The 67672-nt window shown below is 41.0% G+C and overlaps 5 protein-coding genes across 16 annotated transcripts in view; 2 read left to right on the top strand and 3 right to left on the bottom strand.

Moving 5' to 3' along the window:
* Nucleotides 1-6963: 6963 nt before the first annotated feature.
* Nucleotides 6964-21007, bottom strand: hhat (hedgehog acyltransferase). The gene is made up of 12 exons (XM_084021242.1): nucleotides 20881-21007; nucleotides 20202-20334; nucleotides 20042-20106; nucleotides 19629-19742; nucleotides 19347-19541; nucleotides 18279-18491; nucleotides 17820-17997; nucleotides 17012-17162; nucleotides 14018-14053; nucleotides 11324-11525; nucleotides 10640-10784; nucleotides 6964-7880 (listed from the first exon to the last, which is right to left on the bottom strand). The coding sequence occupies exons 2-12, from the start codon at nucleotides 20296-20298 to the stop codon at nucleotides 7807-7809; spliced, it is 1470 nt and encodes a 489-aa protein (XP_083877368.1). The 5' UTR covers nucleotides 20299-20334; nucleotides 20881-21007; the 3' UTR covers nucleotides 6964-7806.
* A 201-nt stretch (nucleotides 21008-21208) lies between these two features.
* Nucleotides 21209-26619, bottom strand: myoz1a (myozenin 1a). The gene is made up of 6 exons (XM_084021269.1): nucleotides 26373-26619; nucleotides 24705-24791; nucleotides 24126-24313; nucleotides 22981-23248; nucleotides 22079-22244; nucleotides 21209-21998 (listed from the first exon to the last, which is right to left on the bottom strand). The coding sequence occupies exons 2-6, from the start codon at nucleotides 24787-24789 to the stop codon at nucleotides 21767-21769; spliced, it is 939 nt and encodes a 312-aa protein (XP_083877395.1). The 5' UTR covers nucleotides 24790-24791; nucleotides 26373-26619; the 3' UTR covers nucleotides 21209-21766.
* A 3610-nt stretch (nucleotides 26620-30229) lies between these two features.
* Nucleotides 30230-39802, bottom strand: synpo2la (synaptopodin 2-like a). Its single transcript, XM_084021558.1, has 6 exons — nucleotides 39432-39802; nucleotides 36204-36355; nucleotides 35361-36079; nucleotides 30780-33517; nucleotides 30612-30743; nucleotides 30230-30545 (listed from the first exon to the last, which is right to left on the bottom strand). Exons 1-4 carry the CDS (start codon nucleotides 39531-39533, stop codon nucleotides 30885-30887), a joined length of 3606 nt encoding a protein of 1201 aa, XP_083877684.1. The 5' UTR covers nucleotides 39534-39802; the 3' UTR covers nucleotides 30230-30545; nucleotides 30612-30743; nucleotides 30780-30884.
* Nucleotides 39803-48995: 9193 nt separating this feature from the next.
* Nucleotides 48996-51422, top strand: LOC311020998 (arylsulfatase I). Its single transcript, XM_084021285.1, has 3 exons — nucleotides 48996-49202; nucleotides 49835-50167; nucleotides 50258-51422. The coding sequence occupies exons 1-3, from the start codon at nucleotides 49048-49050 to the stop codon at nucleotides 51342-51344; spliced, it is 1575 nt and encodes a 524-aa protein (XP_083877411.1). The 5' UTR covers nucleotides 48996-49047; the 3' UTR covers nucleotides 51345-51422.
* An 8764-nt stretch (nucleotides 51423-60186) lies between these two features.
* The window catches only part of camk2g2 (calcium/calmodulin-dependent protein kinase (CaM kinase) II gamma 2), a 46535-nt gene continuing 39049 nt past the window's right edge, over nucleotides 60187-67672 (top strand). For 10 of the 12 annotated variants that reach the window (XM_084020751.1, XM_084020750.1, XM_084020749.1 and 7 more), the window contains exons 1-2: nucleotides 60192-60355; nucleotides 61548-61642. In XM_084020751.1, the coding sequence (XP_083876877.1) occupies nucleotides 60291-60355; nucleotides 61548-61642 (160 nt within the window). In that variant the 5' untranslated portion in view covers nucleotides 60192-60290. Of the gene's footprint in view, nucleotides 60356-61547; nucleotides 61643-67672 lie in introns of all 12 variants that reach the window. The other 2 variants (XM_084020742.1, XM_084020741.1) reach the window with 1 other exon arrangement.

Genomic DNA, 67672 nt, shown 5'->3' with positions numbered 1-67672 from the left:
ATAGACACAGCATGACCCACTGGTTTGTTATTGAATCATTTGTATTAGATTCTTTGCATGTCACATAAAATAGATGTGCGCTCTCAAATTGCAGATGGTGCATATTTGATTGACTGAGGCAACGCGGCGAGTCATTTGCATTATTTCACTCTGACAGTGGGAAAGGGCAGCCTTTCCAGATGTTGAAGTAGTCTCAGAGTAATTTCCTCAAGCGATTGATGAACTCTTCTTATTATATCAACTGCCAGGATCATTATGAATTATACAACAGTTAACTCTGGCCAAGCTATCAGATTTACAAAGACATCTTTCAGCAGAGTTTATTAGTCCCATAAACCATGGATAGACAGGCTTGATGAAAAGGCAGCAGTGAGCGAGTTATCCATCTTTGATTTCCAGTATTTGTTATCTCATCATATCTCTCATATATGAATACTAAAAACACACACAGTACATATATATCTATTGTTTGAGATATATAGATTTGGCATTGCATAATTAGATAATGCAGACGGTACTGATAAAGGCTGCACCCCTTATTTTAAAACTGTCAAGAACATAATGATGAATTCCCTTTGCATATTTCTAAATATTTCTAAAATTAAATGTATTTATAATTAAAATAAAACTACAAGGTCCAGGGGTTTCATGTAAACAGACCAAGACTGAGGTTCATTTTTATAATATACCAGTTAACATGCATGATTTAATGTGTGTGTCTGTATTTACAATGACTGGAGGAAAAAACCCCAACAAACATCACCCCATGACAACGCAAGATACACGTTGACTATTAATAAGGGTAAAAATTAAAAATGTTGTGGGAAGGTTTTAGCTGAAATGCATGTGTTTGGGAAGTAGTGCGTGTACGACTGGATTAATGAGACTTTGTGTAAACTAATAATTTGTAAATGGTTGTTTTGGGGGTGAAGAATTCCTTTATGGCCCATATTTGAGGCAATATCTACCTTACTTCCACTGACTTAACGTTCCCTTGACAACCGTTAACACCTGACTGTTACTGTTTACAAAGTAGATCTGACTCTAAAAATAAGATATAATTAATGTGTATCCTTCCTGTTACTTTGTGTACAAAATAATCCAGTCAAATCAAACTAAATACAGTTCAGGATCATGTAGACTAGGGATGCCAGGGTGAAATTGGACAGGGGGCCAGATTTTTTTCAAGTGAGACCTCAGGGGGCCGGATTACACTTTCGGACTGAAAAGGCCAAACATTGACTCAACACATGGATAGGTAGGCTATTTGAAATTATTCATGAAGGCCTACACATCAAAAAGAAATTGCATTGGCACCAAAATAGCCTCACAATGAGGCCTAAATTACATACATTACAAAGGAGGATGATTGACAGGCGCTCTCCTTCATACAATCACGTGCACACTTCATGGCTGCACCTGATTGGACGATCGCTTTCACAGCGGTCCTGTCTGCTCCCGGATTTCAAACCGACCAACATGGCGGCTCGTTTGGAAACTTTCTCTTATTTTACGACAATAGTTCAACGAATTGTGTTTCTGAAAACATTTTAAGCGAGAAATAAGCTATGCAGTTGCTGAATCTGTCTTTATTTTAGATCGACAACATTCAGTTTAAAAGATTTTCGAGAGCTTGCGGAAGGCAGCGGCGCAACGTCTCTCCACACTCGCCGTGAGTCGAATGCATTGCAGGGCATACCGTAAATCCTTTAATATAGCCTCAGCCAAAATCTTTGCGATGCGAACCTGACAATAAATGGGAAGGGTGGAAATAACGCTGCCTGTCGACACTTGCCCCAGCCAATGTGACTGGCCGATAATAGAATACAGGCCAGTATTAGAGGATTTACGGTATATATTTAAAAAAAAAAAAAATAGATAAAATAATAATAATAATTAAAAAAAATATTCTCCCCTTATCACCCGCGGGCCGGATGTGACGTACAGTTGGGCCGGGTCCGGCCCGCGGGCCATAACCCTGGCATCTCTGATGTAGACGATGTGGCAAATATTATGACTTGTGACTTAAATTGGAACACAATTTTGATTTCACCACAAAGAATGTTGAATGACAGCATCGGGCGAGTTCGGGATCACCGGTGGCCACCCAAATCATTATGCAGTATGTTGCAGCAGAATACATGATTAGCTTGAACAGGCACAGACGCTCACTCACTCACTCGCTCACTCACTCACTCACTTGCTCTCTCTCACTCACTCACAATTGGATGGATGGACGGACAGACGGATGCTTGCACTCACGCACATAACTGATCGCATGATCTTCCTGACGGAGATGATAACACTAAAAATGATAACAATGAGTCCACAGAAAAAGATGCATGAAACATCAAATGAAGCAGAGCCATGAGCTCTGGTATCAAGCAATAAATATCCATATTTAACTGTTAGAGGAGAATTTTCTGTCGAAACATAATTTGAGGCTCTTCAAAAACTATGAATAATGGAAAAATATGACAGATTTTTGAAACCATCAAATATTTTTGCAGTTTTATGAAACACAGAATAAATTAATTGCAAGTTGCATGGTCAGGATCTTTACCGGTTTGCTTGAATCTATCTTAAGTATACAGTCTTTCACGTGGCAAAAATAACCATCATCCTGTAATATTTATTATTCATATGGATAATTTATGTTCCCTGTATGCCGGTTCTCTTATCCAGACAAAAGACGGGCTGAGACGGACACAGCTGAGAGGAAAAAGACGCTGGAGGTTTTTCTCTAGCACATTCTCTGGCTCCATTTCTATCAAAAATTCAGTTTACTTAAAAATAAATGGGCATGTCATCACTGCATTGAGAACTCGTTGGTTTAGAGCCAGTGTTTATGGCTCCTTAAATATCTTTGCTTTTAGAAAAGGAAAAGTACTCAAAATCATCTTGCTATGACTGTTCTACCACAGAGAATTCATAAAGCTGCTGCTCACACATGAGGAAAGAGTTCGTAAATTCTAAGGGGGCAGAAATGAGGGCTGACAGTGAGAGGATCATTAAATAATGGCAAGCTTTGGCATCTTTAAATCTACAAACAAATTTGTGAAACCTTAACAATTCAAAATTACTTCTCCAGTTGATGATACGGACATCTAGGGCACTGACTTCAGACACAAATTGACTTATAACAAATTTCAATTTGTTGGCCAACAACTAAACAGACTTTCCTAATCAAATTATCAACGGATTACGAAATCATGGCTCTGTGGTGAAAGCCTTGTAATAATCTGCTGTGACTGTAAGTGATTACATTTAATGTTATTCAAACGAGTTAGTGGAGATTGCCTTAAGACAAATTCAATAATGTTATTGAGGTGAAATCATCTCTACAGCATCATAGTATTACAGTATGTACTGTATTAATGCTGGACAACTGGGTGAGTTTGAAGCTCTGATTTGGATACTTGGAATCAGTCAAACCTGGCAACACTGACATACACCATGCCCAACCAGAGTTTAATGTAAAAGTTAGAGTTATGCAGGGCATCATTAATGTTCAAAGTTAGGATGGACGTTTTTTCGAACAACTTGGAAAGCTCATTTGCTTTGTTGCAAAGGGTGAGATGAGAAGACCGATTCAAAGAGTTCAAAGCTACTACAAGGAACAAATGCTATAGTGTTTCCATGTCCCTTAAAAAAACCCTAGTCTGCCCCGCACAGTCCTGATTCTGGCTTTTCTGTGCCTCCCTTCCCACCAGTGGGCCCAGCATTACAGCCTTGGCCTCCAGCAGCTTGGTGTCGGGCCCCGCTGGAGTCTCTGGTGAATCTGCGTGTTTTCGTCAGATTTTACGCGGAATCCGACCCGAAGGAGTCATGAGTGGACTAGCTTAGCTTAGCATAAAGACCGGAAGCAGAGGGAAATATATGAAGCTTATTTATTAACACACTTTCATATGTTGACTTGAAATGTAAAAATGAGGGGTTTGAAGTTTGGAAGGAGCCAGGCTAGCTGTTTACCCCTGCTTCCAGCCTTTATGCTAAGCTAGGCTAATTGTATTCCAGGTCTAGCTCCATATAACGCAGACACGAGAGTGGCATTGGTCTTCTCATCTAACTCTTGAGTTATAGGTGGGAATCTCTTACACCACAGTTTACTCAAAACTGTTCAGAATAAAATAAAACAATTTTTTACACTTGTTTTTAGCTTGCTTTGACTTTTAATAACACAATGCAGTGCTGTTATTTTTGTTATCATTTATGTGCCGATTTATGTAATGAACCCTCATGTAAATTATGTATTTATTTAGGTGACAAAATAATTGTTTACTTTGAAGTTAACTTATGGTGAAATATTTTCATTTTATCCCAAATAAACTGCTGTTTCACTTCACCAATGACACAGATGAATGACCGACTTGTTAATATTTATCAAGCCTATTTTAAACTTTCATTTCAAATGACACACTATGAATCTTAAGCTTAAATTGTTTTTGTTTATTGTTGGTGCTGTACTGTATTAACTCATGATGTTACCCTGTTTTAGGGTTGTCTTTTAGTTTCTCCAGTATCTAACAAGAACAGAATGATTATTTATTATAAAATTATTATTAGTTAAACGATCAAATCTGTTTCAGCTAAAAAACAGACTTTGTGCCACAATTTGAACCCAGCCAAACAACAAAGATGCAGAATGCTATGTAGAGGGTATTTCCTCCTACACCTGTTTTTTTTTTACCAACACCATAAATATGTTACTAAAATGGGATGCGCTGTAGGTGCACTCTAAAACTCAGAGACAAGATCCTTGAAAGCAATATGAAGTTATGTGCTGTATCATTTATAAACAAAGGTCCAAATGGTGACACAAATATGAGAAACCTTTTACGGTATACTGCACTAGCCCTTCATGACATTTACCCTGATATTATTAAAGTCATTACCTTTGATTGCTACTGAGAAGCATGCAACACTGTGCCTTCATAATATTGCCCACACTCCTTTTCCTGGCCTGCAGTGAGGAAAATCCCAAATTGCTCATTTGAAACCACACAGAATTATTTTTGTGGTCAGCTCTAGAAAGCTGCCTAGTAAAAAAAACCCTACTATATACATCTATAAATATATATGCACAAATGAATTGCAATGTTTAGATTCTTAATAAAACGTTTGAATTCAGTGTATGGTTTAGCCTATGTAATATGCACATGCCTCTATGTTCACACACCATGAGAAATGTAACTATTTCAAGCACAATGGGAACTCTTTGTTATCAACTGTGACATACTGTAATATTCATAATAAATATTTTATACATACTGTACCCTGTCTGTTCTCTTTGAGGAACACAACGCATCCGTTTGTCCGTCAGTCTTTGTGTTTCAGCTCCCCTGCCAGTGATAAGGCCACTTTACTGAGAAAGTGTGACTCAGCAGGTGGATTCTCCTGCTGATCTTCTCATGTCAGATAAACCTCACAGTTTTGTGCTCATTTAAGAGGATTCCTCGCTGACCCCCGCTCACATTGATCCTATTTTAGGCACCACAGACGTGATAATCCCGAGGACAGAAATCAACTAATGGAGACACTCGAGCCTCCAGATTACACAGTTATTTCATTCACTACTGGTCGAGATTAAAAACATGACAGAGCCGTGTAGGTGAGACAGTTCACCTATACCTATGAACAGTTCATTGTTTGTGGCATGACAATAAACAGCCAAGAGGACCAGAGGCGACTTGAGAGTTTAATGTAAATGATAAATGAATCTGCGATTACACCTCTGACTGAAAATGCACTCTCCTTGGAAGCCATGCCCTGTAGCGGTTTGCGCTCCTTACTGTGCCCTATGAATAGAGGATTAGATTGTTTTTGCCACATCACACTTTCTTTTCTTAGCTCAAAAGACAAAGCAGCCTGCTATTACTTCCTGGAACATGGGGTTTGTCTTTAGAAACTGGTGACAAACGAGTCACCCCCTATTGGATTACAGAGTAAATAATTAATTGTGATCGGATATGTAAATGCTAAGGCTTTAAAGATGTGTAACTTATCACCAAGGGCTGTTTATAGTGGACTTTTGGTGTGAAACTAAACTTTGTCTCCCATTACATCAAGATGCCAGAGCAGCAAATAACAATTATTGTAACTATCAATTCATATATTTTCTCTGTAAACTATTTTTAAAATAGAGATTAATTTGCTGTCAAATAACGTAATGGTTAATTGACTTCCCGCTGCGGCTGTAACCCTCTTGTCATGTAAAAAGCCTCACATCATTGAGCATAGAATAAAGTCATTACATTTTCCAAAAGTCCAATAGAACATCTTTAACATCTTTTAAAAGGAAAAGTCTGGTGATATTATTGTTATCGTCAATGAATCCCATAGAAAAAGCAGTAACAAATTAAATTGGATTGATCTCACTCTGCGTCTCAGGCTGTCCAAAACGTATTTTTATCAATGAGTCACTGTGAAAAGGGTTAACATGCTAATAGAAATGGGCACTATAGCTTATTATGATCTCACACAACACTATCCTGACACTGTAGATACTCACTGGTACGCCAAATGTGTATTAATCTGCAGCTCGAGTAACATTTGCCAAGAACTACAGTACCTAGCCATTTTAGGAAGTCTCTTAAAATGAACTACATATTTATTTTACTCCTTTTTTAAAGATTTATTCTCAAGAGTAATGAGAGTGAATGGACTTGGAGCAGAGTGGAACACGCTGTAGGAGTCAGAAGGTATTTTTTTGGTCTTTTCACAGGATTTTGAATTACATCAGTCTTTAAAAAAAAAGAAGCTGTTTTTATACTTTCTGAAACGTCGACAAGTTGTGGAAGTGTATTATGGGTTGACATTGATGGAGTTCCTCAGGAAGCAGGTCAAGCCCTTCATCAAAACACTCCTGACTTTTATATATCAGGTCAAACACAGTGTTATGAGTGAACAACTCATAACACCAGGTATAGTAGGCTATGCTTTTCCTTAATAACGTGGACACACAATCATGAAAATGGAAAAGTTACATTTTTAATCCAAAAGGTAGACTGATGTATTGTACAGTTGACATTGTGGAGACACATTATATAACAACACAGTAGCACAAAACCAACAGCTTGTGCGTTTTCTTTTTTTAAATCCATACTCAAAAAATACCTTTCGCTTGCATTCAAGTGGAGAAAGGTCATCCATCATCGTTACTGTGGTGAATCAAAATTTATTGTGTTGTCCCTATGAAGCATTTTAGCAATACATCTACAAATATCAGAGTGATTCTACTTCACCCAAATGCATCTGTAAGGGAAAATAATGACTTTAATCAGGTTCCTGCAGCTCTCACTATTATGTGCCTTTTATCTACCACTGAATACACAAATGCTTTTGTGGCGACGGTAAATACGAAATCAGCATTTCTCAGGCTTACCGCACTACTGAGCAATACCTTATCAGAGCCCTATAACCAAGACAGATACAGCCCCATATTTTCTTTTACTGCTTCTTAGAATACCAGTGATTCATAGCTTAATGGGTGGAAAACATGCCTCGACACTGCCAAGGCACTTATCAGAGACTGCCCTGATTTTCATTCTATTACAGTTTGAAACTCTACCGAGAGAGAATCAGCACTGATCCTCTAAGTCTTAGCTCACGGACAGATTTTGCCTTGTCTTGCAGGTTGTGAAAAGTGGCCGCTCAGCTGCACTTCTGCCAGGTTTTGGACGGGTTCTGTGGCTGTGAGCCAGGTGTGCCACAGAGACCCTGGCTGGTGAGGACAAGGCACTAGACTCAGCAGGTTGTTCTGGTTGTCTGGTAGCAGAGATTCTCGCTCTGATTCAAAAGTCAAGGTCAAGTCCACTCGAGTCCAATCTGAGCAAAGCAGTAGAGGAAAGCCAGCATAGGCGGCGCCATGGTCGACCAGCCTAAAATGAAAAGAAAAGCAATTAGCTCAGTTATAACAGGAAATATTTTGACTGCTACATAGAGTCTTTTTGAGGTAACTACTATATTGAGGTAACTACATTCTTTTGCAAGAGCTAGAGAAACTGAGCAGTAGACACTTTGGTTGTTCTCTATGCTGTACTGTTTGTGTTACAGTTATTCTCTTGTTCTATTTATAGCTGCGTCTTAGAGGGTCGAGCAGGCAGGTAAGGACAGCTGTCTGTACCCCCCCCCCCAAATTGGCTCGCCTCCAGATTATCTCAGTAACCTGCACCTGCACCCACAATGCTTTTCAATGGTCTATTCTTTTCCATTCATGTCAAAATCTAATTCACATACACACAGGCTGCTTTATGCACAGCTGTACTGTCCATTTCCTGTCTGCATAAGAGAAACGCTAAGGCTGGAAAAGCCTGATTTTTGCTGATAAATATTTCCATGCAATGCTGAAATGAATTGTTTGTTCGTATACAGAACATTTGCATAATTTCCAGCAAATGCCAGATCATTCTTAATGTTGGTTTAAATCACATTAGACGTGCTCACACGCAATTTGAAAATGCATTACTATCTCAATCAATCACACAAAGCCTTTTTGCTGAGGGACCTGCACGCACCATGAGTGTAGAACGTGTACAGCGAGTAACTTCTAAATGTGTTGAATCTACCTTCCATTTTGCAACGTGACCGTTGTTCCTTCTACTTATTACGAGCTCCTGTCAGAGAGTGAACAAAATCAAATCTCTTCCAGTTGCATGTGACTATGACTCTAATCAACCAGGGCTATAATTGCACAATGGTTTCGTTCGCCACCTGATTAACAGAGTACTTCATGTTGAAATTAGGTGAAAGTGATTACAAGGACTGTGGACTTCTCAGTAAAGTAAAAACTGACAACTTGGTTGGTTGACCTCTTGCTTTTCCATCTCTCTGGATATGTTGCCATTAGACTGATAGAAACATCAACTCGTGTGGGTAAACAAATTAGAAAATGCATGACATTTTGTTTTCATCGAGCATCGGTCGCCAGGTCCAACATTTTAATTTGCTCAGCTGTACTTAATGTCATGTAGTGCTAATTAGCAAATGCTTTAAAATGCTAAATCTGCTTAACGTCTTCATATTAGCCTCATCACTATGATTAGTCCACTGGAGTACATATTCTAATTGAATGTAATGATTGATCATTTTGAATGAATACGACACACTGTGTCTACTGAAGGATCACAATTTTAACAACTCTCTATGTCACTCGCATTATGACTTGTGAGTATTCTTACATCGGGTGTATCGGGAAGCATGCAAAGATAACAAAGACACATCCTTAGTCAACATATATACGACTACAGACACATTGTGATTCAGAATTTGTTTGCGCAGAGAGGTCAAAGAGTGCAATTATGCTGGTGCATGCACCAGTAAAAAAATCCCAGACAGGCTGATTTAAAAGCATTGATCTCACGTTAATGAAGCAAACCACAACTCTCCCTCTGTGTTTTATTATGCAGAAACATGCCGGCACAAGGAATAGCTTCAGGCATTTCTGGTGAATCCCTTACATTTCATTGTCAAGTACAAAAACACAGGTACACAAGCAACAACATGATAATGTGGTTTGATCAATGGTCTACTTAAACATTTGAAGTAAGTTAAAAAATACTTTATTTTTTTTTGTATTTTAATGGCCCGAATGAACTTCCATAAAGGCAAACTGAGATTCTCTATTTAGTTTCTAGGTCTTACTCTGAAAAACAACCTGCTATTATTTTTAGGTTTCTTTTAACTTATTTACACCAAGTCAGAAGAAGCTTAATGTTACACACAATTTGCTGTGAGACTGCCCAGCTTCCAACTTTATTTTTTACCGTCACAATAAAGCTTAACTGGTGACTGGAATATTTGTCAGTCTGCTCAGCTTGACTTGAAGATACTGTGTGACATTTACAGAAGAGAAATGTTATTCTGGATCTGCTGGATGTGTAAATAGGCAACTGTTTGCTAGGTAGCACATAACACTTTAAAAGATGACACTGTTGTGTTTACAGCTTGTTTCAATGATCCCAAGTGTCAACAAAATAATAACATATAATAACAATGCTTTAAAAATGAGTTAATTGCGCTTTTTCATTGAGCATTAATTAACTGTTCTTGTCCATGCTTTATTATATTTCATGATGAATTATGAGCGCTGAGCTAAACTCTTGACATTGACTTTGTGCCCAACCCAGTGGCGAGTGCAGCTCAGGCTGCTTATCATGAGTAGACAGGCTTTCAGGAGGCCTGCCATCTCCTTTTAGGTAGCAACTGTGCCAAACAAAGACATGGGGGGCAAAACAGGGACTGGCAAAACCACAAACAGATGTTCTCTATTGGGAAGAGTTTGCCCATGAAATGCCTCGGTATAACCTCTTGTTAGAACACATTTTTATAGTCCTGGACCCTTACTTCCATCAACATTGCTTTTACTATTAAAATTTTAATATTTATGTTTACCATGTCATAGTTTTACATGTGATATTCTATTCTGTTAGTAGTACTACTTCAAATAGTAGTTGTAGTAGAATGCTGCTGGAAATGTTGCACAATGCAACTAAACAGTCAAATTAAAAGACCATGTGACTGTAGACTGTAGACTGTAGAGTGACTGACTACAATAGAACAAATAAATGCCAACTGAACCAATCCTGCAAGACAGAAGGCCCGCAGACATTCCTTCTAAGTGTTGTGGAAGACAATTTACCTTGAATGAAGACACGCTTCCAGAAGATTCTGCCGACATGTATCCCCCCAAGGAACACCAGATTAGACAGGATGAGCATGGCAGTGGAGAAGGCAGAGAGAAGGGCAATGCAACGCCTCTCCATCGCAGCAGAGAAATTCTGCTCCTGGGAAATCAGTAAATAAATATGTGAATTGCAGGAGAACCACAAGAGATTTTCATTGTGAATCTGAGAAACAAAGAGGAGCAAAGCACCTGGTACTAATGAACTGCGTGGCCATAAACTAGGGGATTACACAGTCTGCCATCAGACTATTTTGAGAACATTAACCTTTTCCCAAGGCTAGAGGCCACAGAAGCAAGATTAATGTTTCTATTGTGTATGTATTGGAAATACATGGCTCACAATAATGTTGGTGGTTAACTGTACATGCCAATTAGATATGACAGGATCCAACCAGTTTGTCTCCAACTCTGTACTAACTGTAGCAGCTCCAGGCATTATCTCCTTTTTCAAATCAGATTACATGAAGCCTTCATTTCTAGCTACAGGAAAGATTTCATCACGGTAACACATCTTAACTGGAAATCCAATTGATGAAATAACCAGGGAATTACATCTATGTACATTTTTACACTCTTTTAACATGCTTTTTTTTTTTTTTGCACTGTCGGAGGTAAATTGGATTTGGATAACAAACTTACAACAATGGAATGAATAAAGGAAGAGGCAAACAGAGACTTCAGTCCGTTTTCCACCAGAACTCCAGCCCAATTCATCAGGGCCCAGTACTGCAAGTAGTCATGGCCACCATGCCAGAGGCAGACGAACCCGAAAGCGAGGCCAGTTGACATCATTTTAGAAAGATGACCATGCTTTGAACCTCCCAACGGTACATAGATGTATCTGGAACATCAGTTTAAAACTTGAAAAGAATTCCATTAAAACACAATCAGAATGACAAATTGTCCAACACAAAGAAAATGCTATAAATGGTGATAATAATGGTCATTATGGTGATAACAGACAGATCTTTTGTAAGAACAGGACGTGGACATATCGCAGCCAGTGAATAGTGAGGATGTAAGTTTAAAAGAGCCTTTGGAAATGGCACAAAAATGCTCAGAGTGCAAATAACACAAATTATCACCTCCTTTCATTGATGTTGAATCAAATCACCAAGCTGTGACGTCCAGTGCAAAAATAGAGGTACTTTGGGGAAAATCAATGCTAACAAGTTTTTAAATAATCTGTAATTGGGTTAATGATTCCAAAGTGTTTTTTTTTTATTCGCACCAAAACCTTGACACACATTTAAACCACTTTCTAAGTCAAATTCAGCTTTTTCCATCACTTTAGGTAGCTCTTGTTTGGGTTGGCTGAGGTCTGATTTCAACATTTTGGTTAAAACAAACAGTCAATATATGTAGCAAATAATGCATACATTTAATTTGACTGTTTTTCTGTTTAAATTTGATTACAGTTCATGTGATATAAAATTAGCTGTATATTCATGTTACAGTTCACATGGTATAGTGATATCCCACCCAATAAAGTAAAGATGCATGCCGTGAAGACAAATGGCCTTGGATATTGTGAGATCGTCCGTCCCTGAGGTACCGAGAGTCTTAACATGCTACATCACTCCAACACACTTAGACACAAACAAACACGTTCTGTGTTGCTGAGCTGGGAACTAATTATCTCAGCCACCCTGTGGATAATCAATGTTCCTGAAAGATGAGCCAGCATTTTCTGAGCCTCAAATAGAGTGGCCAGCCTGGCCATATTGGAGGATGAAAGTAGGCATGAAAGCAGATGGAGAGCAACCAGAGTGGTGGAGCGAGAGCCAACTGAATACCTAAACATATTGAGTAGCTATCGGTCTATTTACATTAATTTGATGTAGATGAATTCCAAACAGATGTTAATCACAATATGATGATTCTAAGACATGCATCGCTGCAGCACCTGAGTGATCTACTGTATGCGTTATGAAACACCTGACTGCAAGCAGAAGATGCAGATGACAGACATGCAGACTGCCTGGCTGACTGTTTTTGTTGGTGTCTGCTCTCACAGAGACACGCGTACTTAATCACACCCACATCAATCCATGCCCCCACTTATTTATTTATAACTATCCCCCCCCCCCGAAAATCTGTGATCAAATGCTCCTTCTCGTGTGCAGCAATATCTCCATCAAACAACCAGAAGGAGCTTTTTTGTCGGTTGGTAACTACGAGACACAGTGGAACACAGACAGGGAAAGCGTAATGGAATGGTGAAGAATGAGCCACTTAGCTGCCCAGGGAGACGGGGTGTCATGTAGAGCACATCATTTAACACCTACGCACTCATTTGGTGCTCTTCAGACAAATTCAACAGAATTTCAGAACTGCATTAAAACCTCTTTAAAAGCACTTTCACAAGAAGGAACGTTGGGGCATTGTGTCATGGGTATCATTTTGCATCTGCAACAGGATAATTTCAAGTGAGGCCACTAAGCAGGAGATAACCATTTTCAAATGGACACGGCATGAAAATGGAAACTTACATTTGCAATTTAAATGCTGGGATATTTAGCAAATTAATTAGCACTACGATGGGCAAAATTTCCTTCTTAACTCGTCTTTTGCATCTGAAAAGGCAGGTGTACATGCGCGCCATATGTGGCAAACCGAAACTAATTAGCAAACAAAAAGCAGACAAGGGAACATTTTTCACAGAACATCAGTGGGTTTTCTGACAACCGTGCCACTGTAGCGTTGCCTTAATATGGCAACCCGCGCCTACCAAGTGGACCGTCACCTCCCAATAGGCTGCATTCAGCCAAGTGTATTATCATTAAAAAGCAGACAAACTAATAACGGTGTTGTCCAAAGAACAAGTGAGCAGACACATAATGCAGCCATTACGTATGCACATATTAAACAAGGAGGCATTTCTCCAGGGTGCGGGAGCACTAACACAACAGAAGAACTGTTCACCAACAACATCTCATAATCATGAGAAAGCCTACATGCAAATGCAGCATCCTTATCCATTATGATGAAACATGTGGGCAGGCAGCTGGAAAATGCCACCTTTTTTAAGGTTATTCAACTGTCAAGTTCAATGCCTTGCAGGAAACGAGCTCCTTACACTAAGTGTGCAAAAAATAACAGATACAGTGTGATTAAACACAAGGCAAGCTATTCCTAATATAATTCAACACAAACTTTGGATAGAAATAACTATAAATACCTAGTAGTCAGAAAGATGGACAGACAACATAGATTAGATGGGGGGATAAAATAGATATTCTAGAGCAATTATTTGATTTAGATGACATTTCACATTTTTGTAATCATTAACATCTGAATTAGTCTGCCCGACGCTCATGAAGTGCCTCTTACCTGATGAGCCATCGATACAGACCCTTGTCAAAGTGCCTGAGAATGAAAAAAAAAATGGAAGAAATGAATAGTGAGTCAGAAATTTACATAATAATATAGCACTGAGTGAGAAACACCTGAGCACTGCGCTACATATGCACTAAGCATGATGGGTATGCGTTTGTGTGCACACTCTTTGACATTAAGCAGATTGGTGTTTTTGTGTGTGTGCTGCCTATAAACTGAAGCTGTTGTGTGAATGATGTCAGTGGACAGCTTTATACATTCCATCAATGTTGTCAACATTGGCCAGCTCAGCACACAGGCCGGATTGGAGTGCATTCGGTGTCAGCACATTGGTCAATCTAGTCTATAGCCTTTTTTTTTTTTTACAGCAAAAAAAAAACACAGACTTCAACATCAATTGTATGTGCTCTGAATTAAGAGAGCATTTCCGCATTGATAATTATATTTAAGAACAGAGTGATTTTGCTATGAAGGGGTATAAATCTCTACCCTGGTCATTTTGAATCTAGATTTTACTCACAGTCAAACACTGATTCATTTGAATGACAACATGTTTTTGTTAATGTATATCAAGAGATTTGCATTCATGTTTGGGCAGTCTAAATCTTGGTCGGACACTCAAATGTCAGTATATTTTGTACATCTAGCTGAAACTAATGCAGTCTTAAGGATCAGTCCTGTAAAACACTAAATTCTACTTTCAAGAGAGTTACAATTTAGAAAGGTGTTAGTTCAACTTTATTATCTTTGTTCTTATTATTTTATCTTAAAATGTCTTTAATTATTTTATATCCTTAGCTAAAGAACTATATTATTTTGACGAATGTAGTTTGTGATGATGTTGAGTTGTAATGCATTATACAGACAGATGTTTCTGTTATTTAGCCTACTTTTGTTAATTCAAAATCATAAAAACACAAGCAAACTGCAGCTTCCAAAATCATAATTTGAGCTAGGTGTACCTAATAAACTGGTAACTAGGTTCATATTTTGCAGTGTATCAGCCATTAGTCTTCCCTATGTTCAGAATAACTGTGCATCCAAGTCATCAAGGAAGTCATCAAAGCTAAATTGTGAAGACAAAGAGCATAAACTTGCATAAACCTGAATGTCCTATGTTTTTCAAAGCAGTGGAAGGCTGTTGCCTTTAGCCTTTTATATTTGAAGTCCTGCTGATTAAGGTGCTTTATTTCTATCTTACAAGCACTGCAATGTATGTGTGTTCATTTAACTTGAGCAATTGTGACCCCTTCAGCATAAACCAGGCATAGTCTTGTCACTTGCTTGGTGGCAAAAGTGTTAAATGATTTTAATAAACATAGCAATCGTCATGAAATGTACTTTATAGATGTTGGTGGGGAGTGTGTGTGTGTGTGCTCAACATGTGTAGCAGAAAGGGTGAAATAAATTACTGAATTGCCCTTTTCAACCTCAACAAGCAAGAAAAGTGGGGAAGGCGAGAAGATAAATCAGAGGAACAAATGTCCCCTATAAGGCCTTCTGCCCTAAATCCTCACAGACTTAACTGACGTTGTCACCTGGTAAATGTGTGTGTGAGAGGCTGCGACACATCACATTACCTTGCTGACACCAAGCTGTCTTATGTACTATTGGTGATATGTTTGTTTTCGTCTGATTTTAATGTCTTCCAGGCTTGTCTTGTCTTACCAGAGAAAAGGCAATTATCAAATAATCTCTTTACGCATTTTTGTCAAAACAGCTTCAATATGCAAACTTAAAATAACTGGTTGATGAACAAACCAGGTGTGAAATAATAGCCTCTTCTTGTATTCCTCTGATTTCATGCATTTTATGTTCAATCTTAAATCCTTCATTTCCCTTTCATTTCCTGTGTTAATTTAATTCTCCAGACTAAAGATCCATGTGACAGTCTCTTCTTTAAAATGTTTGTATGCATCCTGGTAACCCCGTGTTTAGTGTGCACACAAGGCTCAAAATGTCCATAAAGAAAATAAAGACGGGCGACAGCATCCAAAGGAGATGAATGCAGTTTGTGGACATCTTTTTTCAAAAAAGAAAAATGCTGTATAAAAGTAAACGGAGCAGCAGTTGTTCTAAGAACCAGCTGGATTTCCTGGACTTGAACCGCTGGAGCAGGTTTGGATGAATCTTGTTCAACAAATTTGGATGTTGCTGTTGACTTCCTTGTCTTTGCTGGAACTGCACATTAAGTTAAGTCTGTTTTCTTTCTCTCTTCTATTCTCCTGCGTCAGGTTGATGTGCAGAACTTCTCATCTCCCCTTCTACCCTCAGCTTAATTGCATCTATTTTTGTACTGGCCCTTACCCTGCTCATTGTCTCCTTGGACAGTTTATTCAATTAAAGGACATTTGATTTTCTCAGCAGGACTTGAATTTGGTTTCTGTTGAATTAATGGACATTTTATGAGTGAGAGACTTTGTTTGAAATTGTATTTATTCAAAGATTAAATTGATGTGGAAAGATTAAATTGATGGTTTGTGTTTTCTTTTTATCTTGGGTACTTTTGTAGCAAGAGGTAACACGCTATCTGGGTTATCAGTGCAATTTTTTTCAATAATTTTAAAGTGACAGATTTAGAATTACGATTATTCTCCTGTCTGATGCCTATTTTACTTTAAATAATAGGGACAAATCTATCTAAATTTGCTCAACTTTGCTGTCGAAGCAATGCTGCTAGAAAGAAGCAGCCTGTAAATGTAGGAATAGTCCCAGTGAATAAACCATTTAAGGTCAAGTCTGGATGAATGATATAATCTTCCTGAGGCAGAGGTGACCTATTGTTCTGATTGTCAGTAATGACAGAAGACAATCCACTTTGCTCGGTCTGAATCCGCCAAAGCACAGTGAGCACTCCGGGTACTTGACACTAAATGTACCTTTTCTTTAAGAATAACAGGTCATTTAAGTGTTAAGGAATGCTGCGAGACCAATACAATACTAGATTTATGTCAGTGGCATGGAATTGGTTCTACTGTGTGATCTTACCTCCACATCCCTGTGAAACTGTACATGATGCTGACACAACGGGGAAGCTTTGGGGGAACTAGATTGTCCAAAGTAGCCAGCATGGATGGAAGGCCAAACAGCACTAGATATTTCACATAAAAGAACTGGACGAGTGCCAGGGCCAGACCTCCTATGACAGGGAGGAAGAGAAGGGTTCAAAGTCAGATTTCTTATTTGTATGATTAAGACACGTTAGATCATTTTCCTATGTAAGTTGAATATGTTTTATTTATAAAGCCGAAATACACTAATATGCCTCAAAGAGCTTTACAATCTGTACAGCATTCAACACCCTCTATTATTAGACCCTCTGTTCAAAATGGGAAACCTCCCACAAAAAACCTTTATTAAGTGAAAAAGGGAAGAGACCTCAGGAAGTGCAACAGAGAAGGGATCAATAGATGATGTTAGAACTTGGCAAAAATCATTTGCTGCTGACATTAAAGAGCTGCTGAGAACAGTTAAGCAGAATTGCAAAAAAGAGGCCAGTAACTGATAACAATTTAGTTTCTTTACCTGTTTATGGCAAGGGGCAGATAGGACAACGGTGAGTAGGTAAATTACTGAATTAATTCATTAGTAATGGAACTTCAAATTCCCCAAGGAGATTTACTTCTAAAAATAGATCAATATAGGACTGTGCATGCAGAGTATCTATAAATTTTGTTTCTGATGTTTTTAAATTCAACGTGATCCATGTTTGTCTGAAGTAACAGGGAAACATTAAAGCTTAAAATAAACCTTGTGCTGAACATAACAGCTAAAAACACATAGTTTAAAGACTTACCCAAGGCCCAGGGAGGAAGGATTTCTAAGTAGGTCTCATTAGACTGGATGGAGTGCATGTACATTACATGGATCATGTACTCTGCGGTGCACCACCACAGTATAATCCGTCCTGATTTTAGCACCAAGTTACTGAAAGCAGATTTGTCCCTGTCACACTCCTCAGAGGGCCTCCCCATCTGGAAGTGTAGAAAGTGAACTCATTAAAAAACAAGCAGGCATAAAAAGGTGAGGCAGATGACATCAGATCAAATCAATTGTAGGCATTTCTCTAAATATCTGAAAATAGTTATTATCCTGCTGTGAAATACCCACCACGCATGTCTGCTCTGTTTTTAAAAGGGTGGCCTGAGATCGCCTCTACTTAGGAACAGCAGTCAACCTCCTCCAGACAGAAACAATTGGCAATTTTATAGCATTTGCAGTTTAATTCAGGAGTAGCTTTTGCTGGCTCTCTTACCTGCTCGATGTAGTCTTGGTATGTGATAATGGGTCCATTGTAGAAAAATGGGTGATAGAAGGTGTATGAAAATAACCAGCAGAGCTGCACAACTCCTCCACGGTCTACAGGACACCAGCAATGCTCCAGGCTATAGCTGATGAAGCGTAGGCCACAGACAGCAACACTGAAGAGTAGCAGATAGTACTCTTCCTCAGTCTTATACCAGCCTCTCTGTGTAATACAGAGGAATGGCCAATTATTTTTAACACATTCCCGGGGAACCCATATGTTATCTGTGACAATCCAGCACTACATTTAGATATGCTTTTCAAAATCACTCACATAATATTACATTAAAATGAGAACGTTAGCAGATTGTAGTAAATTTCGACAACTGATTGTGGAAATCTGTCAACTCATAGGAATAAACATATGCTTGAGACATTTTTAATGAGGTCTTCTGAAGAGCATTGGGAATACCAATTCTTTAGAAATTGGGCTTGAAATCAGGACTTCACTGTGTACAGTTTTGTGTGTACAGGAGTGCTCGATTTGACTTCATACATTCAAATTTCCAAGCATTGTGACTGGAGTACAGTTGCCAGGCTCTAGCATTGCTTGGTGTAACACCTACTTTGCAGTTAAAGAGTGATTTTGAAAAAGAATATGCTTTCCAATCCACCCAACTTTCATATTGTGGTAGGGCCATAGAGTAATGCAGCTGAGTGGTCAAATGCTTGTATGTCCCCTTGGTATCATGCGCCCCCTTGTGTGCGTTGCAAATATGACATTTGCTGATAATGAATGGCAGGTGAAACAATTGATAACAAATAATCAAACAGTAAATCTCAACTTGACTTCCAGTATCATATTGAAATGGTTAATTTATACAATGCTAGTAGGCTACAGACACAGACTCACTTCAAGTAGAAATTGGGTCCCTTATTCTCTGTGACTCTTTAATTTGATTCACATAGCAAAAAGCTTTTTAAATGTGTCTTTAACTTTTACTGAAAATATATGTTTAAGTTTTCTGTTCAATGATTTTAAGGCAAGATAAGTTTAATCCAGGTGATCCCAACCCACCTGGATCTCTTGAAGTGGTTGCATGTGAAGTGTGGAGAGCAACAGCAGGTTGCAGGCCCATGACAGAGCAGACTTTCGCAGTTGGGCCACTGAAAAGGACAGGCATAGGTGGACCAGTAGTACAGTCACACCTCTGATCCCCAACACACTACTGGCTGCTAAGAGGCCATATATCGTGAGTGCTGGCACCCTGAACTATTGGAGAAAACAAATGTTCGATTGAAACATCTCCCACCTGATAGCAATATTCTACTTGGCAGTACTGTAGCAGCTGCTTCCTACCTTGGGGTAAAAGACACTGGTCAATCTTGATATCACGCCATGACCTATCAGAGTCCACAGCAAAGACTTCTTAGCCCATTGAGTCCAGAAAGTCCACTCAAAGTCTAGTGGGTCCTGAAAAAAACAACTTACTTCACTAAGGGCCTTTCAATCACACCTGAAGCCTGTTTGAAAAGATGCTTGGAAATGTCAAGATGTGTTAATGGCCATTCATTTTATATTGAACAAGGTCTTTCAAAAACTTAGCTTAAAACTTAACTTATTCATAGCTGAATAAAACATGGTTTTAAAGCCTTCAGTGACACCAAAAAAGCTTAAATTGGGACTGAACACTGTGTGGACATAAAACAGAATTTTCAGTGATATGCATCATAATGTTGCTTTTCAATCAGTAAATTCAACACTAAACTTACCCTTTTAAAACCCTCGACAAGGCCTTTTTCCAAATGGAATTCTCTCTCTAATCCGGCTTCATGCTCTAAGGTACAAAACAGGAAATAGCAGCTTCATTGTTATTGACCCCATCGTCTCAATTCATTGAACCAACACACAGAACTGTCTTATCTACTTTACCTTTGGAGAATCTGTGCAGCTGGTAGAAAGAGTACAGATGAGAGCCAAAGGACAGCACCCAATACGCAAAGATTTCTGACCATGGCAGGAGTGCCATGATTTCATCAGGCAAAATCACTGTGCTAAAGTGCACCTAAAACAGAGTGAGGCAATTTGTCTCAAGTACTAATTGGCAGTTACAGAGTTGCTTAAAATTGGATTATAAAATTATATCAATTATATCTGTGGGAATACCTCCGGACATCAAAAAAATTTATTTTCACGTTATGAACCTATAAAATTGTGCGCTGGTGTTGATATCAGTATGGAATTGCAACCTTAACGCGTTTTTGTCATCTGAAGTACATGATTCGTGACGTGATGGCAAACCATTAGCAAAGCGCAATCACTGCTGTTGCTAGGTAACAATGCGCCCAGAGGTTCCGCAGACGTTGTGACGTAGATCATAAGAGGCAAAGTAAAGTAGCGTTAGCTTCCCTCTCCAGCGACCAAACTAGCTACCGTTAAGTTTCCGGGCACCGTCTTGAGATTGGGAAAAGCCTGCCACAACCGTTTTGGTCATTCGTTTTATTCCCACATTGATAGTTCATCTGAAAACGTCCGCAAACTATCCTATTTGAATTGCAGTTAGCTTACGGTAGCTAAGCTAGCTATCACATAGAACAAGTTGCATTGTTACCTAATAATAAAGGGTCTGTGTCCATTGCGAAGCTGTAAATTGTAGACTGCACGTCATGACTCGTAGCGTTTGGACCGGAGGAACTTAGCGTTTGTCCATCCCGGCTTTCAAAATCAGAGGTATTGAATCATTCTTCTTCTTTTCCCTTGAAGTGGAAAATAACTTTTAAGAGCATGGGCGCCCCCTACTGTGCGGGAGTGGCTCGTCAACTTATCCCAGGTATTCCATTCGGAACAGGGAAAACCAAGATTGCTGAAATTTGCATTGTACATACAAAAATATTTTAACAACATAAATGTAATCACTAAATATGTTTTCATACACATAATGATTTCTCTTGACACTTTAATCACTTTACAAGAGGACTGTTACAGTTTGAATGGGTTTCTGGTGGAGAAACTGTTGGTACAGTAGGTTAACAGATCAGCAACTGACTACGCTCACCAAATGAACAGATAGAATAACAACAAACAAGCACTGGGAAATAACAAATAATACCACCTTGACATCAAGACATGATGCACAATAGTAACAAAGCATAAATCTGTCCTTCGTGCTTAAATCATTTTTTCCTCATTGACAAAATCTTGCAACTTCTCAGCAAAAACCTTTCTGACAAAGTAACGCGTGTTTAGACTCAACTTACGAACTAACCGTTTGATTTTCCATCCTACCACAGCATCTGCAGCTTGTTTCTTTGCCTTACAACCAAATACAGAGCAAAATAAGAATATTACCACATTTCACGTACGCTTTCAGTTATCCAAGGATTCAAATTCATCAATATAACAGTTAACTGTAAGCTCATCTATCGTGTGTGCATACATTTATGCATGCGTGTGTGCATGGGCACAGTGAGGTGTAATCACAATATGAATTTTTTTTTTCACAGCTCATCGGTCTCTCCATCGAAGGGCACACCATCTGTCTCCATATGAATGCTTCCGGGCTCACCGCTGCCCACCCAGCCAATAGGAGTGCGGTTGAAGGAAGGCCGACAGCCGATGTCTTGTTGGTACACCACTGCGGGTTCAGGCTCCTCTTTGGCCTCACTTTCTGGCATCTGGAATTTCAGGAATTGGTTGGCCTTTTCAAAGCCGCCGAAGGGCATGGCAGACCTAGCAAGGCAAGGTGAGAGGTTTATAAAAGCCCCTGTTTGTCACAAAGCACCTACAAAGTTGGGCTTTGAGGGAATTACCTGTTGAAGCTTTTGAACTTGCGCATATCCTTTTTTTCAATGGGACCGGGCATTCCGGTTTTCAGAGTGGCTATCAGAGTTTCGTCACCCTTCATGGCCTTCTCCCATGGTGACGTATATGTCTTCACAAGAAGCTGCTTCTGAGATGCATCATCGCTTCCACCTCCTGTGACGAGAACATCCATGGCTAGAGCATAAGTCACCTTCGACAGGATTTACTAGCACTTAAGTAGCACTTGTTTAAAGCTGTAAAAGTAGCCTATATATTGAGTATTAATATTTGTGATTATTTATGTAGATGAAAATTTAAGGAAATAGTTTTAGGCGTTCTTTAGGAAAATCAATAGAAATCAATAGAGTGGTGCAGGAATAAGTGCTAGAAACTGGAAATGAGTTAGTATTTTTGCACTTTCGGTTCCCTCATCTTGAAGTTGATGACGTTAGCCTTTTGCATCTGGATTTTGCATTCAAGTTTGAAAAATCATAAAACCGTGTTTATTTGTGAATATTATATATTCTGAACAAAACAGGGAATGTATTGTATTGTTTTTGTCACATTTGCTGCTATAATCCACATCCAAATGGGAAAAATCCCACTTGGGGAGCAATGCTAACTTCTGCGATTGCCCTTCAAAAATGTATCATCAGTGCACCACTTTATTCCACTGTCTCTTATACACTAAATATGGCACTAAAGCCAGCAGCTGGTTAGCTTAGCACAAAGACTAAAAACATAGGGAAAAAGCTAGTCTGATTTGTCTAAAAATATAAAAATAAAATCTGCCAACACCAAATTCTCACATTAAATCTAATTTGTTTAATCCACACAAAATGGTTTATAGTGCGCTTCAGATGTACTGGACCATAAAATCTTCCTAAAATTGCCAAAAGATGACACCAACCTTTTAGTGGAGACCAATCACTAGCACCTTCTTTATCTCCATCTTTCCCGTGGTCAGCCCCACCCAATCCTCCTGCACCTCCTGCTCCTCCTGCTTCTCCCGCACCTTTGCTACCAGGCTTCGGAGGAGGCACAGGGGGCCCTCCTCCAGCACGAATTCCTCCAAAATACTGGTGTCCAACCTGTTTGCTAACAAAATGCCCACCAATATTTATCATGTCACCTCCCATCTGACCTCCCAGAGAGGGAACAAACTTCTGGAGGTTGTCCTGAAAGAAATAGGATCAATATAATCAATTTAATGCCACACAGCACATCCATTTGTATTTGCTGCTTACTGGTAACCATGTTTTATCTTCTAGACAAGCCTGACAAGCATTTAGTCATTATTATGTATTGGAGGCCTTTGTCTTCTTTCAGACAATTAAAAAACACTAATCTATTGCTGTGAAGAATCGATAATAATCAATGTGTAATGTGTCCTCAGGGGGCCATCTATGGTTTGCAGAGGTACTGTTGAATGATTAGGTTAAATTAAAACAAATATATACAAAGCTATTCATTTGTATATCTAAAACCATCTGATAAAGCATTTAGATTAGTAAAAAGTCATTTTAAAATGTATAATTTCTATGTCCAATCACTGCAGTCCATCAGGTACCTGCTTTTCCATGGTTAACCAGCTAATGTTCTAGCTCAGATCCAGTGGTAGTCGAGTTTTGAAACAAAAAAGTGATGTGGGAGATTAGGATTGATATATTTATAATGGCAGGCAATGATGGGTGAGGGTAAGCAGTATATAGTCCACATTTTTATTTGTTCTTTTTTTTTTTTTATCCGTAACAATCGTAAGTGGGCCTTAAGTTACAAAAGGTTTTAAATATCATTGGTCCAGGTGATTTAAAACTTAAAAGATCAAGTCCATTTACAGCTGTTCTCGTATGTTTCTTACAAACGTTTATAATATTAATGAAACTATGTGTTGTTTAATTTCAACAAGTTACAATTAAGGTGGCGAGTATAGATACGTATCTTCAAACATTGCCATTGTGGAATTTCTGGTTGTATTATGTAGATATTATCATTAAATTCATCAATCTTCCTTTGAAATCCCAGAAAAATGATTGGATTTTGTTTTAGTCTCACCATAGAGTCACTGCTGAAGACATCAGGGTTGTTCTCATGAATGAACTTCTCCACTCTCTTCTGCCTCATCTTGAACATCTTGGATCCTTTGTTGTTCATCAGGGAAAGCTCCTCCAGCATGATGTCTCTAGGAGTCCGGATCTTTGTTCCCAGGTCGAACTCGGACGCCTCTGGCTCTGACTCATACTCTTGGGACACGAGCGAACAAATGAGCATTACAATTAGAAATATCTTAAAGTGGAAACTATAAAACTAATAAATAATCACAAATAATACATTAAAAGAATTGTCATCATTGTCATCACAACCTTTGGGATAACAGATGATTAAATGTTAAATGCTTGTTTCATTACACCAATAATATTTCCTCCACTAAGAAAAATTTATAATATCCTTAGTGGGCAAATAACATATTTACCCAGAGGGATATATATTTAGTTATGTTAATTTGTTTTTTAAAATATTATATTATGTTATAGTTATCTATCACCCATGTATGTATTCTGTGTTTATATAAAGAGCTGCACTGAGCATATAGGAATTTGGTTTCAGAATCACATAATTGTATGCCAGCCTTACCATCCTGAGCGATGTGTGACAGGTCAGTTATGATCTTGGAGAGCATTTTCCGCTTGTTTTGCGGGGCAGGTTTTCCATGAGGCATGACTGGGGTTTCAGGAAAGAACACAATGTTAGCAGGAGCAATATTATGTAAACAAATGTATAAAACTGAACATATTCATCAGTGATAGAAGTGATGGAAGTGAACCTCTTTATATCAAGAGATGAAAGCTAAGTAATGTCTAAACTAAAACTAATGCAAATATTGTTTTAAATGCAGCAACTTGAGGAAGGTTTTGCTTGATGTCATGATTTCACGTAACATTGTTCCCTTTTCAAAAGAACTAATCGACACTAATAGGACTCCAAATAGTATAGCTGCAGGTGTAGACTTAAGTGTAAATTCACTGCAGGGAGTGGTTTTGCTCTAAAATACAATTGAAAGAAAAATCAACCGTCAGCTTTGCGATTATCTCATACCATGGCACAAACTTATCAAGATCACGCTCTAGTGTCAACACCTACAGCCATCAACAAGCATTGAAAGTGAATCCACTGGACCCTGATTGAATCAGACTGACTGGATGGTCCTCATTTTTCAAGTTCAAGGGAGATGTCAGTGCCCTCAGATTCCTCACGTTCCCCAATGAAACAGATGTCTGTCCCAAAGAAAACATATAGCTTAATGCGGGTTTGGGTCTTCTATTTAGGGAAACAAGCTCTCTACAGACACTGAGACTATAAACAGCATGCTGAGGTTCAGGGGGGAATTGGGGGTCAATGCTTTCTGGTGCTTTTTAACTGCAGTAAAATCGAAGGCCTCTGAATCATAAAATAGCAAGTTTTGCAGTCTGCATGGGGCCATATCACACACAATTGATGCATATTGACATTAACAGCCATATTCCTTGCACATTGTTGGCCTTTTTTTTAGTCTTGGAAATGTATCTGATTATCTTGTGTGTTTATTTTACAGTTGTTTTTTTGTCTTCCTGTGCAAATCAGCACCTTCAGCTCTCAACAGGCCAGTAAAGTGGCAAAACATCTCATCACATCTACCAACTGTAACTCAACCCGCCGCGGCTATTTTTAAAAGCCACTTCCAGCCAAGACATTTTAGCTAAGTGTAATGACGTCATTCAACTATCGAATTGGCTTGACACCACCCTTAAGGACACAATAAACAGCTCCAGAAAACAATTCTGAGGGTATGTTTTAATCACTCTCTTCACACCGGTGAGATCTGGAGCAGTCGTGGATGTTATCAAGGAGGGTTTTGGACACTGTTTTAGTTGCTTTAAATAATTACAGGCGTCACAAACCCTTGTGCTCAGATTTACCATCCCCCTGTCAGGGTTTGGTATCCCCATATAAAATCTTTGCAACGCCCACAGAGAGGAATGATTCCCTTCCTTTGGTCATTTTAAGACCAACCAAGAAAATCTAAAAGAAGCAAAGTAACTTTTCTCTTAATCTTCGGTAGAATCAAAAGTATTCCCCTCCAAAGTAATAATCTGGTTTACTGAAGATCAGCTGCCATATCAGCTGCACAACCTGCAGAAATTATGTTTGGGAACATTTTACAGATCTTTATTGCCTCTCTCCTTTATTTGTAGTTGCCAGCATTTAAAATCCAAGCTGTTTATAGTAGAACAAAGCACGCAGATGGGATGCAGATCCACTCACCGGGTTTTTGTTGCAATCCTGGGCGGAGAGACAGATCTATAAATACCAAACAGAGAAGAGGAGACCCAGGGCGTAATGCTGGTGATCCGGATCACAAGTTTACAAATCCCTCAGTGCCTCTAACACCACCTATGGCTGGACCCAGGTCCTGGGAAGTGCAAAACCCACTGTACTCTGGGATGGCAGGTCTTCAGAAGGTTGGGGGTGTTGGTGGCAGCAATGTTGGTGTCAAGACGGGAGGAGGAGGAGGTTGGGGTGCGGAGTATGAATAGGGATGGGGGGGGGGGGGGGGTGTATCTGGGTTTTGGCTTGCTGAAAGTGCTGATGGGGATATTAAGGGAACAAAATCATTCTCACAGATGGTTCAGAAGCCTATATTTAGTAGCAAAGAACGAGGGGAACAGAACTCAGCTATAAGATCTCCCCAAAGGACTCTGTGGTGTTTTTGTGGTACATACAAGTGCAGAGGGCAAGTTTAAGGTTAAGCATATGTGTGTACACTAAGGCCAGTTTGTGTTTCTAAGTGAGGGTTAGCTCCTTCACCCCCTACATTACTCTAACCTGACACTAGATTGTCACATTTTCAGTTTCTCCAAAGCATCATGTGACTGGACTTGATTGACATTTAGAGAATGTTTCAAGAGCTACAGCATGAATGCATGTTTGATAGCCAGGATTTTTAACAAATACTGAAGAAGCTCCCAGCCACGTGAATAAAAATGTTGACAATTCACAGAATGCAGCATAGTTGGCATAGACACAATGGTGTAATTGATCTTTCAAAGCCTTCTCCACAATGCCAGGATATAAAACTTTGTTCTAAAAATATGAAATATCTATCTTTGACTCATAGTCACTGCTCTAGGTTGTTAAAATTGTAAGTGGCATTATCTCATATTTTACCATATACTGCTGAAAATTGTGGCATCAAGTTCTGATGCTTATTGCAACCGACAGTAACATTTCACTGCAGTTTTGGGAACTTTGTTGTGCATAAATTATATATATTTGTATGAACACAATTGCCAGTAAAACAATCATCCAACATAATCATGGGGCTCCTCACTGAGTTTCAGGTTTGTACGAATGCTCAGCTGAGTTAGGACTGCTGAATCTGACAGCAGTTTTTTTAAGCATGCCTTTGTCCAGTCTCGACTCACAATAACAGGTCTTGACCCCACAGCACTCTACCATCTTCAAAGTCCTTTTGAAAAGGTTTATCATCTGCTGTATGAGCACTACATACACACAGATGACACAGTCCGTAAGTGAAACATGTTCTACTTGCTTCTAACCACATGGGGCCTCACATAAAGGAAAAAGTAAAGCAATCCGTCTTTTGTTGTCCCTGTCTGTGTCCTCCTTCAAATCACGTCTTTGTACTCACTTACTGTATAGGCCTTCACGGGGGGATTTTAAAAATCTGCATTTACTGTGCTTTGATTATGCTTGCCTCTCGTTTTGCCTGGTTTTCATCACATTTTTGTTATCTTCCTGCTTCTATGCCTCCTCCACAAGATTCCATGCCTTGGGCTATAAATTAATTGGCAAATGGAATGCCGACCAAATATAAGAATAAAGAGAGAGGGAGATATTTAGGGTTCGCTTCATCAAGAGAAGTGATGAATTAGATCATCTGAAACATTATCTGGCTCATCTCACTCTACTTCTATTTCTGCTACTAGAAATAATATGATTTCATACACAGGTACTATGGAGACTAATGTATATTGTATTTTTAATACAGAGATGGAAACATTCCAGAAGCTGAGTTTTATTTTTCTGTTTGAGTAAAATGTCCTTTCTTCTATAAATAGTCTTATGTTTGGATTAACACCCCTATATATAGGCAGCCTTTGAGTGTGGAGGCTGGCATCATAATGCCCCTCAACTGTATGCTCAGAGAGGACTCCACAGCACCACCGAGTGGCAAATATTTTAAATCCAGATGTGAAAGTAAAGAGATGTGACTTTTCACACATTAAGTCAAATAATGTGAATCACAATACTTTACCCCTAGAAGTTAGCTCGACTTCTTGTCCTCTTATCTTATGAATATGCCATCATTAATTAAAGTGTGAATATTGTGATTTTCTCTGCATCTTAACAGCTGAAGAAATGTTTTAAGAGTTAACATGACATTGACAAAAACGTTGAAATATCAAAATGGACTCTTGCCAAACATTTTAGCTTTAACATAATTCATATTATTGTGTGTGTGTGTGTGTGTGTGTGTGTGTGTGTGTGTGTGTGTGTGTGCGCGTGTGTTTGTGTGTGTGTGTGTGTGTGTGTGTGTGTGTGTGTGCGTGTGTGTGTGTTTGTGTGTGTGTGTGTGTGTGTGTGTGTGTGTGTGTGTGTGTGTGTGTGTGTGTGTGTGTGTGCGCGTGTGTGTGTTTGTGTGTGTGTGTATGCGTGCGTGTGTGTGTGTGCATGTGTATAGTTCCCTTTAAGACATTTTTACCCTTTGAGTGTATAGTTGAACATGCTTTTTTTATTAAAACTTATATACAGCTACAGTTATTGCACTTCCCAATTATTTCCATTTTATTCATGCATATACTGTGCATTCGAATAAGAGAGCAGTATTACACAATTAGCAGCAGGGGGCAGTGTAAAATCAGACAACATGTCAGACAATAGGAGAGCTTTCAAATCTAATTTTATTCCTCTAAAATTGTCCTGTCTTCTGTCAGTATAAACATCTAGTCAGCATTGATACACATTTCACACTTTTTATTTAATCAAACTACATTCAGAAACAATAATTTATCATATTTTACACCTCAACATAACTATATCCAAACTCTAGATTTTTCATAGCCATTATATTATGAAAACAAGGAAAAGCTTTAAGAGAAATTATACTTTAAATGGTAAAAAATAAAGGTATCTCCCCAAGAATTGCACAACTAAAAACAACATATTAATTTCTTTGTTTCTTTCTTGTTTCCATTGACATGCCTAATCTGTCAAGGTATAGAGCATTAAATGTGTGTCCTTTTTTATAGCAACCATTGTAATGAAAAGACACAGGCTAAACATATGTGCTTCTTTCCATCGGCTTCTTTAGCTTTTCTTACAGACTTAAGGTACCAAACTTTCCTGTGCCTCCCCTGTTAACTTCTACAGGCTGCAGGATTTCTTAACCATATACATTTCAACCATAAACCCCAATAGCCCACTAATGGTGGGCTATGAATCCATGCAGTAATCTGCCCTGCTCTACCTATTTGTATACTGCTTGCATCCCGCCTCCACAGCCCCTCTAATTTCTTGAAACCTTGTACAAATTCTACTGCCTCTCAATCAGTCAACTTTCCCTTGCACAACTTCAGATTAAATCACAGTTAAACAAAACCATATACACATTCCTTAATCTGTGTCATTTATTTAATAAAAGTTAAGAATTTACATATATCTGCAAAGATCACACTGATTCTTAGGAGGCTGCTGTACCTTATGGAACTGTGACATCCAGTGACAAGTGTACATTTATTGACAGACGGGGCACTTGAATGTTATCCATGCTAAAACAGATAGCATTTCTCTTTGGCTACAGTGTGCAGAGGTATTTGGCACAAGCACACAAGCACTTGCAAAAGCAGACCTTGTTTTCACATTTACTTCCAAAGTGAGCAGTGACGTGTAAATACATTTTACAAGTTTCGACTGGTCATGCATCATTTAAAGCCCTACAAGCTACAAACAGAGGGGGCACAAAAAAAAAAACATTTTTTGCACATCATTTAGTATAGGACAAAGACTGTATAACATAATTAAATGTTCAGAGATAGATAAAAGATATAAGCCTGATATTTTTTGCTTTATGATCCTCCACCTGTCAACACACTAACATCCAGTGATTTAATCCTGCGATTGAAACCACAACTATTCATTTTCAACATCTTTCAGACATTTCAAGTTTCAAAGAATATTTCAGTACAGGCTCTGTTTAGATGGTATTCTTGCTAAATTAGAAGAAAGAGCTCTCCAGAAGCCTTACACAAACCTTCCCCAGGACAGGCATATGGTGGACTATAGAGCATACAATAAAAGGCAGTATACTCTATTCTCATTAGCAGATACATGTGTGTGTAAATGTGTTGACAGCAAAATAAATGTGATACGCAATATTTTGAACAGAAAAAATAGATGTTTACCAGTATTCAAGTTCTAACATTTATCTCAAAAACGTGACTGGCTTCTGGATTTCAATGTTATACTGAATAACTTCATCACCTTGTGTTAGTTGCATTTTAGACTTAAATTTGTGGATAAAGGGCTGCTCATGTGTATCATTGCCAATAACCTTTTACCAAAGCCTAATTCCGACTCAAAACCCAAAGATATTCAATTAACAATGAAAAAAAACTGGAACCAATATTATTTGGCATTGCTGACTTGAACAGTGAACCAAGTAACAAAATAGTTGTTGAGTAATTTATTTATTTTAGCACCAAACGAATAGTATGTGAAGATGTCCAAGTCTAAGAGTGACTGATTTACTGGTGTTTACATTGCCCCTGGCCTCCAGACACAGGGCTGGACTCCCACCTTGGTTGCAACAAAACGTGGTTTGGGTGCCTGAACTGGGTCAGCCTTGAGTGGGGGTAAAGAGGCAAGGATACTGAGTTCAGGAGCACTCTGGAACTGCTTGGCTGCCTGGAGCCCAGTGGTGTATGCTACTGGAGTGTATGGTGTAGGAACTGCAGGGGGTACAGGGTGTGAAATAAGGGTGGCAGAGAATTTTGGGAGGCCGGGCAGTCCAGCTGGTTGGGAGGGAGGTGGAGCTGGCATTGGGGCAGTGACTGGTGCTGGTGTCAGTTGAGGGACTGGGCTTAGAGATAAATGAGCAAAAGGTGGCGAGATCATTCCAGAATAAGTCAAACGTTCTCCGAGAGTAGTTGCAGAGCGGGGTGCAATGACCTTGGGAGCCAGAGTGGGAGCTGACATGGGTGTGGGTGTGGAGAATCGCTTGACCTCGAAGACACGGGCTGTTTTGATGGGGATCTGCTTAGGTGAGGTTAATGAGCTGCCCACCATTGTTGTTGTGTAGTCACCCTGCTGCTGCCTCTGGACCTGGTAAGAAGGCATGGCTGATAGATTAGCAGCACTGCCCCCATAGTTGAACATGGCAGAATTGAGCTGGTAGGGCTGCCTTCTCATGAAATCCAGAGCTTTGATGCCCTCTTTTTGGGAGCCTCCTCTTCCCCTGCTTTCTGGCTTGGCTGTATTCTTCTGCGGCCCTGTAGGGATAGAGGGGGCCAGGAGTGGGTTGTACCCAATGGGTGGAGGGGCACGGACATTAGGGGAGTATTTCCACTGAGAAACAAAGGCAGGATTGGAGGAAGAGTCTAGAGGTTGGCCTGTACTGTGCAAGGCCACTTCCTGCTGATAAGGGGTCTCGGGTGGGGTGTCCACTACATACATACCCATTCGGGTTTGTCTGCGGGCAAATAGCTGGGCCCCTTTACCTCCTGCTTGAAGAAACTGTGGAGCCTCCTGGATGACCCGAGGCTTAGGTGCCACTGGAGGAGGTGCCCTTCCCATGGCGGCCTCACCACTACTCTCCTCCTCTGCGCCATCATAGATAGCCTCAGACTGTGGTTGACCATATTTGTGTCGGCTAGCCCTGTCATCCAGATTTTGTACCATACACAATAGGTCTGGATTGGGGGAGTTCTTCTTGACGTCTGGCACATTGAACATGGGTTTAGGTTTTCCAACTCGTCGGCGAACATCAATTAAGATTCCTGTGCGACCTGTTGGACCAGGAACAGGGATTGGAGCAACAGCTTCTGCCTGAGAGGCCCCTGACACTGTAGTTACAGGCAAATTGGAAAATTGAGGTGGATGGGATTGACCAACTGGCACTTGAAGTGCAGGCATTGGAGCAACTGGGTCAGATGAACCAGGAATTTGAGACACAGGAAGAGCTGGGGCTGGAGCCATTGGTGTCCGCGGAGCCAGGAGAATTGAAGGCACACACACTGGGGGTGCAGCTACAAATGGAGCCTGATGAACAGCAGTTATTGGTGGTGATGTTTGCATTTTCTCTACAGAGGAAGAGACAGCTGGAGGGTGAAAAGTTGGAGGTTCTGGTGTCTGGGCCAAGGGACCTTGAGGTACAAAGGATGATGGGGAGGACACTGATGGGTGACCAGGGGGTAGTTGTGATGTTATTAATGTGGGATTGGCTAATTCAGAGGCAGTGGTGCATTGTGATGGCAAAACAGCTGCTGAGGAAGGACGCTGGGCTGTCTTTGTGACAGAAGGTCGGAACGTTACAGGGGCAGTCGATGCCCGAATGCTGATGAAGCCAGGAGTGAAAGGACGTGCTGTTCTGTTGAGAACATTACTAGCAGGTAGTTCTGGTAATGGTGTTTCAGCTGATGGTGCAGGTCTGGTCAGTACAGTCACTGATGGAGTAGCTGGTTTGGGTGCCACAGGTGGAGGTGACATCATTGTGCTACTGCTAACTGCAGAGTAGAATACATCTCCATTAGACATTCCGTAGGCTGCAATTGGACCTGGAGCCTGAGACAGCCCTTGCTGTGTGGCTGTAGGGCCAGATGGTATCATCTTCTGAGGCTGTAGGTTTGGCTGCATTTGTGGTTGTATCTCTGGTTGCAACTGATATGCCTGAGCCTGCCCCTGGACTTGTGACTGCGCAGGAGCCTGAGGCTGTTCTGCCTCAACCTTCTTGGCATGCTCAGCAGCCCTCTTTCTCTGTTGTTCAAACAGCTGAGCGCCCTTGCCTGTGGTGTTACTCAACCCTGGACTTGGAGCATCTTCTACCCCATCCCCACGCCCTTCAGTGCCTGCAGTTGCCCTTTTCTCCAGCATATCTATGTAGTCACTATCCCAAGTTGGATCAGGAACTGCAGAGAAGCCATCATCATCAAACTCTGATTCACTGCCAGGGAATATCCCATCCTCCTCTTGTGAGTCCTGACACCTATCCTCATCCACACTACCAAAACTAGTTAGAGTGTACTTCTTGGAGCGCTGCCGTCGCTTCTTGAACATCAACACCCCCTTGGAGTGAGGGTTTGGAGCATCAGTCAGTAAGGATGCAATCGTTCGACACTTGGTTTTGGCTTCTTTTACATGCTTGTCTTGCTGAGTATCCCCTCGGTTCAATTCTGGAAGGTATGAAAGCCATAGCTATTAGGAAGAGTTGCACAAAAGCGTAACTTACGTACCACAGTAAGGTAACATCTGAATGATCAAGTTTAAGCTTTAAACCAAGAATGACTCTGACAGGCATCTAAACATTTCCTGACCATCATGCCTTTAACTGGCATCCATCTCTTAACTTGCCACAGGGGCACTTCCGGGAAAATTCCAGGGAAGCTTTCAGCTTTTCACATTAGCTGGGGTGAAGGATACATTTGCACAAATTATTAGTCTTATATACTCTGACATCTAACTTAACTAGAAATATCTGCAAGCTAATGGAAAGTTGCATGTTGTAGGTGACTGGAAGGAGAACTTCAAAAGGTAGCCGAAACAAATCCTTTAACTTGTTATGGTATTAAGCAGATTATCATAGGCAAACTAATTCTGTTACGCTAATATGCAGTGCCACGTGAAGGGAGTTCTTAATGTGGACAGGGTTCCTAAGTAGGACAGTAGAATGTCAAACCCACACTCAGTGATGGCAAGGGGGATTTACAAGGGTACATTTATTAAGTTCTTAAAACAGCCCATTGACCTTAAATAGACCAACTCTGTCCTTTTCCTACGCTTATTATGGCTGATGGACAGGGTTACAAGTTCTAGGAAGGAATTCTTGGTCAGTGTCAGTGCTCTGTATCTGTTGCTGTCTCACTGTATCCCCACAATTTTTTGACTTTTTGTGAATACAAAAAAAAAAACATGGTATTTAAGGCTTCAGTAATGACACATCATGACATAATGTAAAAAGACTGTGTATCTTAAATATCCCAAAAGAAAGCCAACCTAATGTCATAGTAAGTTTAACAAAACATATCACTCCTGTCCTCTTTCACAAAGTTGATCAATTAGCAAAACAAAAGACAGCAAGAGAAACGGTTATAAAAGAGGGAGAGAGGGGCAGGGGAAAGAGAGTATCCCTGCTTTGATACCTTGTAGCAACTGCAAATGCTTTTCAGCGTTTTTACACACATAACTGGAGGTAAATATAGTAAACCTTAGCGACTATACTTTTTTAACAGAATTGCCTTAGATTGACACCACCAAACTGGATTAACCTGAAAGAAAACATGAATGTTTGATATGTTATTGCCGTCGACTAGGATACAGTGGTTTTCTTAAGAATCTCAAATACTATTCCTATTGGCATTATAATAAATGTTACTATCAATATACATTTTATGCCACCTCCATCTCTAAGAGGAATATTCTGAATACATATTTTGAAATAGGGATGGGTGTGCATTAAGTTTACTGTCTGCTCATAGTGTGAAAAGTTGAACCTCCTGCAAATATCTAGGTTTGTATGTATTGTACACGTAATCTATGCCTTAAAACTAGCTATATGCCAGTATCATATTGACATGTGGTGCTGATTGACTATCACTGCCTGTGTATGGGAATGGAGGAGATCAGCTGATCTTTACTGCAGTGATACATTTCTATGCTGCAACGCAGAACGCAGATGGCACGTAGAAATAATGCATAGAAAATAAAATAAATTAACAGTATCAAAGAGTATCCTTGAGAAAAAGATTTATATAAGATCAATATATATCTGCTACAAGACGTCACAATATGATGATATAAGTATGTGTTTGTATGTAAGGTTTTTACTCGTGAACCAACCAGTGACCTTTATCAGGAACATGTATGCTACATATGTGTGGAAAAAACAATTTCCAGGACTCCCCTTGTAAAAGAGATCCATAATCTCAATGAGATTATCCTGGCTAAATAAATGTAAAATAAAAAAGACTACATGTGATGCACAGGTTTCTGTCATTGTTCTTCCTCAGCTGTACTTACTGGCTTGTTTAGCCTTTTCCATGTAGGTTGTTGTAAGCTCCTCGTCGATGGGGTTACTCACAGGACCCACCATAGGTATGAGCTGGCTGCGGGATCCCAGCATCAGGGCCTCCTTTGCCCTCTCAGGGGATACCAGTGGCACGTTGGCTGGCTCTAGAAAGCCACTATCCTCCTCTTGCCCTCCATCCCGTGGCCCCTGGTCATCTGCTGAGGAGATGATGGAGGAGGTCTCAGTGGATGTCTGGGAAGACCACATTCCTGGAACAGGAGGCTGGTAAATCACCTCCCTCCGTGCCACCCCCGGTAGCCCCCCTCCTCCCTCTCCACCTCCCCCGGGTCCATCCAACAGGCCAGGGTAAACATGTGCATCTGGAGCGCTGTCATAGCCGCTCATCTCTGACGTCTCCCCACCCCCAGGGGAGGCTCTTCCTGTTGGTTTCCCTGTATTGGAGTTGCTGGGGCTGCGGCGTTTCTGCCGGCGCTGCCTCTCATAGCCTGCCACATCTGCATCACTGTCCGTTTCGCCGTAGTAAGCCTCACTACCTGGTGGAGATGTCAATCCACTGGTTATAGAGGAGTGGCTACGGTGGACTTCGCGGACAGGTGCATGGTGGGGGTGGTTGGGTGACATGGCACGCAGAGCAGCGCGGTACTCTTTGTCTATACGGGGAGATGGGGCGCGAGTCACAAGCACCACAGACTGAAAACCAGCAGGCGCCCTGCAAACAGGAGATATAAATATGGTAATTATTACATCTCGACTCGAGTCCTTCTACTTGCTCCATTACAATCGGTTGATGATGCTTATGACTAGTAGGAGTAAAATGATTTTGTTCCTCTGACCTTCTGACCCGGATGTGTAATATTCCAGGGGAGCTGTCGATGAGGCCCATGGCCTGGGCATGGGATAGCGTTCCACATGGCTGTTCGTTGATGGACACCAGTTCATCAGCCTCCCGAAGCCCAGCCCTACATGCCTTGCTGCGTTTACGCACCTGCACCAGCAAAGAAAGGCAACATTTCAAACCCTCACACAAGATGACGAAAAGTTACACATATATGTTTTGACCATAGGTGTGAATGTGAGTGTGAATGGTTGTTTGTCTCTACATGTCAGCCCTGTGATAGACTGGCGTCCTGTCCAGGGTGTACCCTGCCTTCACCCAATGACAGCTGGGATAGGGTCCAGCCCCCCCGTGACCCTGAATACAGGATAAGCGGTAGACAATGGATGGATGGATGGATGGATATATGTTTTGATGTTTTATATCATAAAATATGTTTTGGTATGAAGCCAATGTATTTTACAGTTTTGTGGAGCATGTCTAAGACAACTCAAATATATCAAGTGTCTCAGGGGCACATGCCCAGTCACGCTTTAAGGACAAGTTCAAAAGATTCCCATATGTAATGTTAATTCATACAATATTGATTTTCTGTTGCTCCAGGACTTGGAACTTAAAGCCACGTCTGGTTCGAAAAGCTGTGGTGCATACTAGTTTCCTCAAAGACATATAAAGACAACTGGTACTACCACCAGCACTCTTTTCCCAGTGTCCTGACAGTTCCATCTTGCTGTGGACACATGCCACATATTGCAGCTCGAGTGGGGCACTCTAGACACTTTAACAGGGAAATGCCAGCCAGTAGCCGTCTTCATTTGGTGCTTTGCTATTTGTGCCCGAGGTGTGTCAAGCCCATGGCTTTACATCCAACATTAGGTTTAACAAGACATGTCAACATGTACCATGAAACATTCAAAGCAGAAAATGACTGCAGAGCTGATTGCATTTGCACTGAGGGCACTGCTATTGAAATTAATATTGAATGTAAGATTTTGGACATTAAGACGTTGCTTTGGTTGACCTAATACGTTTTCTTTCCAGCTATTCTGGTTTGCCTGTAATGAAATCCCACATCCACATTTAGCTAAGCCTTTCAAAGTGGTCTGTGCTTGCTTGTGGTACAGGATGACAGTTATTCAGTCAGTCACCTTGTGGTTGCAGGTCATAACAGTTATAATACCCTTACATGCTCGCACACACACACACACACCACATGGACTGATACAAAAATACACATAAAGTCATATAAATAAACACACAAACATGCGCATGGAGACCCACAGGCACAGACCTAGCACTGACACACTGGCTCTGTCAATGAAGCTCCAAACTGCTGCACCTGTTACAGATGGTATAGTACAACTTCCTGCTCTCAGGGGTGAAGGAGCACTCTGTTTTGGATTGTCATACAGAAACAGCTGTCGTCCACCACCATGAAGGTGATTTGTTGCTCTGTGTACATACTACCACATTGTGCATAAGTCAAGTCCATGTTGGATTAACATTTTAACGAGCAAATAGTTGTTTATGCATTTGGTTATTGTAGAAGAGGTTTGTCTGGAGGGGAATGACTCACATTTCATTTCTAATGAACCAAAATTAGCCTCTTAGTAAGTAAAGATTCCTCATTGTACGGTTTTGACATAAAGAATGTGAGATCTGTAAGGGGAAACATTCTTTTTTTGAGAAGTGATGGAATATAATTATTTGAACATAATTGTGCATGATAGAGAGGTAAAATACAATGGATTTCCTAGATATTTATGTATGTATGTATATATGTATGTATTCACAGCTTATGTGCCTGAATGTGTGCAATATGGAATACACGCAATTAAGTAATCTGGATTTGTTTGCACATGAACCTAAAAAAATAAGTTATACGTTCATCCACAGCAAGATACTGATTAGTGCATGTGTAAAAATAGTGTATGCGGTTCATTTTTTAGGTCTGAGCTGAAACACACACCTTGGCTGACCCTGTGACCTGCTGCTTCTTAACCAGAAATAGCCACCTGGAAAAGTAGTTCTCCTCAACTCAACAATTATTGAAAGTGTGTATCGATTTTTGTGTTTGTTCACATGTAAAATCATCATTTTTCTTACAACTCATGTCCCAGACGGTGATGACATGGAACTGATAAACAGCCAAGGATAAACATGAAGTCAGAAAACGTTACTACAACTTTACCCAAGGTTCTAATATTCTCTTATTTTTTTCCCCATCCATTTTCAGCTTTGTACAATTGTTTTTTCCTGCTCAAATGCCTAATTCCTCTTTTGCTTACATGTGAATGTTTAGCTTTCTCAAATGGAGACCAAATCTGGATTGCTTGGCTTGTGCCAAATGTGGACACCAAATTCTTGTCCATCAAGAATTTGCTTTAGAGGAGTAAAGTGACCTGAGAGTTATAAGGTTAAATATTTCACACACTATTTTATTTCAATGAACTTATTTACACAAGCAGATATAAAAGTACTCTCACAAAACTATATAATTTTAGTATTCTAGATCCGATTGCAAGACCTGAACTAAACCCAGACGTTCAGGATGGTCATTTCTCACCTATGTGGTTTTTACTGTAAGCTGCCAGCTCAACCAGGGCTGGAAAGATTTGAGATTCTTAGTAAATTGATTAAGTAGTGGAAATATGCTTTTTTTTTTAAATGACCAAATCAGCTTATGGGTGAATGGTGTGTATCCAGAAGCTCACATTAATAGTTTATAAAACTGACCCTAACGCAGATGCTCAAATCACCACTGAAGAACAGTGTAGTAGCACAAAGTCAAAGAGATCTGTCAAAACAAACCACGTAACCCATGAAGCGAAGTGCAGACTTGCTGGTCATTATCATTCTAAATTCACAAGAACTTTGAGCTTCATGCATTTTAAAAGGAGAAGCAGCATTCAGTGGAAGATATATGTGACGTGACAAGCTTGCCCTATACTCCCAGCTGAACTTGAAGTTTAAAGTTCACCCAATCAATCACCCGTTCGCCTGCATGAAGACATTCTCAAACAAGATCATGACTCATATTCAGGCCCCAAACCAACCTGCATGGCAGCCAATATTCCATTTCAACTTTGTCCACAGCTCTTTAAATCTCCACGTAATATATCCCAGCTGATGTCTCACGTGAATCTAACATTCTTCTTTCCACTCAGCAAACCATGAAACTAGTTATGTTGGTCCAGTTATGTTGGGAGTGAGTCAGCTGCCTTACCTTAGCCACCTGCAGCAGTTTCTGATGTTCCACGCCTCCCTGGAGACGAAAGCCCCACGGCGCTCCACCGGACAATGTAATTATCACTTCTTCTACAACCATTGTTCTGCTTTCTCAGTCTCTTTTTCGAAAAAAAAAAAATTCTTCCCGTTTCTTGGTTATTTTCTGCTCCTCTTCGGTTTTTAATCTTTCTTCTAGGGGGCCCTCAGTGAGTTGGCCCCATGGTCAGCGGTCAGGGCCCCATCAGAGACCTCTGACGTGCTCTTTGCCTGCCGCACTGTCCGGACACCGACTTCTGTCTGAATCCAGCTCCAAGGCCAACGCTCACACCTGAACGCACACACATGCACACACAAACTGTTGTGCCGCCCACCCATGCCCAGAGTGGGCCAACCATCATAGCCAAGAGAGGGAGCAGGAGAGAGAAAATATGATGGGGGGGAGGGGGAGGAGGTCTGTGTCTGCTTACACCGAGAAATGCCAACCCAAACGAGCAAGGGGAGGATCCAAGGCAACACTTGTCCTGTCACTCAGACCTATGCCATTGGGTTGCTGATAGCTCCTCCAAAAATAGGACAGCACCACCACCTCTGCTGCTTTGCCTGCTCATCTGCACACTAAGGCAAAGTTAACATTCAGAACATCCACATGGCACAGTTTCATATCTGGCTTTACAGCATTGAGGTCATTTATAACCTTTAGTGGGGTCACAGCCAGACTCTCAAATCTCAGGGTCAAGACATGCCATGTTAGAACAGTCCACTTTTGATCAGTTCCATTTGCATATTCTTCAGTTTACACCAAGGGGTGCTGATTAAAATAAATGCCGTAGACAATAAACGGATTCTCTTTGGTGCTGGTTAGTCTTTAACTGTTGAGGCTGCTGTGTATCCTGCCAGCTTCTCTGGATCTGGAGACATTCTAGGCTGTCATCATAGAGCCTTTAGGATAAATACTTATGCAAGGTCTGTATGAACAGCCGGCATAGCAACATTGAATTATGTCCTAATTCCACAGTGTTGACTGATAACACTTTGAAACACAGAGGAGACCGATGTCTGCTTGTATAAATCCGATGTGTCAGCTTTTCTCCAGCTTGGTTTTGAATCTATTATGCACACAAATATTTGCAGATATGATTTACAGAAAATCTGAATTTGTGTTTGTATGTGTGGGCAAGTGCAGGGAGCATAACATGGAGCTGAGCATTGGACCTTGGGAAAATGAGTCCCTGACAACGTAAAACCTTATGAAGAGTTTACTTAACCCCCATATGGTGCTAGAAAGATCTCATGTACATTGTGGGTCAAATGCAGCTTTTTTTTCTTCTTTCATCACAAAACACTAAAAAAGCAATAATGTTTAAGTCAGATATGGTGCCTCATAAGTAACTTGTTATACTTCATAGCCACAACATTTTTTATTTTTTAATTTGGGGTCCAAAGATTACGTTCACTCATCTGACCCCACTACATTGTATTTTCCTTTGGGGCATTGACAGGCCTTTAAACCTGTTGATAGAGACTGGTTCATTCCCATTGCTGAAAAGGCAACACTGCCATTATCAATGCTACAGGAGTTTACCAATGATAGCTGGTCCCTTTGGCAGACTTGCTCTGCAGCTGTCTCCAGACCTCAGGATAGTAACCAAGATCAGTCCTGGGTCAGACACTTAGATAAAATGTCACCCTCTCTTCCTGGAGACAGTATTAGATCTAACAAAGTGCCACATTTAAAGCAACCACTCAGATATAACTGATCCACTTCATGTCAGATCTGTATTTACTCTGGGAAAGTTATGGATTGAACATTTATCTGTATAAACATGTTGTTGTGTCAACTACTCCCCCTAGTGGGTGGGATAGTCGTTGCCCTCTTGGAGTTTTTAACTTCTCTGTTTACTTAATATAAATACAAAAAAATACACAATGATTAAGTTTTATTCAGTTTAATGGGTTTTCTCTTTTGTTGTTGATAATATCTAATATTAGATCTGAGCTATTTTTAACTAGCCTTTTGTGTCTGGTGTTCACTTTACACCAAGTTTTACACAACAGAAAGTTTTCAGGGTGCACCTCAACTAGCCTGCAGGTCACTACATGTTCAGATTATGTCTTCCTAAAGTATTTTTGGACAAGGAAAAAAAACAGTCTCAGCTATCATGTTTTAGCTATAGAGATATTATGTAATGGTTTGGTTGCAAATTCTAAATTGTAAACCACGAGACTGAAGTGAGTTTTTAATTGACACATTTCAAATATCATTGTGTTCAGTTTCTTTCAGGGACTAACAAACTAAAGAAAGACACTGCATTGCAGAGTGTGGCTTCTGCCCCTAACACATCAGGAAGAGGTCTACTAAGTCACTCTGCCGTTGACGAACGTCTTTCAAGAAAAGTGAAAAGGTAAATATCTATATGCAGCAGCATGGCTACAACGTTTTACTTTCCCTTTATGGCTCCATGTGTTCTTTCACTCCATATGCTTTCTATTGTGTTGACGCATCAAAATGAATTAAAGCGGCGTAGCGTAGACTTGCCAATTGTGGCTTTTAACTTAGGAAATGGAGGAAGCTGGGTGTTTTTTCCCGTGGACATGGGAGAACTGTTAAGAGAGGTGAACGCTTCATCCCTCTTATGTTCACCCTATTAATTAGTTTATGTCAGCCCATCTCCTTTAGAGGTTTCTCTTTCAGTATATTATGGTTTGCCTTATTTTCTCCTCCTTAGCAACTGTTTTGTTTTTACTGTGAAGAGCTTCAGACATTTCTCTCTCTCTCTCTCTCTCTCATTTTTCTATGTAATGACTTCCCTGTAGGCCAACGTGCACTCCTGAGACGACTTTGACGGACAGATCTGTTGAGTAGCAGCAGGAGCAGACCCGGTGCCCTTTAACCGATGCGTCTGTGCCAGCATGGCAGACACCGCCAGCCAGCCACTGCCAGCCCTGCCCCCTGGCTCGCTGAGGTGAAAACGAGACTGCCAGACCGATACACATGCTGCGAGCTGAGCTTTCACTAAAGGCAATACACAAAGTGAACAGTACAGGTTTTTAGAACAGCAGACACAGAAAGTAAACACATTTTCTATGACCCTCAAGAGTCACTTTTTTAAATGTCATGTTAAAAGGCTTGGTTTTCCCTTTATGGAGGTATATTTTTCTTCTAGCTTTTTTTAAAGGCCCATACGATTTCTTCTGGGAATTCAGCCTTGTGTATGAATAATGCTTCATGTGTGACATCCAGTTCACTTCTTCTCTTTCTGAAATGATCAGTGCAATACGTGTTTAACTGCATAATTATTATTTTGTCTGGAATGTAATAGTTATTATCCTAATAATGTATGTGGATCTGTCAAACCTCTGATCTGCTGATTGCAAAACATGTTTAAATATGATGGTCTTAACCTGTCCAGATCTGAGGTATTTTTTTTGTTTTTGGTGAGTTGCGAGCCCTTTAAGTTCACACAAGGATGTCTTTAATTGTTTCAGATGTGTGTCAGCAAAAGAAGTCGCTACCCTTATTGAACCCACTTGATTTTTTCCTTAACACCTCACTTACTCTCTCGTTCTGTGCCTCCACCTTTGTCCTCCTCGTGCACTGGACTCCATCTTTGACAGATTGTGCTGCATGAATATATGCATCCTGTGTCATCTGCTTCACGACATTGTGCCAGGTGGCCCTGCATCACCTCGGTGTGCTGTCGCCAGTGAGTCAAACTAACGCATACACCTGCAAACTCAAAGAAAAAAAAAAGATGTTATAAAACTAAACATGGACTGTTTAGTTTGTTTTGTTGGATTTCAGGTGCTATAATCTGGAAACTGCATGAATAGACAGTCATCATTTATAGGTATGTGCGTATTTATGTCTGTAACCTCTATACTTATTATCCAGTCGAATAAATTAGTGAATGCAGTAGCTATCACACCCATAATCACAGTAACAAATGGCATTATGGGTATTTGAGATTTAGAAAATAAAATAATCACTGATGAGTGTTTTCTGGATGACATTGTGTTATTTCCTGCACCACTGGAACTCACCAGCCATCAGATCAGATTCTGGTTATATAGGCAGCTTCAGGGTGTTAATGGGTGAGACCTTGATGGTTGAGAGTTTGTCTCTTCAAGGAGTGTGCAGAGGAGTCCCTGTCTTCTTCATATGGATGCTGCTGTTGTCCTTTACTACTGGGGTTTTTATACTGAAAAGACCATACTTTGTTTGTGAAAGTCTGTTAAGTAAGAACATTTTATTTAGGCTAATTCGGAATATTGTCCATCAAAATTGAGGTAATCTGAAGGAATAAATGCATTTCCTTGCAAACTCAGCCAACACCCATTGTCTCAGATGATGCTAATGTCCATTCCAACCATATGAATATAATATATTCCTTCCTCTCTGGGTCTGTGGCATATTTTTGAGAAGCATTGCCTTTTATTATTTTCCGTCCATCTTTGCTATCAATCTGCATGTATTATTCCTTAAATCCTCACGGTGGCACTCTCCACCGACTGTACCACCGTAGCACACACACACACACACACACACACACACACATTGAGCTTGTGTAATCTCTTCCATTTTTGATGAGTCAAAGCCAGCGCTCACTCTCCTCAAGGGAAATGTCTGATAGGATGGAACAGGCCGGCCGAGGAGGTGCTGTAAAGAGGAGGAGGAGAAGGAGAAGTTGACTGCAAGTATGTGAATTTAACATAAGGCCACCAGCATCCGCTGTGTGGGTGGTTTGTTTGATGAGCCCAGACTGAGTGGTGCCCCCACCACCTCAGCTTCCTCGTGTCAGTCCATCTCTCAGTAAGGTGAGGAGAATAGAGAGTGGATTGAGTTTCTGCTGGCTGGAGGATACTCCTGGTGTATTTCAGGGGCAGCAGAGCCAGGATCTCTGTCAGTGTCACCTTCAGGACCGATGGGAGAGACGATGTCAGACGTAACTTTGGACCTACTATGAAGCCGTATTCTAAATATGTTCCAAATGAATGACTTTGTCTTAATTTGTTGCATTACACAATCGTTCCATATTTGTTGCTATGTATGTACTTGCTATCTAAAAGGTACTATTTAGCAGTTATTTGTATCATTGTGGGCATAATTACAGCAATTATAGGTACTATTAGCAAATATGTGTATAATTATGGGTATAATTACAGTTGTGAAAGGACAGAGTGAGCAAGTAAAAGTTGATGTTGATGCTGTCTGGATGAGCCACTATACTTTCAAAAGGGTGTCAAACTGGAACTGCAAGACGAGCTCCGAACACCACTTCACTCTGTGAGTTAGTCACTATACTATTGTCTATGGTCCATTACCCACGTCCTCCCTAAGGCCTTACACCCTAAACCCTCAGGGACTTAACCAACATTACAGTTGAGTGTTAAAGGTTGTGAGGTATGAAATGGTATAAATACGAATGGGACAGCACTTTGCTGCTACATATCACATTACTTTGCCGACGCCAGAACAGGTTATGTGCAATTGTGCATATTTATTTTACTTTTTTTTCTTATCAAAAGAGAGGTCAAATAATCTAGTCTGTTTTTGTCAAAACTGCTTCAATAAACAAATTTAAAAGAAATGGACAATGACTAAAGCAGGTGTGTGCTATTAGTCTATTCTCATTCCTCTGATTTTATGCATTTTCATGTAACTTCTTAAATCCTAGTCTATTTCTATTTAAATGTATTATCAGGCTGAATACTCATATCACGTCCTCTTTGTTTACCTTTTGTCGATTCAGCCTTCCCCTGGTAGCCCCACAAAGTATGCATAAAGAAAGAAAGAAAGTATGCATAAAGGGTTCAAAGTATTTTTGAAAGAACCCTCAAGCACTAGACGATCTGACAGTGGGACAGCCCTAATTACTCAAGGGCTTCAAGGCTCCTCAAAGTCTGTAGATCTGTGATTACGGCAGAATCTTCTGTGTAAGGACTTGTGAGTGTGAACATTGGGATTGGGCGTATCTACTTACATTTTACCTATTTTAATCAAGGTGTATTTGTAAAATGTCTGTTGCAAAAATAATGTTTAAATACCAAAATATCAAAACTAACATGGACCGACTCTTTGGCTGGACATGTTTGCAGAGCTATAGTAGGGTATGTGACCAAGACTTGATTTCTGAATTTACCTTTTTAAGCCAGCCTGTGTTTTAATTTAGGCAGGAATCCATACATTTTAATTAAACCACGTGTGCATATGGCGGACTATTTAAAATATCAACAAATCTCAGACGGGGACTTTTTAATATAAAAATAGGGCTCTCTATTTTTGATGGTCTGAAATAAAAGTAATTTAACACACACACACACAAACTTTAGCTCGACGGAGTGGATACAGATCGAGTGAGTCACTTATTCGTCGTCATGAATAAATCACACCCACTGCTACTCTCTTCTACTCTGCAGTACTGCCTCCAAGACACACACCTATACACACACACACACACACACACACACACACACACACACACACACACACACACACACACACACACATGCATGTTCACAAACAAACACCCTGTACAAGTACACACTAGCTATAAGTAGTATCCTTTGACCAACACAGTCATTCTGACCAAATTCCCCTTTGTTGCACAGTAGAAAGTGCATTTACTGATAACAGTACATCATGCCATGAAAAGGTTGCAAAAACTCTTTTTTCCCCCCTTGTTTTTCTTTTAAAATGTAGCTTTCATCATTGTGAGCAATTTTAAAGTGCACCTCGCTCATATCAATTCTCTCTTTGTGACCGCTTTCAACTATACAGACTGTTGAGGAGAGAACACAATCCTATCTTTCTACTCCTCAAGAAGACATTTGTCACTTTCCATTTTCATAGCCCCCCACCCCCACCACCCCTCTTAGCGGTAAAATGGAGTTCATGTCGCCCTGCATTTCCCTGAGGCAAACTGACGGCTACACCCAGAGACCCAGACGTACATAAACAGCGAGACAAAGTGACTGCTCCTTTTATGCCACTTTGTTTACGCTGTACTCTCTCATAGACAGCCGAGCGTTCTTTTTCTCGTGTGCACGTTATTGTTTTCTGTCTCACTGTTCCTGCTTTTTTCCTTTATAGCATCGATCTTTGTCATTTTTACTTACTGCTTCATTTCTCTTTTCTACGTTATGTATTTCTTTTCATACACTCCCACTTTGTCAGCCTCATGCTTACCTCATCCTTCCCTTTACTGCCATGTGGAGCTCAATCTCTCCAGCATACGCCTCGCACTCACTGTGGGCAAAAAGCCTGTGAAATTTCCCACAGGGTAAAGCAACATGAGTTTGCTTCTACAGTGTAGGAAATGTATCGGAGGTATTGATTTCCTCTCAGCATTATGGGAAGGGGACGGCAGTAAGGTGAATGCTAAGAGCCCTTCGATCGATGTACATTCTCATCACAGCGCCGGATGTTCCTCTGTATCTGATTGTTGTGTTTTATTGCCCCGGCACAGGCAGTAATTGTCATCGGGTGACTCTATTAATTCAGCAGTATCAGGTAACAAAAGACAGATGACAGTTGTTATTTGTTTTTCATTAGGGATTTACAGTAGAGTTTGGGATCTGCAGTACGGGAAATCATAGCCAAATACTTCATCATTCAATAGCATTTTAATAGGAGTAGCAGTCAGAAAAGAATTGTAGTAGCAGTCTAGTAATACATAGTAATACATATATGTTACAAAAAATAGAAGTGCTTTCTATCTGTTTTATTTGTCTTGAGAAAAATCCCCTGCAGCCCCAGTCCAATGGAGGTCAATGGAATATTAATTTTTATCAAAGAAGTAGTCCCTACGAACACTGTGTGGAGAATCCAGAGCAGCAGTTGCCAAATGTTTTCTGTTATTCCCACGTTGAATAAAAGCAAATGGGCTCACGCTGAACTTTTACCAACAATTTGACTGATGTGATGTGTTTACTTGATGACCTTCACCTGTTTTCTGTTCTTCCCTGTCAAAATCTGTCCATTTTGTATATCACATGTTTTCTGAATTAATCTCACTACTCCGACTGGCTGGCATCGAGACACACTTTTCCAAATGTATCCAATACAGGGACCTTTTCACAGCAGATGTTTTGACTTGTCAGTGCAACAAAACATTAACAGTGGCTCTAATCCAGTAATTATTGCGATGCAAGGCAACAATTAACTAATTAATTACTTACACAGTCTGTTTAACTTGAGTTTCACTTCACCTTTCTGATGCTGGTTTTGTGACCGACCATTTAAAGGATGTGAAAACATATCTTAGTTTAGTACTAGTTTACTCAGATGAGGACCTAACACTTGTTCTATTTTTAGCTCTTACTTTATCGGCAATGATACGTTGTGGTTTCCTTGTTTCCTTCTTTTGACAAATGTACTTATTGTAAGTCGCTTTGGACAAAAGCGTCTGCTAAATGACCTAAATGTAAATGTAAATATCTTCACATGTTGTCAATGCAAAACTGAAGTGTCAAAATGACAAGCTGTTTTTTATGGGGGGTTCGGACATAATTATGAAACAAGTCAAATTAATTAAATGTTGAAATATTTGTTTAAAGGGTCACTTATATGTCACTGTATATCTCAACCTGGACCCTATTTTCCCATATTTTGTGTCTAACTGCCTAAAATAAAAAAACATTTCTGATGTTGGTCCAGTATTGAACGAGAAGACAGTCGAATGCACGGAGTCCACTGAATCCTACATTATAATGTGTGCCACAAATAAATTATTTTCCCTTCATTTCCTGAATCAAGTAATGCTTATTCCTGGCAGGACGACACTTAATTCCCCAGATCCAACAAGAGTGTCAGTTGGAAATAATGATACCACAGATTATTTTGTTTGGGTAGAAAAATTATGCGACGATCAACTAAAAACAAATTGCAGTATATAAAATAGGTGGGTCGAAAATTGCAGATGCAAATGGTATTAAATTTGAAGAGTGCTTAATGACTGTATGACCTCTGCTGTCTGGTGTGTGTGTGTGTGTGTGTGTGTGTGTGTGTGTGTGTGTGTGTATTTCAGTTGCCAATGTCTTCCCATCCAATGTATGAGGCGCCTGGAAATACAGAGGAATGTAGCAAGGTACTTCTAACAGGGAAGCTTCTCTCTCTCACACACACACACACACACACACACACACACACACACACACACACACACACACACACACACACACACACACACTCACACACATACCTCTACCAACTTCTTGCCCATCTGAGAAACAGCAGTTTTTCTCCACCCACCACAGCAGCTGGCACCAGCTCAACCCCTTCTCCAGAAACCAAGAGTTAACCCTCAGAAAAAGACGACAACTCAAACTTGATGGGCTGATACGACTTTTGGACGAGCACTTCAGACGCACAGAACTGCCTATTTTTCTGCAGAAGCGATCCGGCTTGAGATTCATTGATTGCAGGCTAAGCAGAAAAGAAAAAAACGGACCAAATCTGACTTGAGTAGATAGAGATGAGGGGAGGGATCTGCTCTGTGCTTTTCCTGATGATTGGGGTGACTTTGATCAGGGGCTTTGGCTGCCTGGATGAACACAGGTCTGTGGTCGTCACGGAGGAGGTGGAAAGGCCCAGACCGCCACACCTTATCTTCATCATGGTGGATGACCAGGGTTACGGAGACATTGGCTACCACGGCTCGGACATCCACACTCCGGTCTTGGACCAGCTGGCAGCAGAGGGGGTCAAACTTGAAAATTACTATGTTCAGCCTATCTGCTCACCCTCTCGTAGTCAACTGATGACAGGGCGGTGAGTAATTTCCTTATCGTTAACTCATTATTAGGATAGGAAAATGATTCAGTTACTGCCTCTTTTCTAATATAATATAATTATCAATATAATATAATCAGAGGAAGTTTGTCTTATGGTGAATTCAGTGAAGGGGACATTTTCAATAGAAAGCCATAAAATATAAGTACCAGTGTCAAGATAAAGTATGCAATTGCGTATCTAATCTATGGTAATATAATTCCTGTTTTACTGCAGCAGAAAAAAATCTTAAAATGTACAATTTGTTTTATCATGATATCGGCTACAAAAGCAGAAATGATGATCAAACTAATAAAACTTTACAATCCTCAATAAAATGCATTGTAAAGAACATAGCTATTGGCAAAAGTATTGTATATATATATGCTTGTTCTGTTGTTTGCTAGTTTCATGCAGACTTTTTTTTTCTGGCTGAAATGTTGCGGGTTAAGAAAAAAATACTAAATGAACAGCTCCTCATCACAATATAATTAAGTAAATTCACTCAACTTCTTGGCTTGATAATGTGTAACAGTGCAGAGTATCCAAGGGTGCATTCCTCCTTAAACCATCTGTGAAATTTACAATTATTGTGTTATTATATACATCTTATCAAGACACTATCTTGCCAGCTATCAAATCCACACAGGACTCCAGCATTCAATCATCCGGTCACGTCAACCACTCTGTCTGCCTCCAGACATCCCTACCCTACCAGAGCGTCTGGTCGAGGCTGGATATGCCACATACATGGTTGGGAAATGGCACTTGGGCTTCTGCAGGCCGAGCTGCCTACCCACAGGACGTGGCTTTCAGAGTTTCCTGGGGACACTGACTGGCAGCGGAGACCACTTCTCCTATCAGAGCTGTGACGGGGCTGAGGCTTGTGGATTCGACCTGCATGACGGAGACAGGCCTGCCTGGGAGATGGCCGGCAACTACTCCACTCTGCTCTACATAGAGAGGTGAGCATCAAGGTACAAATTAAAGCAGAGACAAACTAAAAAAAAAAAAAAACTTTAAAATATATCCAATTTTTCTCTTTGTCCAACCAGAGTGAAGCAGATCCTGAGGAGGCACGACCCCCATAAACCACTCTTCCTCTACCTGTCCCTTCAGGCTGCCCATACACCCTTGCAGGCACCGGACCATTTTCTCCACCTATATGAATCCCAGGGCAATCGTCTCAGGCGCCACTATGCAGCTATGCTGAGCTGCCTGGATGACGGTGTTGGTCAAGTGGCCCAGGAACTGAAGACTAGTGGGCTCTATCAGAACTCAGTACTAATCTACTCATCAGATAATGGTGGGCAGCCACTGTCTGGGGGGAGCAACTGGCCGCTGAGAGGGGGCAAAGGGACCTACTGGGAAGGGGGCATCCGTGCTGTGGGCTTTGTCCATAGTCCCCTCCTTAAGAAGAAGGGTATAGTCAGCAGAGCACTGATCCATGTTTCGGACTGGTTTCCCACATTACTGGGGCTGGCCGGGGCCCTGCAATCCCACCACGGCTTAGACGGCCACGATGTGTGGGAGACCATCAGCGAGGGCCTACCCTGTCCTCGCAGTGAAATCCTTTTCAACATTGACCCAGTCTCCAGGAAGCCTGGGGAGCCATATGACAAGGCATTGGTGCTCAACGGATTTGGGATCTGGGACACAGCCGTAAGGGCAGCGATAAGGGCCGGGGACTGGAAGCTATTGACAGGAAATGTGGGTGACGGGGACTGGATACCACCACAAGCTCTTCCCAGTGGTCCAGAACGCTGGCAGAAACTGGAGAAGGGGCGCAGTGAGCTGGGGAAATCAGTTTGGCTGTATAATGTCACATCTGACCCCTATGAGAGGTCAGACCTGGCGGAAGCTCATCCTGAGGTGGTCAAACATCTGCTGACCAGGCTGGCAGAGTACAACCAGACCGCTGTGATGCCCAGGAATCCACCAGATGATCCTATGGCTGACCCCGAACTCCACGGAGGGGTGTGGAGCCCCTGGCTGGGCCTGGAGGGACAGGAGGGGGAGAATGGAGAGGAGGGTGGCAGGAAAGAAAAGATGATGAAGATTAAGCACTGCAGAGTATGCAAGTTAAAAGCCCTCTTCAAGAAGGTGGGGTCACGCCTGCAGAGGAACACCCTGTTCTCCTAAATATCTCATCGAGCAACATGCGTTAAACTAAAGTGTTCAGTATGCTTCAAATGGATGAACTAGGTTGTACTAATTGTCGACTGAACAAATCTTTGGAAAGAAATGATCAGACAACACCGTCATAAAGTTTTGGGGACAGGAGATCATCCTTCAAATCATCTGACAAGGACTTCATGTGAAGCATTCTGACACCTTAACCAGGAGGAAAGAGAGATGGTGACAAGCAAAAAATACAGACCAGCAGACAAGCAGGCGGGTCAGATAGATAAGCAAGAGCCACAATCAAACACAAGGTCAGCCTGATAGAAAAGCAGACAGGGCTGTGTGGCTGGCTGAGCAAGCCTAGTCACTCACTGTACCGCAGCCAAACTGCAGCAGTGTGACTTTGGGCCACTGTTGGACTGCAGATCAACTTGTGTGTCATCGTGCATGTATGTGTGATTAATACAGATGGAGTGCGTGCATGTGGAAGTGAGGCCTGAAGAGACAGGCAGAGGAATGGAGGGTGAATGTCTCATCTCCTAATCATCCGAGACGACCCTTTAAGGATGGCAGAGAGACATCCACAGGGTTTTTGTCAAATGTCACCTTGTTTTTTTTTTTTAAAGAATCCCTTCTGCCAGACTGTAATGTCCACCACACAATGTCCACCACACAATGTCCAGTCCCATCTGTGATGAGTAACCTAAGAAAGCTCAGTAGCTGATGCTATCCGTCTGTTCTGGATTTTAAATGTTATACTTAATTCATCTTCTGTGTTAGAAAATGCCAATTTAAATTATCAAAATAAAATCATGAATATGATAAGTCATGGACCAAACCTGTTTGGCCCTCTAACTTTTTCTTAAGGGTATTTTTCATCGGTGAACCATACCAGCTACACGTAACTTTATCTCCAGACAAGAACGTCAATAATGAACAATTCTGCAAAATGCTTGATTATGTTCAACAAATCTAAAATTCCCACTTCATCTGCAATATATCTGCGCTTGGCGACTGCATTGTGGTTGAGGTTAGGGAGAGATGTTGTAGGAGCGCATTGCTAAATGAGGGCAGTACTCTTTAAGCCATAGTTAACCCTCATGTCGTATGATTAGTTGTGATGTATCTGCCGGCTGGTGAAACTGCTGCTGTGCTGCTTATGTAGCTTAATAGGAATGAATCATATAGGTGGTGCTGCTGGGTCTCGTACAACATGTACCAAAGTAAACAGCTTCGACACTGATAGGTCCTGAGTGCAGCAGCTCACTCCTTGACTCCAGCCTTTAGCCGTGTGTCTTCATCTGAGTGTGTGTGTGTGTGTGTGTGTGTGTGTGTGTGTGTGTGTGTGTGTGTGTGTGTGTGTGTAGAAGTGTCTGTCAGCAGCAATCCCACAAGCAGTAGCAACAGGGCTGTATTTCTCCCCAGTGGCCCGATAATGAATATTCAACTGTCCTTCACTAGTTCTCCCCGTCACCCCTCCTCCCTCCATTTATCCCTCAGCTCTTTGCTCATTCCTCCTGCAAACCAGCCCTCTTTCCTTCTCATTTTGCTCCTCATCCTACTCACTTGTTTGTGCTCATTTGGAAGATCGAGTTAGCCATGTTTATGCTCAGAGCTCTGTGGCGTACAGTTAAATAAAAAGAGTGGAGGAGGGAAGAGACTTCCCCGGGGGGGGCTACAGGGGGCGGTTGTGTCTGAAATGCTTGTAGATCTGATTAAAATATCTTGTTAAGCGAAAACCCTCATTTCATACATTAACACTGCAACTAGTTATAATAAGGAAAAAGTGAAATTGGCAGGTCTTCAAGTTTAAAGGACAATGCTTTTATCATTATCAAAAATACCAATTCAATGATGATCTCTCAATACCCTTTGACTTCCATACTGTCTGTGGCTCTCAGGGACCAATTTTATGCTAAAATGTGATGTATTAATGAGTATTTACAACACCAGGAAAATGTGTGTGGGATCAACTCAAAACAAACTACAATGGCCATCGTTATGAAGGAATATGTCATATTGTGGCTCATTGATGTGTTCAACCACAATGGCACAATGAGATAAACTGTATCAGGCTTTTTTTGTATGCAGGCAATTTTGTAGGATCAATCATTCACCAACGCATCCTTAAAATATATCAGAAAACTCAACTTGGTAGCTCACTGACAAATTGCATTTGTCAATTGCATGTAAAAATGCCAAACATCTACACAGACTTTTACCTTTTCTAATTATATATTTGCATCCCATTTCAGGCAATTTTTCAAACACCAAAGCCCGACCAGCCTTGGAGCTCGGTGTCTTGGTCAACTGCTTTGTCTCTGTGAATCTGCTAAGTGTGTTCCTGAGTGCATTGGTGCCAGATAACAGCTTGTGTTAACAGCTTACTAATGGGTATGGCACGTGCACTCGGAAGTAGACAAATTAGAATCATTTAATCAGAAACTACTCTGAATTGACTGGCTCACAATTACAATGGCTGTGCAAGGACTCATTGTCAAATTGTAAAGAAGCATTATTTGTTCCTGTTATGGAACAAATAATGTTATGGATGGTAATCCAAATGACTTCGACTTTTCATTTAGCATCATCATCAGATGATAATTTCTTTTTGCTCAATACTTTGGTTTATGATCAAACCTTGTGCTCATTTGCAAGTGTCACACTATAATAATTAGACTGAAACATAAACCTAAACTTAATGTGTATAATGTATATTATATATAACTATCGCTTTGGATAAAAGCGTGCTAAATGGCCTAAATGTAAATGTAAATATCAACATGATAGCCATCATTGTGAGCGTGTTATATAGCATGTTAATGCTATCATAGCACCGCTGGTTGTTATGCTATAAAATAACGGTTGTATGACGCGTCAGAAATCAAGAGTCTGTTTCTCATCCAAAGGGCCACATTGTGAAGGGAAAAGCAAGTTTACGATGTTGTTGCGGCAATCATAGGTATTGAAAGGCATGAAAAGTGATAGAAAACGTTGAGTAACAAAGGAAAACAGAAGTTCAAATCTTGCCTCCTTCCTCACTCCCGCAGAGCTTTTCAATCCCTGTGTTGAGAAAATTTCCAAACCCAACATCAGGAAAGGCGTTTGACCGTCTTACAAGCAGTTCTCCCCGAGTAGACTGGTGCCCTGTGGTTGTAGACTCGTTGTCTTGTTAATCAAGAAAGCACTATAAAGATATAAAAAGTGTACAGGGCTACCAGTCTCTATACACGTGGCATTACTAAAGCAATTTGAGAATGGCTTCACAAATATCAGCAGAAACTCAAACAATTCCTGTGACCTCCATTTTTATGAGAACTACTGGAAATCATATATCCGGAGGCTTTCTCTTCTCAAAGACTCTCCATCTGCGCAGAGTTCATGACTTATGTGACATCACTCCGAGGAGCATTGAAGCTGAAGGCGCTGTGTTCACCTCCTGTATGTGTGCATGCAGCAAACACATACACCCACACACACACACACACACACACACACACACACACACACAGAAAAAGGACCGCGCACCATTGAAACTAGACCTCTGTGATGAGATGCGACGAGACTGCTTTGGATGAACAGTAGGGATGTTGCTCAGAGTCGCTCAGAGTCCCGTACATGTGAAAAAACTGGTGAAGACAATCATCGTTAGAAGCCCACACATCTGATTCCCAGTATACTGTGATGGCCCGCAGAAATAAGGCACCGTCAGATTATATAAATCACGAAGGAGGTGCCATACACACACACACACACACACACAGACAAAAACACACACACATGAACACAGTGCTATCCAGTATGTGGGAAGAAGCTGTCATATCCACTGTTGGATAATCAGTTGAAGGTAAGGCCAACTTCAGATCTTAAGATTCTTCGGTGCAGTCGTGCAGTTAAACACAATAGGCGTTTGAAACATATAACTTTATTTTCTTGAGTGGGACGCTATGTTTTAGATTAAGACGAATGTAAACGCAGCCTTTTCTTTGCACTCGTTCAGCGAGACAGACTGGTGTCAACGACTCGTCTGGGACACATTGGCTGGAGCCTCTTGCTCCGTAAATTGCTACCATTATGCAGGGAAATAACCCCAATGTGCTATTAAATGCTTATTTAGGACAACGTGATGGGTTAGTAATTGACAAAGAAAGGTAATAGATCCACTCTAATGCGCTGTACATGACAAACTGTTCCCAAGGAAACAGTTTGAACCTGAAAAGAGATTTAGGGATTGGCTGTCTCAGTGCAGCAGCAGCAGCAGATAGGAAGGTTTAACCTCTGGGTGTTGTTGCTAGGGAATGACAGTGGTCACTCCCTGATAGACACACACACACGGATATCCAAAAACCCAAAGTAATGTGATGTTACTGGTCAACGTGAAGGAGCAGAAGAGGCCCTCCAAAGATACAAAGAACATGCAGCCGTGAGCCAAGTAGAAAACATTCTTGGAGAATGAGTCACTCCCCTTCGGTCTCTACAGTTCCACAACACTGCTGTTACAGTATCATCGCTGCATGGAGGTTTACGTTTCAGAGCAAGAGAGTGAAAGATGATATATTTCTTCTATGTCGGACACATGAGGTAACCGTTATTAGTGCATGAGCCTAGTAAACCCCAGCATATCTTTGTCACAGTCTAATCAGACACGTGACTGAAAAACACTCTGGCTGTGCGAGGTGTGCCTGCATGCATCATCATACCTAGGATCATATTTAATACGTTTGTGATATGTTGTGTATGTAAAATCAATGTAACCAGTTTCTATAAGTTAAAAAACGAAATGTAGATAAGTAAAACGTACCATATTTCCATCTATAAAGTAGCCGTAATTGGATAAACTCAAGTAAAGTACACAATTGCAATTGTTCCACCACTGGCGTTAATGTTCTGTATATGAATTACCATAACCCTTTAGCAATGCTTATAGTCATTGGAAGCTTTAGGATCTTTATGCACCCACTCCTGGAGGGTTTATTTTTCATATGTTAGATAATGCAGTGTCATGTGATGAGACAAGAGCTATCCAAACAGGAAGACAGTACTACAGTGAATCATTACTAATGAGAGGCAATTACCTCCCCAAAATGAAGCCCGTTGAGCGTGTGTATGTGGGCGAGAGAGGAGGAAGATACAGACTTTTTGTATCCCAGTTTTACTTGACTTGCGTTTTTTGTTTTTACTTGTTTTCACTCGCTACCTAACCTGCTTCTTCCTCCTCATGCCTCGTGTTGCAAGGGGTTACAAGATGATTAATAAGGCAGAAGAAAAATGTCTTTGGTCACACAAATTGTATTTTCTAATCTTTACCTTTTTGCTGATGTAATGCTCAGTAGTAGTTTTCCAATGTTCAGGCAACGACTCAAAATAAAACATTGTTTTGCTGAAATTGCTCATAATTCATAAATGCAACTTGTGACAAGGGTTTGTAAATCCTCCCAGCTCCGTTTTAAGAGCTCTCGCAGGCCGGAAAAGGTTGAGAATGGCTGCTCTATACCACTGTTACCACCCACCCTGCAACCTACCGCAGCGCAGCGTGTCCAAGACTCGTCTGACAGGCACATCCCCGAAGAAACGCAGCAAATCAGCAATTAATACGACGGTACCTCTGCACCCTCACTAATTAGGCTTTCATATCAGAGCAGCTCCCTGTAGTTAGGGCAGAAACTGGTCACGCTGGTCCTGGTGCTCAGTGAAAACACTCATTAATCGCCAGCAACGCTCTCTAAACACAGTGCCATATACAATATGCATTCACAGTTCAGAGGCAAGGCAGAGAGAGAAGGAAAGACAAAGGAGATGCGCACGTAGGCACTTACACACATTAAACATGTTAAATGCATTGTGCTGTTTTATTTAGCAAAGCAATGTGTGTGTGTCTGTTTTGTTAAGGAAATGGTTGCTGACCTTTCAGTACTAATGTCCATGTCATCATCTTTCAGTAATACTTGCAGGAGACAGGAATGACATGCACACACACACACACACACGCGCACACACACACACACACACACACACACACACACACACACACACAGGAGAAAGGATTTAAGGTCAGCTTATTGAGACAGTGTGGCAGGATTTCATACTTGAACAGACAAGCAGGTGGAAATGGACCATTTTCTGTGTCATTCCATTCACAGTTAATTTTCTTCTTAGACTCTAGAATTGAGCATCAGTCAAAGACAAGAAATGGTCCATTTAGTAGCTGCTCTGAAGCTTTTCATCATTTGTTTATTAAGTAACGTGAACGAGAAATCCCCAAACCTGCATTAACTGATTTTTGAGGGCACAGGAGCAGTGGAAACCAGCTGTTTACAGACCACCGACATACTATGACCTATTTATGGTATGAAACATTCTGGGAAACAAGTGCTTATTTACACGTCCCACAGGCATGGGGCAAAATCATCAATCATTTGCACTCTCTTTAGACTCGGTTTTTGGTCACCACCAGCTCCTGAGTGAAATATCTGCCTCTTTAGCTGCTAAATGATCCTCTATGATCACCATCTAGTTGCTATCTTATAGTCTGTAGCTTGGTGTTGGGCAGGTGGTGTACAGGGGGGTTTTCGAAGCTGTTATTTTAAACGGAAACAGTGACGAGAGCAGCGAGAGTCAACCACAACCGAGAGTGGGCTGTGAAAGCAAAGTACTTTCATAAGGGACTAACGAAACATACTGTCTTTAAATCAAATGTAGATTAATCAAAACATCAAAAAAGAAAAACATGAAAAAACACGACTATGAGAGACGAACCACTTTTTGCCCGTTACATTACCTCACTGTGCAGCTGTAAGCACCCAGTAAACACACATGCAGGCTACTTAATTGTGGTGCCAAAACGATATATTAATACCCTTCATGAGATATTCATGAAAGCTCAGATAAACCTTTACAGTGCAGCAGGCCGTTACATAACGCCTATAATTCCCTGTCTATTATACAATGATGCTCCAGCTTACAGTTTAAATCCCTAAAACTGCATATGAGTCGGATCGAAGCCTCGACTCCCTGAACAGATCTCTACAGGCTGCTCGAGGTGATAAACTGGAGCGAATCAGATATCTGTAAATCAAGGCTCTCTCTTTTGTATTTATTTTAGGTATATATATATATATATATATATATATATATATATATATTTAAAATATTGGTGAAATTGCAATGTCAAAAGCTTAAGCAGTCTTAAGGGTAACACTAACAATGTGTGATCATTATTGTGTCAACATTTTAAGCTGTATATTTGCCCTAAAACCAAATCTCAGAGACATTAAAGGTCCTCTCAGGTATTGAAACGAAAGGACACATAAAACAGAAAAAACATCGTCAGACAAATTATGTTTTTCAATGAATAAATCTGATCTTAATTTTTTTTCAGAACAAAAGGTCATTTCCAACAAAAAAAAGACATATATATATATATATATATATATATATATATATATATATATATATATATATACTGTATGTAGGATTGTTTTGATAGCAAGCGTTTCAAAAACGATTTACATCTTAACATGATAACAGATTTGGATGTTGCTGAATATGATTTATAAAATGGTTTATAAACGGGAGAAAAACAACAACAGTATAAGATGTGAACAAAATCGAAATATAGAGCGATCACTGATCATCCTTGTTAGGAAACGAAACACTTTGACGATAATACAGTGAGCATGCAGCTCCTTTGCTCTGTGCCAATATTAAAATATTGCGGCATTGCATCTCACCACACGGCTTGGTGCTCGACGGACGCTGCACTTTTCAGCTGTTCTGGTGTCAGCTTTACGTTTAAGTGCAAACGATTGGAAGATGCAAGAAAAAGGTGCTGAATCTGAACCTGGATCTGTGGCTCCTGGTACACGAGAAAAGATCTCGCGTGGCTACATCCCACCTCCGCCGCTACTGCCGATGAGGAGAAAACAAAGAGAGGTCTCACTCTGCCGTTATTAGCAGCGTTCAACAGTTTTATAGATGATTGATGAAAGCTTTTGAGGAAGACAACGTGTAGCTTTCATGAACATAGGGTGGACAAAAACGCCACAGAAAATAACATAAAATATCATACTTAATAGTGCAAATGTTCTATAGCGTAGAGCATTATCATTTTAGCCAAAAATATAGCATTGTTAGCTTGTAGGCACCACTTGACCGTCACCATGTTGGGAGGCACTAGATGAATTTTCTAATTTAGCACCTTTAATGCTGACCTCATTGTCGGTTTCAAGACCAAATTAAAGCCACGCCTGTGTTGTCACTTCTCTCAGCATGGCGAGCAAGCTTTTTAACTAGTGGCATGGCTCTCACTCACTTTGGTCCAGACTCAAGTATCTCCACCGCCATTTAATTAATTGTGATTAAATTCAATACTGACGTTGGTGTTCGTGTGGTCATTTTGGTGATCCTTCGTCTTTCACCAGGTGAAAATGTTAAATTCTTCAATATGTTTGTTATTGTGATTAAATACTTTTGGAGTGCCTTGGTTTTTTTCTTTTAATTGTTGGCCACTGTTGAGTGATGTTAAAAAATACACTGTTTATTTACAAAGTAACGATGGACTCGTTACTTTGTTATGTTACTTTCGTTACGTTATTAATTCAAAGTAAAAAAAACATTATGATTATTAAAACATTACGAAAATAAAGTATCAAATAGAAAGTGTTATAACCACACACAATTTAATCAGGTTTTTATTTCCATTTCTTTTTCAAACACAGAGCGGCTCATTATCCGAATAGAGGATCTTTGTTACTACAGCTCGGCTCCTCTCTCCTCCCCCACTCCCCCCCTCTCTCTCTCTCTTTCGCTCTCTCCTCTCTCCCCTCCCACTCCCTTCTCTCTCCGAGCTCGAGACTCTCTTCCACCGGCCGTCTACCTTCACGAGTTCTCCTCCCGAAAACCTGCGCGAGGCGGCCACTTGAAGCGCGAGGCGACTTCCCCCCTCTCCCCTGCACTCCACGCAACATGGCTACAATTGTAACCTCCACCAGGTTCACAGACGAGTATCAGCTGTACGAGGAACTCGGAAAGTAAGCGACCGTCACCGCGGCTGCTGCTGCTCTTGTTGCATTCAGCGTGTGTGTGTGTGTGTGTGTGTGTGTGTGTGTGTGTGTGTGTGTGTGTGTGTGTGTGTGTGTGTGCGTGCGCGCACGTTTTTCTCCTCTCCGCTGCTGCCATTGTGCGCGTTTACTTGAGCGTTGACAGGGCAGGAGCGGGGCTGTCAAAATACAGGGAAGGGTAGGAGAAGCGCCTCGGCAACAACAAGCTGCAGGCGGGTTCACGTTAGCGCCACCAGGGCTCGTTTTTAATCCCGGATGGGTATTACCGGCGCGGGGCTCTTCGTAACCCGAAAAGGTGCGAAGCGTGTATATATATATATATAGGACTAACTTGTTTGTCGATGTATCTGCGGTTATAGCACGCATCGAGAACTCGTTTGCACGCAGCCCCGTTGCCCGGTGGCACCCCCCCGCGCTCCCGTCCAATCAATCGGCTGTTTTTTTGTGCATTAACTAAGCAGACTGCAGGGCTACTGTTTATGTGAAGCCCCCCAAAAAGGAAGACATGTGTTTTTGGTGCAAACACGACTGTGGCGCTTGCACATCATTTGCTGTGCGCGCGCCACCACACGTATGTTCAGCGTCCAGGAACACGTGTTGTAATAGTGTATAATACTCTTATCTCTACGTGTGGCTAATAGAGCTGCACCACCTTCCAACACATATGGCGTGAGTAACACATATGGCGTGAGTAACACAGACGGCGTGAGTAACACAGACGGCGTGAGTAGCTGTAAAGGAGGCGTCTGTGCAAAACATTGCAGCCAGGCTGAGAAGACAGGCTCAATGTTAATTCTACCTCTCAGTGGCTTTCATTCTCCTGTACTCACGTTTTTTTCTTCGAAGCTAATGACTGGCTCCTTTCACTGTGACACAACCCCTTCTCCCACCTCTGTCATGCACTAGTAGCCAGGACCTCTTCTCACATCCAGTGCACACAGAATATCAAACTGGTTTAATTATGCATGTGACTTCCTTTCCCCTCTCTTTAGGTGTATGTAATACATGCGTGCCCCTTACTATGTGACAGGTTCACGTACTTTCCCCCCTGCAACACACACACACACACACACACACACACACACACACACACATATGAGCGAGCGGGCTTTGTTCGTTTGAAGTATCCTCACTGATCTGTCATCTATGTCACCTGCTCCAGGGGTGCCTTCTCTATCGTCCGACGATGCGTCAAGAAGTCCACCGGCCAGGAGTATGCCGCTAAAATTATCAACACAAAAAAGCTCTCAGCCAGAGGTAAGCAGGCTCCGGCCGATATCCATTGTGTAGCACGGGATTACAGTCGGGGAGCAGCATGAATTTATGCAAGATGAAAGCTGACAATGGCAGGCTGCTGCCGACGCTGCTCAGTGATGTCAGTTCAGCTGCAGATTTGTTAGTTTGTTTCCTCAAGAGCAATGCGATCCAAGCGCTCTGCCCCCCCATCAGTGGAGATTCCTGAAGAGCTGGAGGCCACTTGGCAGAGCTGGGCTGCCGCCGTCTACGTGGTTCAGTGAGGTTCAGTGGGCTTTGGCAGCTGTCTGCAGCCATTTTTGGTTTGTTATAGTTACCATTGGTCTCTCCCATCAGATTAACCGTAGCCTAAAATACCCTAAACTTTGACTGCAACTCGTAGGATGAGATAAAGAAAGCTCTGATGGCTTATTTGAATAGTTTTGGCCATGGGTTGTGTTGGTAATGATAACACTGTACTTGCGTAGGAGGGGTCATTGCATACCAACTCACCCAGATCTCCCAGTTTCTCTCATGGTTTTTCTTGAAAAATATGCATGTGAAACCTGCTATCAAATTCTTGGGCCCTTACATAATCCTTTAGCTCTACACCAGATACAAAACACATCAAACTGGGCAAGAAACACCAGCGATCAGGTGATAAGACTGAAACAAACCCTCAGGTTAGACTGACTTAAAGTGACTTCCTGTTTCAACTTTGACCCACTGTGTCCCACTTACCATACTTGTGAGTGCAGTTTCCCTTAGCTCTGTGTTAGTGCTATTCTTTTAAAAGGTGCTTAGTGGTGTGACCCAAATGTACTGATAATACACATTTGGCATACATTGGGGTTAACTATTCATGTACAATGAGGGGTTATTACCATTTGAGCTCTCACAGATTTGTTCAAACTCCCCATGTAGCTGATTTGAAAAAACAGGAATATTAATGGAGGGTTATGACAAAAGCACCTGATCAAATGCTGTATAGTCTGTGCTTTATCTGGTGAAATGCAGTATTGCAGTGACCACTGACCAGATAACATTATGAGGCAGTTTTGTGCATTTAACGTCAGCAAACAGCCAGTGCATTTTAGGAATGGTTGATCGGATTATCACAGATTTTTTTTCTGAATGCAGACTGCCATTTAACACGTTGAAATATTACCACCTGTGCTTCAGTATATGTGGCAGATTTATTGTTACTGTCATTAGTCTGCCTGTTGCCCTGCATGTGTGTCATCATGTGCCTGAATCCAAGTCTGTTAAATCTTATGGCGGTCCCATGTGTTCGTGTTTGCACATGAATTCCACTGCGTCTCGTCTTGTCTTGGTTTGTGTGTGAGTGCGTTGCAGATCCTCTGTGCATGTGCAAGTGTCAACAGGTTGCACCAAAAAGGTTGAGGGATGATATGAGGTGCAGAGCAGGGCCAGTTCTGGACTGAGGGGACTGCTCTTTTCCCAGGGGATGCAATGTCTGACCGCTCTGTCTCTCCCACACACTCCCACCCATGTCATTTTGTCTGTGTTTATGTGTTTTCCACCTTCCCCTCCCTCCCTTGTCTGTAAACAAAAGAAAGAACTTAAAAACCTGTGTGCGTGTGTGTGTGTGTGTGTGTGTGGAGGGCTTTGCTGGCAATGGTCCGGAGCTAGTAACCCGGCAACAGCAGGGGTGAAACTCTTCATCCCATAGGCTGTCTGGCAAAGAGACAGTGTGTGTCTCTTGATTGTGGTCACAATTATCACGCAAACGCACATAAACAACTGCTCTTTTCTCACTGCGACCACAGTTGCAAACATTTTCTCTCACCTACTTAACGGTTCTCATGCTTATGCATACAAGGCCCATCTGTGTACAGTTTCACATTGTTAAATACAAAACTGTACTGATGCATAAGCAAACAGAAAAAAACATAGAACTAATGCTAGACAATTACCAGAGGTACACCTTAAAACTGATAGACCAAGATAGATTAAGCTTAGTGTATACCGTACCTTTTAAAGTAGAGTTACACCGACGTTGATATCGGATATTGGTCCAATAATGACTCATACAGCTGGATAGGGTATCGGTGACAGTGGACTGATCTGGCATTGTATTCCATCCATCCATCATCTGAAACCATTCAGGGTTGTGGGAGCTGGATCCCACTGACGTTGAGGGAAGGCAGGGAACATCCTGGACAGGTCACCAGGCTATCGCAGGGCTGTTTGATCCCATTAGTTCAAGAGTAAAAACTCAGACCACTTATATCTATGTATTCATTTATTACATGTTGTGGTTGTTTGACAACTGCTCAGACTCAGTGAATAATCACCTAAACCCTCTGCAAAATGGCAAATTGTTTTTGTTATATGTTGAATACTCACTACTTGGCTGTGTAAATGTTCTTGCAGTCCAAGGACACTCATACTGAAAGCTACTAATACTGTAATACTTTATTTCGTAAGTGACTTTAACACCAGTTTACAGAAGATGATAATGACAATTACTGTTGGCCCGAGGCAGCAGCGATGGCTTGATAAAAATCGTGGGAAGTAGAAGTTAAGAAGGGAAGTGTGCTCATGAGCTTATGTTACTTTTGCATTAGTGGTGGTGGGCTCTCTTGCTTTTGTGCACACTCAGATGAAAAGGGGAGATACGGCGATACAGTCCTTTCCCTGGCGTCTGTGTTGAGCCACGACTTCTGTACAGCTTGTGTAGAGCCATGAATATGGTTTGTACAAAGATTAAGTACCGGGAATCAATGGTTAGATTTTAAGAATCCAATAAAAGGAAGTTCGGAGGCTATTTTCATATCTCTTTTCTGACAGGATGTCCGTTACAGTAGCTCATCTCATTGTGTGAAAACCAAACGTTGCATATCTACATGTAAATTAGCAAGTCAGCGTTTGCTTTTGCCCACTCAGCTTTTGTCTGCAGCTTTCTATTCGTGGAGCTGACTGTCATCCTCTCTTCACATTTACCGTATTCGCTGATGATGTTACAGTAATCTTTTAATAAATATTATAGTGAATAAAACAAAAACATACACATAGGCCAGTCGGAAAATGTAAAAATATCAAGATCGAGACATAGCCTAGAAATATCGAGGTATTATTCAGTAATCAACTAGGTGACACTCGCATATATATAAATAAATATATAAATATAAATAAATAAATAAATCAGTCATCACGATCTCCCAAAGCCCAAAATGAGGTTTTTTTTTCAGAGTAACAATCCAAAACCCAAAGTGCCCATCCAAAGTATTGCTCAATCTGTAATACTGTATTATTACATCATAAATGCCAAAACTCTCTGCTCTCTGCTTCTTAAATGGAAATATTTTCTGCTTTTCTCAGCAGTTAATTGAATATCAGTGAATTTAATTCAGGCACAGTATTGAATGTAGGTCACCCACGTTTTGGCAGCACTCAGAGCCCAATACACAATCACTGTAGTTATGCATATACGTGGTAAATGGAAGAAAAATGTTTTTAGCCATCCATGTTGCGAGTGAAAACGCTAGCTGTTGGCGTGGATTGGTTGAAACAGGGCCATATCTGTAGCGTCAGACGCACATTGAAAACACGCCGTAACACCTTAAGGAAACAATGAGAGCATGATCTATCTTAACCGTGTTTCATGTTATTTTTAGCTCCAATTATATGTGACGTATTGTAGGTGTATTTTTAGTTACGCTGTTATTCGGTAAGGCCTTGTGGTCAGGGAAAGAGAAGGAGGGGAGAGGCTGGCGGCACTCGTCCCACTGTTGAATTATTGAGGTTCGAGGCTGCTCTGCTCTCGCTGAACATGGGCAAGAGCTGAGGAGTCAGTGGACCCTCAGACTCCTCTTCACTGCTTCCTTTCTTTATCTGGTTTTCTTTCATGTGTCTCCCTAAGCCACATTCCCGTCCTTTCCTTTGTGTTTTTCTCTCTTTTGCCACCTCTTACTCATTTCCTCTTCCCTCTCTGCAAGGCTTCCACATCGCAGGCCATGCAGACAGGCGACTGTGTGTATGTGTTTCTTTTTTTCAAGCTTTTGGTTGGCTGCTAGTGCACCCGCTCGAGGCTGATTGGCGGAGGGCGGATAAACGTAGCAGAGCAGCACGGTGAATGTTTCATGGGACCAACTGTGAATATTTGATGAGAGAGAGACAGTCATGTATGGAAAGAGAAAGATGCCGATATGGAAAGAGGGTGAGACGGTCAGGGTTACATGCTCTAAAGCACCGTAACACTCGAGTGGTGTAAGTCATCCCACAGCATGCAGACCTTCCGCTTTTCTTATTAAGGCTTTGAACCTGTGTGTGTGTGTGTGTGTGTGTGTGTGTGTGTGTGTGTGTGTGTGTGTGTGTGTGTGTGTGTGTGTGTGTGTGTGTGTGTGTGTGTGTGTGTGTGTGTGTCCTGAGGTTTAGTGTGTTTTTCCAGGACTCTCCTCCTGTCATATTCATCTTGCCCTCTTTTTCTCTTTTATCTGCTCATCATTATCCCCCTGTCCATAGCATATGGCATCATGTGGGAGCCAATGTGAATAAAAATTTAATTTGCCATATACTTTAGTGCTGGACGAAGAGACGTGATGCTGATTCTTAATTTTGAGAGGATTCATTTGTGACTAGAGGGGGAACCTACAAAGTCAGTTGGACTGCAATGAAACAATATGAAGTTTCAATTAAAATAGTTATAGCTCATAGAAACGCTCAAACAATAGGAAACAAATACAGTTTCCCAAAGCCCAAGTTGACATTAACATTTCTTGTTTTGTCTGACTATCTGTCCAAACCCCCAATATACTCAATGTAATATCATATATGACAAAATAAAACCAGACAATGTTCATATGTGAGTTGCTGGAACCAGTGAATGGGGCTTTTTTCTCCAAAAAAAATACCTGAACTATTAGTTTATTAAAACAAATAGTTCCCAGAGATGCCAATTCCAATTTTTAAAAGCCTGACCTGCTGATGAAATGTTTTGCCAATTCAGATCATCACTATAAAATAGATATTAACAACTGTATTTATTCAAGTTTCTTGCCTAAAAGATTACAATTGAACACTGATTGAACATTGATCATGATAGTGTTTACTACTTACTATTTTGCTAAATGTTTTTCATCAATTCATCGTTTTGTTCTCTAAATGTAGTGTTTTGCTTATTTTTTTGTCATACACAATAATACACTGAATTTATTAATAAAACAAGGTATGAGTACAAGGTAGGAGTACAAGTACATGTGCACTGTATCGGTATCGATGCATCCTTAACCTTTTTTGTTATTGTAATAGAAAAGCTTGCAACCCGACTGCTGTTCTTCAGTTGTACGTTTGGAAAAAGCAATAAAGCTGGGCACGCACATGGGAAAAGCATCCAGCAATAACGCGTGTGTGCGTGTGTGCGTGTGTGCGTGTGTGTGCGTGTGTGCGTGTGTGCGTGTGTGTGTGTGTGTGTGTGCGTGTGTGCGTGTGTGCGTGTGTGTGTGTGTGTGTGTGTGAGAGAGAGAGAAAGAGATCAGATTACGTCATACCAGCAATGCTGACATACACATTAAGTTACCGTTTCTCTTGATTTTACTTTCTTTCTACCTCTACACTCCTCATCTGTGTGCTAAATGTAAAGCTCATGGTAGTATTTTTTTTAAAGTTACAAGATCCCCGTTTGTCTTTGGTGTCCCCTATGGTGATGAGCAGTAATTGCAGGTATGTTTTCTGATTTCTTCTTCTGATACTGACACCCAGTTCGTAATACTAAAAATGCTGTTTTCATCAGTGGGCCATAGGCTCAGGCACCATTGTGTGCGATAAATTGTGACTCACCAGACATGTATTTCGCAGCGCAGATGTGCTGCAGGGAAGTGAAGGAGAATTTGGTTGTACTGTTCGTATATCCAGCATCCACCAGCAAAGGGAACTGCAGTCAATGAGCCGTGGCATGTAAAGCTGCAGAGCCCTGAAGCTCCGCCCCCACTTCTACACAGAGCGCCGTTGTGTCGCGTGTCCACCAAATTCGACAACGCACTCCATGGGACGCCTCGTAGAGAGACGGCCGGACAGAGATTCTTTAGATGG

Source organism: Eutrigla gurnardus (genome assembly GCF_963514095.1).
Source record: "Eutrigla gurnardus genome assembly, chromosome: 11".
Taxonomy (NCBI): Eukaryota; Metazoa; Chordata; class Actinopteri; order Perciformes; family Triglidae; genus Eutrigla; species Eutrigla gurnardus.
This window is presented reverse-complemented; position numbering and strand designations above follow the sequence as displayed.

Coding starts and splice junctions, on each gene's coding strand:
- synpo2la (XM_084021558.1), bottom strand. CDS start 39,533: ATGGTTGTAGAAGAAGTGATAATTACATTGTCCGGTGGAGCGCCGTGG. Junction 36,356..39,431: donor AACTGCTGCAGGTGGCTAAG/GTAAGGCAGCTG, acceptor TTGCTGGTGCAG/GTGCGTAAACGCAGCAAGGC. Junction 33,518..35,360: donor GGAAAAGGCTAAACAAGCCA/GTAAGTACAGCT, acceptor CATACCTTCCAG/AATTGAACCGAGGGGATACT.
- hhat (XM_084021242.1), bottom strand. CDS start 20,298: ATGGCACTCCTGCCATGGTCAGAAATCTTTGCGTATTGGGTGCTGTCC. Junction 19,542..19,628: donor CCAGTGTCTTTTACCCCAAG/GTAGGAAGCAGC, acceptor TTTCTCCAATAG/TTCAGGGTGCCAGCACTCAC. Junction 10,785..11,323: donor CCTTTATTCATTCCATTGTT/GTAAGTTTGTTA, acceptor CTGATTTCCCAG/GAGCAGAATTTCTCTGCTGC.
- myoz1a (XM_084021269.1), bottom strand. CDS start 24,789: ATGCCTCATGGAAAACCTGCCCCGCAAAACAAGCGGAAAATGCTCTCC. Junction 24,314..24,704: donor GTCACACATCGCTCAGGATG/GTAAGGCTGGCA, acceptor TCGTGTCCCAAG/AGTATGAGTCAGAGCCAGAG. Junction 23,249..24,125: donor TCTTCAGCAGTGACTCTATG/GTGAGACTAAAA, acceptor TATTTCTTTCAG/GACAACCTCCAGAAGTTTGT.
- LOC311020998 (XM_084021285.1), top strand. CDS start 49,048: ATGGTGGATGACCAGGGTTACGGAGACATTGGCTACCACGGCTCGGAC. Junction 49,203..49,834: donor AGTCAACTGATGACAGGGCG/GTGAGTAATTTC, acceptor CTATCTTGCCAG/CTATCAAATCCACACAGGAC. Junction 50,168..50,257: donor ACTCTGCTCTACATAGAGAG/GTGAGCATCAAG, acceptor TTGTCCAACCAG/AGTGAAGCAGATCCTGAGGA.